Source organism: Solanum lycopersicum, chromosome 10, assembly GCF_036512215.1.
Source record: "Solanum lycopersicum chromosome 10, SLM_r2.1".
Classification (NCBI taxonomy): domain Eukaryota; kingdom Viridiplantae; phylum Streptophyta; class Magnoliopsida; order Solanales; family Solanaceae; genus Solanum; species Solanum lycopersicum.
In genome coordinates, this window is record NC_090809.1 from 57,380,933 (window position 1) to 57,453,021 (window position 72,089).

The 72,089-nt window shown below is 35.9% G+C and overlaps 3 protein-coding genes and 2 long non-coding RNA genes across 8 annotated transcripts; 2 read left to right on the forward strand and 3 right to left on the reverse strand.

Moving 5' to 3' along the window:
- The first annotated feature begins 250 nt into the window (after positions 1 to 250).
- Positions 251 to 1,422, forward strand: LOC101256817 (calcium-binding protein CAST). The gene has a single exon (XM_004248970.3). It carries the CDS (start codon positions 648 to 650, stop codon positions 1,245 to 1,247), a length of 600 nt encoding a protein of 199 aa, XP_004249018.1. The 5' UTR covers positions 251 to 647; the 3' UTR covers positions 1,248 to 1,422.
- A 17,617-nt stretch (positions 1,423 to 19,039) lies between these two features.
- LOC138338953 (uncharacterized) lies at positions 19,040 to 24,536 on the reverse strand. The gene is made up of 3 exons (XM_069290050.1): positions 24,020 to 24,536; positions 19,934 to 23,549; positions 19,040 to 19,688 (listed from the first exon to the last, which is right to left on the reverse strand). Exons 1-3 carry the CDS (start codon positions 24,534 to 24,536, stop codon positions 19,040 to 19,042), a joined length of 4,782 nt encoding a protein of 1,593 aa, XP_069146151.1.
- Positions 24,537 to 32,432: 7,896 nt separating this feature from the next.
- On the forward strand, positions 32,433 to 35,662 carry LOC101257120 (uncharacterized). 2 transcript variants are annotated; one of them, XM_069290215.1, is made up of 3 exons: positions 32,714 to 32,979; positions 33,128 to 33,527; positions 34,892 to 35,662. In XM_069290215.1, exons 2-3 carry the CDS (start codon positions 33,238 to 33,240, stop codon positions 35,451 to 35,453), a joined length of 852 nt encoding a protein of 283 aa, XP_069146316.1. In that variant the 5' UTR covers positions 32,714 to 32,979; positions 33,128 to 33,237; the 3' UTR covers positions 35,454 to 35,662. The 2 variants fall into 2 exon arrangements, with proteins under 2 accessions (XP_004249019.3, XP_069146316.1); XM_004248971.5 differs by having other exon boundaries at positions 32,433 to 33,527.
- On the reverse strand, positions 34,843 to 38,243 carry LOC138339001 (uncharacterized). Its single transcript, XR_011211949.1, has 3 exons — positions 37,957 to 38,243; positions 37,674 to 37,876; positions 34,843 to 35,099 (listed from the first exon to the last, which is right to left on the reverse strand). It is a non-coding gene; the product is annotated as an uncharacterized lncRNA (long non-coding RNA).
- Positions 38,244 to 38,940: 697 nt separating this feature from the next.
- On the reverse strand, positions 38,941 to 56,939 carry LOC101257616 (uncharacterized). 3 transcript variants are annotated; one of them, XR_011211948.1, is made up of 5 exons: positions 56,737 to 56,939; positions 56,590 to 56,672; positions 55,566 to 55,604; positions 52,876 to 53,106; positions 38,941 to 39,176 (listed from the first exon to the last, which is right to left on the reverse strand). It is a non-coding gene; the product is annotated as an uncharacterized lncRNA (long non-coding RNA). The 3 variants fall into 3 exon arrangements; XR_011211947.1 differs by lacking the exon at positions 38,941 to 39,176 and adding an exon at positions 52,172 to 52,418; XR_011211946.1 differs by lacking the exon at positions 38,941 to 39,176 and having other exon boundaries at positions 52,764 to 53,106.
- Between the last annotated feature and the right edge of the window lie 15,150 nt (positions 56,940 to 72,089).

Sequence of the window (72,089 nt, forward strand, 5' to 3'; positions counted from 1 at the left end):
CTATTCTATCGACAAACTAGTATTACTTTCTCTCTTCTCAATTTTAGATTTGATTGTGACAAAGAAAAATAACTAATATTATTTTCACAACTTTAGTTTTTCCAAAGAACTCGATCATTTCTATTTTAAACAAAAATGATACAAATATAAAAATTCGTATTGCACTTCTACTCTTGTTACTAGTTTTATTTTATAACCATCGTGTGTATATGATATTATATAAACATTTTCTCATTAATTAAATTAAAAACAAATTATTAAAAACCAAAACAATAATAAATATCTTGTTAATATTATTATCACTTTAGCATGTTAGACAAACAAAATTGATTAACATAACATGAGGCACTACTTGTGCCATGTTCTCTATTAATACGCGTAACACCACCACATGAGACAAGTCAAATGCGCGGGCATCTTTAATTAATCATGCGTTGCCTACTCCCATTTTTAATTTTAATGCATCATTTCATATGTCAAAATCCAACTTCCATACTGTTTACTGCTTCTGCAGACTAACTGCTATATTTACACACATTTTTCTTCGTTTCCATTACCTTATCTAAGTTTTAACTATTTTACTCATATTTATTCTCAGTATTTGAAGAGATACGATACTAATTTCAAAATCGTCGAAAACAAGTGTGATGGGATCAGTTCAAGATGAGAGTAAGGATGAATTTAAACAAAGTCTTACCCGGGGAAAACTCAAGCCTTCTTCCTCATCGTCGTTCCGTCTCCGTAGCCCGAGCTTGAATTCTATTCGTCTTCGTCGGATCTTCGATGTGTTCGATAGAAATCACGATTGTTTGATCAGCGTTGAAGAACTCAGCCAAGCACTTAACCTGCTTGGATTAGACGCCGATCTATCAGAAATTGAATCGATGGTGAAATCATACATCAAACCAGAAAACACTGGTCTTAGATTTGAAGATTTCGAAGCCTTACATCGATCTCTGAACGACGTTTTCTTCGGGTCAAAATGTGAAGATAAGCTCGGGTTGAATTCGGATCCGGCACAGGATGAATTGGATCTGAAAGAAGCGTTTGATGTTTTTGACGAGAACGGGGATGGATTTATATCGGCGAAGGAATTGCAGGTGGTGTTAGAGAAATTGGGATTACCGGAAGGAAGTGAAATTGATAGAGTGGAGATGATGATTTCGTCAGTTGATCAGGATCATGATGGTCGCGTTGATTTCTTCGAGTTCAAAGATATGATGCGTACTGTTATTGTTCCTTCATGATTTTTACTTTCGAGATTCTCGGCGCCGGAATGTGACATCACTTTACGGCGGGTTATTTTTACTTGCTTCTTTTTCTGTATTTGGTTCAGCTGTTTTGTGCTATCTTTGTATCAAACATACTTATCGTATAATGTGAAAAATTATGCATCATCAATATTAACCTAAAGTTAAATCAGCTCCAAATTCACGATTATACTTATTAAATCAAGATAAAATGATCAAATATCTATTTAATTTATTGATCGATTCTTTAACTATACATTTATATTTTATTGATTTTACTATTTTTGAATTTTTATTTTTGATATTTTGTGATCCTTACAAGCTGACCTGTTAAAAGAAGGTGTATTCACTTTATGGTAGGCGCGTAAGAGTTCAACAAAAAGACATGTAATGACTAAAATTGAATTAAATAATCCATGTGGCAGTCTCTAATTGGAGATTATATAATTAATTCATTTTTTAAAATTTTTTTCCCTTTTCTCATTTCACAAAATTGTTATACCCATTTCATGATTTTTGTAAATTTTTCTCAAAGTCCTTCAATGGTGGTCTTCTAAATTTCGTCTCTATGAGCTATAAATCAGTTTGTAGCTATTGATTTATGCTTAATTGATTATACATCAATCATTTTTAGCTATAACAGTCACCTAACTCATAAGAAACTTTCATATATGAAGCTAAAGAACAGAGAATTTCTCATAATTTCAGTAAAAATATAATTAATATAAAAAAAGTCAAACCACGATAAACCAACAATAGTGAATTTAAAATTTCACTTTCTAATTTCTTTCTTACCATATTTGTTTTTCACTCCCATATTTGTGAATTTTTGTTTTTGAATTCGATTTCAAATTGAAAATTTATGTACACTAGTTATGGAATCGTTCTTCTTCTTTAATTTGGTATAGAGATCTTTTACTCATTTTGCTCTTATTATACTCTAAAGAATAAAGGAAACTTTACATAATTTTAGGGGATCATTAAACTAGTATTTTGATGAAGTTTATAATTTACGGGGAAAAAAAAGAATTATAAAAATAAATGTACAGTAATTTATCGTGTGTGTTGCACAACTTTAATATAAGATTGATTGTGACCTTTTAGGAAGGTGATTATTTCATATTTAAATAGTTCAGGGGACAATAAAAATCTCGTAATAGAATAGGTGTGTAGTTGAAAATAACTAATAATTTAAGGAGACTTTTAGCTATTTTCTTTTAAATTAAATTCAATCTAGATTTTCAAATTCTAAAATATAACAAGTACCACTCATTAAAATACGCTCTTGAGGAAATTCATAGAAGGTATAATGAAGATGAGTCAAGTTGGCGTTTTATACTTCATTTTGAATTATTTAGCTTTCAATTAGTTAGAAACACAACAAAAATTAGTTTTATTAGGTAGTTATACAGGTTAGAAACACAACAAAAAATAATTTTATTAGGCAGTTACAGATTAATTAAGAATTTAGATATAATAATAATAATAATAATAATAATAATAATAATAATAGTAATAATAATGATAATAATAATAATAATAATAATAATAATAATAATAATAATAATAATAATAATAAACGACCCCTTAGTTGATCTTAAAATGAGTTAAACTTTGGTTGAAATAAGTACATAATAAGTTGCTTGTTATGTTGCTTATCTTGAGCTCCATCATGACAAAAAGAAAACGTCGGAGTTCCATTGAAGAAGTTATTTGGTACGAAATAAAAATATTTTTCATGAAAAAAGCTTTTTAAAAAACTAAGGTGATTATTAACTTAATTTTTCATTGTTTGAATGATAAGTGAATTTTATTTGTAGTGTTTGATTGGTGAATAAAAAATATTTTTTTAGAAAATATCATATTTTGCTAGAGAATGGAAATAGTCTCTTATCCAAAAATCAACTCCGATAATTGACACGAGACTCAACTTGAACATCCAAACTAGATCATGACCCTGATTCGTGATCAAGGATCCGACCTCGACTACCTACCAAAAATGTGACCCCAATTCTTGACCTAAAATATGATATTTGAATTACGACATGACCCGCAACACTCAAATAATTGGGATCCAACCCCGATGACCAAATTTGAAATCCGACCCCGAGATGTGATTCAAAATGTCACGACTGGAATCTAGACCCCGAGGAGACCGGCGTCGTTAACCTCTCAGAGGTCGCAAACAAGCCTACTTACGTCATTCTTGCTTTACATAGGTTAATTTTAGCGAAAAATTTGAAATTTTTAATTTCCTTAATCATACTTGTTAAACATTCTTTATATTTCGTAATGGTTCATCATCAACCATCTAACAATTTAGAGATAAGCAACTGAAAGAAATAATTCATTAAGTATTAATTGTATATCGGTCAAAATAACCCCAATACAAAGTCTGAACCAAAACAGGAAAGAAATGCTAGTGGAACATGCTCCACTAGCTCAACTCTAAAACTACGCTAGAATGTAAAACAGTAGCATCCTCGAAAACAATGAGGACCTACCAAACTCCGGATGAATGTTGACGTCCAGATAGTTGCAACAACGAACCTGTAACTCTACCGTTTACCTGCACCTAAAAGTAGATGTTTGTATGGAATTAGTACACACTTGTACTAAGTATGGGTATATGCAAGCACACACCAGGGACATGCATGAGGAAGAAGAGCTCTTTCCTAACAACATGATGTTTGGAAGTCAAGTCAATGGACTTGCTAAATTGAGATTGGGAAAGTTATGCCATAAGAGTGACATGCATCATTATAATTATCGTATGGCACACAACACATAACATCTTCATATAGCACATAACATATAACACATAGTTTCTTTCATATTAGGAAGAAGAGCTCTTTCCTAACAACATGATGTTTGGAAGTCAAGTCAATGGACTTGCTAAAATGAGATTGGGAAAGTTATGCCATGAGAGTGACATGCATCATTATAATTATCGTATGGCACACAACACATAACATCTTCATATAGCACATAACATATAACACATAGTTTCTTTCATATTATTCATTCATATACAATGACACCTTATTATCACAGACTTAACCTTAAGACTTTCCAAAATGAGGGCTCAACATATGGGACCTCAACTAGGGAGCCTTCTTTAGCAAACACAGAGTGTGCTTCATTCATTCATACGTACCTTGTTTTAGTTCATTCATAGGCCAGTGTGAACACCAACTATACCTAGGGTGTAGTTTAAGACTTTCATCGGGTTTACTGTGCAATGATCAGGAATAACCTAATGTCATTACCTGAATCTAGCTCACCTCTTGATTATCCTATCCTAACACCTTCGGTATCATTCATTTCTGTATATGATTCATTTGAGGCTGACCTCATTCATTCATTGGGAACTTTAACTTTAACCGACATAGATCATGTGAGCATCATAAAATCCAGTGTCTCCCCCACACCGAAAAGAGGTGGAATCACCGGCCAAAGCGATTCAATAATATGCTAGCGTTTATGGGAATTTGACCCCGCCAGATCCCTATAGTGGCAATATAGGTTCAAAGACTAGGAGATGTATGGAGACCCATACCCGGCAAGCCGGACAGTCTCATCTCATGAGAGTTACGTGAACCTCTGCCCTTCCCGAAAGAAGGCATCACCGCTCATAGCTAGTCTATCGGTGCTCGGTATAAAGTTCCATTACATTCAACTCATACATCATAAAAGTTGGCTTCTAGTATGAGGACATCATAGCTCAATAGATGATTTCTCATCTCATCATTAGTATTAAGTGTTTTAAATTCAATATTTTCATTAAAGTGTTCATAAAGACTGGTCTCTTCATTATCTTACACTCTCATTGGTAAGTACGTATTGGTAACATTTACTTAGGCTCATTTGAGATTGCTCTCATCATATACATTAGACTCACATCATGATTGTCACCACATTCTTCATTTCATTACGTATATCTTAGGTTCACTTATTCTTGAACGTATGTTAAACTTATGTGTCTATACATACAAGCCATGAGACTTCATTTATAATTCGTTAAGTGATTCTTATTTTCCTAAGATTATGTATTACAAGACTTATGTATCTTGTATATATATACCAAGATCTTTATTTTTTATCTAAGTAGATGACATTATTCTTGAATATTTTACTCACGTATGACTTATGTATCAATACGGAGGTTTGGGCACGTGAACCCAAATCTTGAATTATTTGGATATCACTTATATTTTTCATTGATTTTATTTCTAATATTCATAATTTTAGAACTCTAAATTAAATTTCAACATTTTCATGACATAATAAATTTTCTATTTTAATTAGAATTCTAAATTAAATTTCAATCATTTATATGAAAGAATAAATTTTCTATTTTAATTCTAATTCTAATTTAAATCTCAATATTTACATAAAAGAATTAATTTTCTATTTTAATTAGAATTATAAGTTAAATCTCAATATTTACATAAAAGAATTAATTTTCCACTTTAATTAGAATTTTAATTTATTTTTTTATATTAAATTCGCTTGAATAGGAAGGTTGTGGGTTCGAACCCCCACAACCCCATTATTTTTCAGCTAAATTCACTGAGGAGGAGGATGTGAGGTGGTGGGTTCGAACCCCCACAGCCCCTCCTTCTTTAATTTATTTAAATGGCCTCTACAGTGAGGTTGTGGGATCGAATCCCCACAGCCTCATTTTTTTTAAAAAAAAAATTTCGCCTACTGAGGTCGTGGGATCGATTCCCACACCTCGTTTTATTTTCTATTTTTTTCGTGCGTAGATGGGGGGTCGCGAGTTCGAACCCCTCCAGCCCCATTTCCTTTTCTTTTTTTTTTCTGCGCAAGACAGGGGCGGGGGTTCGATCCCCGCCAACCCCATTTTTTTTAATTAAGGCATGCTGCAGGGAGGTCCTGGGTTCGTCGATCCCTGCAGGCCTCAAAACTTTTTATTTTATTTTTTTGACGTTCAAAAATTTCCAGATTCTTTTAAAGCCTATTTCTAAGTTCTGGAAATTTATTCCATGATATTTTTCTTCACTTTTTCATCAAATTTCACATTAGTTTTTAGAGAGATTTCATGGTTCATTCAATTCACTATATTTTATCATAATGAACATCACATTGTACACCCATTACATACATAAAATACATGATAAATACACAACTTATACACCCCAAAACAGTGCCTAAAACACTGCCCTATACACACCCATACATCAACTTTTTCGGTCATATTTTGATGATCATTTTCGTGATTTTCCGCACATAAACACATTCATATTTAATTTAACCACATCATTCATGTAAAAATCTAGCATCACAACATACCCATCCTATAAATTCGTTAGGGAGCTAAGGACAAGGACATACGAAGGGGAACAACCTTAGTTTCAAGAGTTTAAGAAACATTCGAAAGAAAGTACTCTTGGAGAAAGAATTTCATGAGAGAAACTCATACCTTTATTGATGCTCAAACGAAGAATTCTCTACCCAAAACTCTCTCCAAAAATCAGTCCAAGTTACTTCAACGTCCACACCACTCAAGGAACAACTTCTCTTCGCCTTAATGTTTTTGGTTGCTTTGTTTTTTTAAAAAAATTTCATGTGAGTTCTTCAAGCGTGAAGAACTGTAGATATTTGGCAAAATAACGCGAGAAAGATGGCGAATGTGAGAGAGAGAGTTAAGGAGCGTGGGAGAGAGAACTATTAGGATTAGGAGACTAATTCAAGAATTAGTCAAATAGAATTTAAAATAAATTAATACAAATTTGATTTATTTTAATTAGCACGTGAAAGGACCATTATGCCCTTAAATACCTAATTATTCTTATTTAATTAAATTTTTGGATCGTTACACAAAAGGTGGTATTAACTTCTACATTGGGACACGACATTTGAACTGGCCGAACCCCAACATTTGAATTTGGAACGGACAATAGTCGAAATGACCCTGACCTCGACACTAACACCCTACCCTGATGACTTATCCAAAATCTAAATTGCGACCCAACTTTTGAACTAGGATTTGACCCAACTTTCGAATCAGTACTCAACATCGACACCCGAATTGAGATCTAACACTAACTCCCTACCCCGATGACTTACCCAAAATCTAAATTGGGACCCAACTTTTGAATAGATACTAGACATCGACGAACCCCCGCCCCCAATGACTAATCTAAAATCTAAATTGTGACCAACTTTCGAACTATGACTTGAACCTAGACCCAACTTTCGAATAGATACTCGACATCGACATTCGAATTTAGATCCGACACTAACTCCCTACCTCGGCGACTTATCTAAAATCTAAAGTAGGACTCAACTTTCGAATTAGGACCTAACCCTCGACCCAACTTACGTAAGTTATAATCAGCTTCAAAATCACGATTATAGTTACATGAGTTCCAAATTGACATATTTGTTAAATTGCGATTATACTTTGATAAATAAAATTGAATCTAGACTTTCAACTTTTTGATTATGACATTCATTCAAGTATGCACTTGCGGAAATTGAGAGAAGGTATAATGAAGATGATCAAAATCGCGTTTTATACATCATTTTGAATTATTTTACTTTCAACTAGTTAGAAACACAATAAAAATTTGTTTTATCAGGTTGTTCTACAGATTAACTAAGAATTTAGATACATAATAATAATAATAATAATAATAATAATAACAACAACAACAAATTAAACGTTAAATTATGATTGAAATACATAATACGGAAAAGGGCCTAAAATTCCCTTGAAGTATTGAAAATGGTACAAAATTATCCTTCATCTACCTATTGGCTCCAAAATGCCCTTTTCATCCACCTATTGACTCCAAAATACCCTTGTCATCCACCTTTGAGTTCAAAATTGATCACTTATTTAATGATTTTAAATTTAAACTATTTAAATATTTAATAAAATACTTGATGCTCAACTATTGATTATAATATAATTTATTTGTATCATTTATAAATCAACCCACTACCCACCCATTACTAACTAAACACCACCCAATTAATAATTCAACTATAATATCAAAATCGTCATAAAAAATACTAAAACACGATAAAATTATAGATTCCTGAAAATGACATCCTAAATTATTCGAGTCCGATTCGAAGCCCCAATTAAATTTATGTGGAGCCGCTTATTTAGGAGAACACTTTCAATAGGATTCTCTTTCAAGATTGAATAAGAAATTTATGGTTAAAGGTAAAGAAGTAATACATCCCGAATTAATTCATGCACTTTTTTAAAATATAATTTTATAAATATTTATGATTTGTTTTAAAACCTTTAATATATTATTTTGAAAAAAAAGTTGTCTCAAATTTTTAAAAACACTCAATTGACAGTAGTTTTTCTGTTGTTGCATTAATAATGTGACGAGTTTATTAATTTGGAGGGTTTAATTAGTAATGAGTGGATAGTGGGTTTGATTTATAAATTATATTAATAAGTTAAATTATAACAAATATTTGAGTGCCATGTATTTTAAAAAATATTTAAATAGTTTAAATATAAAACCGTTAAATAAGTGGTCAATTTTGAACCAAAAGATAGATGGCAAGGGTATTTTGGACCCAATAGGTGGGTGAAAAGAGTATTTTGGAGCCAATAGATGGATGAAAAATAATTTATACCATTTTTAATACTTTAAGGATATTTTAGGCCATTTTTCGTACATAATAAGTTGCTTATTTAAGATCCATCATGACAAAAAGAAAACGTTGGAGTTCCACCGGAGATTTTGCTGGAATTCTCATAGATGTCCGTTCAACTACTATTCAGTCTCTTCACTTTATCCCTTTCTAGTTTTGACTTTCCTTTTCTGTTTCTTTGATTTGTTTAGTCTAGCTTATTTTATTAGATTTGTTTTTTAAATGGACTCACCATTTTCGGCTACCCCAATAATGTATGTCAATTTTTTATTTGATATAATTTGATTTGTTTATTTTTTAAAAAAGTTATTTGATAGGAAGAAAATATTTTTCATGAAAAATCTGATCCAAAAATCAACTCCAATAATTATTCGAGACTTGACCTGAACACCCAAATTAGAAAACACGACCCGAATTAGTGATCTAGAATCCGACCTCGATATCCGACCTGAAACGTGACCCCCGATCTCGACTTGAAATTTGATTTATGAATTGGGATATGACCAACGACATTCGAATAATTAGGACCCAACATCGATGACCAAATTTGAAATCTGACCCCGAGATGTGATCCAAAACCTATGGCATCAACTTCCACATTTGGACTCGACATTTGAACAAGCGCCGAACCTTGACATTTTAATTTGGGCCGGACAATAGTCAAATTGACCTTGACCCTAACACCGACACCCTATCCCGATGACTTATCCAAAATCTAAGTTGGGACCTAATGTTTTATCGAAAAAAGGGGTGATTTTCGAAAAGAGTTTGTTTTTAGACTTTAGGGAGTCGCCACTTAATTTTTAAGAAAAATCAAGAAAACTTCGTTTCTAAACAACTTAAACAGAAAAATTGTTTTGAAACATTTTAAGGGTTCGGGATTCCTATTAGTATCTTAGGAAGGTGTTAGGCACCTAAAACACTCCGTTAACTTACGGTTTTCCAACGATTAACTTATTTGACTATTTTATATTTTAACTTTTGCAATTTTGAAGTTGAACCATTTAAAGTTTTATTTAAACAAGTTGAAATATTTAAGACAAATTTATAAAATTCCAAAATATTTATCTTGCAACTTTGCGAGTCTATTTTTTGAGTCAAGCTCTCTTTAAAGTTTTATCTAAACCGAACCTCACGAATTTGAAATACCATTTTTAAGACTTATTAAATTTAGTAAAGTAGAAAAAGCTTTTCGGCGGGGTTTGGAGGTTCCTAAGCTTAGACTAACAACATTTAGACAACGCACATAGGCAAGTAATAAAGAGAGAGAGAGAAAGAGATTTAGGTCCAAGTTTCGGATTCTGTTCGCCTTGGCCGAAACTCAGATCCACCTGTTTTTGGGTTTTTTAACCCATTTCTTGTACCTGTCCTAATTTAAAAATAAAAATACAAGAAAGTAAAACAACAAGGGCTTATGCCCATTACAAAATGCAAAACAAAAATAAAATAAGGAAAGAGTCTTCTAGTCCATCTTCTTCAATCTCCACGACACTTGATTTTCTACATTTTGCCCGTTTTGACGAATTGACTCGGATGAAAGACTTTCGAGCCTTTATGACTCTCCAAAGTGCAAGACCAAAATAGAGTCCCAAATGGACTCGGGAGAGAATTTCCCATGCCACAGAATAATAAAATAAAATAAAACAAATTAGTAGACGGAATACGGATTAATAACACGCATCTTGAATAAGACAAGGATAAAATAAAGTATTAGGAAGTCGAACTAAGAGAGACAACAGAACAAAAACTCAACATGATTCTTCGAAGAACCTAGACATAAACAAAGAGTTCATGACAAATAAAGCAGTAATGGTGACTTGCAGTGATGCACACCTTTACTACTTAACAAAGATGCAAAATGAGCGACAGATCTTATTGCACAAACATGCTCCAACGATAAACTACCACTATTTAATCAAAACTCACAAAAGAGAAACTAATGTAATTCGAAGATACAATCTCCTCTCGAAATGCAATACACTTAACAACTTGACGCAAAAGTCATAACATAACTCAACAATACCATTAATGAAATATCGACGCCACTGAATTTCTTAAAGAAAACGAATCTAGATAGAGCTACAGAATGACCAACGGGCATGGATGACGTGAGAATATAGCGAGCATTTAATTTAATAGGACGAAACAACACCTATGATGACCCTCACCAACAAACAATACTCGTCAACAGAATCGATTTTTGCAAACAAATAGACATGGCTTTGACCTTCTTAGCAGAGGCTATCTAGGCCGAAATAAAGCACCGAGACAAGCAAACTGGGAATAGAATGAAGATAAGGAGAGAAAAGGCCAACATGGTCATACGAACATACAGGCCAACAATTAGAACCAGCTAGTTTTATGCATTCACAAATACAAAATAACAAAATGTACAGCCGGTAGAATTCGAAATTATCAATAGAAAGAGATTTCATGCTTCATGGCTGAACAGCGATTTTACATATGTTTTAACAATGGATATTGAACCCGGATCCAAGAAAACATCAAATCATCAACGAGAACGGAAACACACAAACTCACAGACTAACGAACAAATTTCATCATTGACTTGCAGCTAACCGTAAGTCAAGAACATAAACACAAGCATCTCACACAAACGAGATCAAACAACAACATATTCGGAATAAGATATGCTTGAAACGGAAAGAGTATTACCTTTTCTAGCGCAGCGGAACAGGGACGATACGAGCAAGAACAAGAAGGAGCAGCGAGCTTCACCGCCTCAGACGAAACACGAGCTGCGCGAACAGAGTCGAGACCCGCGATCCTTCGGAAGTCTCTTCCTCGAAATTTCGCACGTATTTGTATAAGGTTCCTCAAAATCGCTAACAGTAGACGGAAGAGGGAGCAAAAATTTTCCCCCAAGAATTTGCTAACCCAAAATCTTTCGCTCAATCGTCCAACCAAAGTAAAGGGAAGCCAAATCTTTCTGAAAATTTTCCAACCCCCGGACCGCCCCCCATTCAGTCTAGGGTGGGGGTTTATATAGAAAACGTTAGGGCTTTTATCTGAGGTCGGTTTCGGCCTATTTTGAGTTCAAAATTTGAAATCCCTTTGGGTCAAACCCCACAAGGTAAACGTCGCGTGCTGGCGAGGATGAAATTGACACCTCGCAGACCTACTCGACAGCGTATGGGTCTCTGCGCTTCCGTCTCGTTCACGCGAAGGGGAAGGGAGAAGAGTGTGGGGAGAGACGCGGGGTTGTTGCGGTGTTCTGTTTTTCTGCGTTTTTGCAGGCTGCGATGGGATGGGGAGAGAAAGGGAAAGGGAAAGGGAAAGGGAGAGAGGTCGCGTGGGGGAGAGACGCGTGAGGGAGACGAGAGCGTGGGGAGATGAGGGAGAGAGCGAGAGAGCGTGGGGGAGACGCGGGGTTTTTCGGGTTTCGTGCGGCTGGCTTGGGAATTTGTTGGCGTCTGTTTTCTGGGGGGAATTTGGTTTCGTTGCTTGTGGGGAAGAAGAGAAGGGGTGAAACGGGTCGGGTCGGAGCGGGTATGGGCTGGGTTGAAGGGTTTTTTTTGATTTAAATGTTTTGGAACTTCTGAATGGGAAGAAGTGGGCTGGGATATTTAAGTTAGTGGGTTGGGGTTAAAAGGGAGTTTATTGGGTTGAGGGGTAATTGGGCCTGGGGAGAGTGAACGAAGTGGGCCTTGGGATGTTTGAAAGGGTGGGCTGCTGAAGAAAGGGAGATTGGGCCTGGGCGTTGAGCTGGAAAAGGGGAAGAGAAATGGGGTGGGCTGAAAATAAACAAAAGGGAAATGGGCTGGAGGAAGGGAAGCCTTAAGATACACACATATACATATACATATATGTATATACATATATGTATATATATACATCTATCTTATTTTCGCAAGATTTATAAAACCAATTAACTCATACCGACGCGGGTCAAAAATTGGGTGTCAACAACTGTCCCTCATTTTACTTGGGTTGATGCAAGCAACTCGAGGAAAATGAAGTTGACCGAACCAATTTTGACCAACTCCATTCGCTTTTAAGAAGAAGGATTTGACAAAGAGTTTAGGAATCATGGCCGAACCCTTGCAAATGGGCCTTCTACATATCTCAGGCTATATGAGAATTCAGGCCACTTGTAGTTCGATAAGCTTGATTTACCGCACGATTTCAAAGAATCAAAAGCCACCTCGACACCGAATTATGAAGGTATCAAAATGCTCGAGAATAGAATTCGAGAGCGAATGTTGGAATACAACCGAGTTTTCAACATTGAATCCGCCTACATACCCTTAAACCTTCGGAATCAGGCTGTGTGTAGTTCGACTCGATCGTTGGAAAAGGAAAACTATTATGCTAGCTAACCTTCGGTTTTGGACGAGTGACACATTAAACGAGTATGAAAAAGAGGCTTGTAACCTCTTAGCCATGAATGTGGCGTGCTTCACACCCATAATTAAGAACTTACACGGACATAATTTCCAAATCTTTTGGCGTATTGTCACTCAGATTGGAAACTTGCTTCCGATAAAACAAAACTTTCGGAAGCGAGACAGAAACTGACATAACTAGAGAAAACCCGTATGCCTCGAGAGGGGTGGTTCGATCGTGGGGGAAGTCGCTCCTCTGCTCGCGTCCTAAGAGTTTGACACTCCTCTTTGGACTGTGTCCCAGTTCGCTGCTAAGAAAAAGTTCCACGTTGTGCTGCATCCTTTTTGATGTCGTCCGCACCTGTGGTTTTTGGAGAATTCATCCTTTTGGATGCTCTCGACAAAGACTGAGATAAAACTCGTCAGCTTAAAAAATGCAATTAGGATGGGAGACAGTGTCTTTTACCATGTCGACACTTCATTGTTCTCCTCCATGTTCGACGTCGACTCGATCGGTCCGACGTCCAGCAAATAAAGCTTATGCCTTGTGTTTTGCAATATCATCTTCAATGTATTCCATACTTGATGTCGAAATAAATAAATAAATGCTGATGCGATATTGATGTTTCTTTTGTTGTCATCTTCGATGCTCTCCATGATGTTTATTTTTATAAGAAATAACATAATGCAGTCGAGGCCAATGGATAAGTATTGCTCTTTCTTTATCCAAGTACGTCTTCTTGCGGGTCATGAATATCTTCCCGCGATACGTAAATTCCTGCGAGATATGAATCTTCTCGCGATGCATAACTTTCAGCGAAGAATAAAATCTTCTTGCGATGTGCAAATTTTGACGAGGCATGAATTCTTCTCGTCGTGCATAATTATTGACTCGCGATGCATGATTTCCGCGATGCATGATTCCGCGATGCATGAATTCCAGCGAGGCATAAATTCTTCTCGCGATGTATGAATTTTGACGAGGCATGAAATCTTCTCGTCGTGCATGATTATTGACTCGCGATGCATGATTTCCGCGATGCATGATTCCGCGATGCATGAATTCCAGCGAGGCATAAATTCTTCTCGCGATGTATAAATTTTGACGAGGCATGAAATCTTCTCGTCATGCATGATTATTGACTCGCGATGCATGATTTCCGCGATGCATGAATTCCAGCGAGGCATAAATTCTTCTCGCGATGTATAAATTTTGACGAATCTTCTCGTCGTGCATGATTATTGACTCGCGATGCATGATTTCCGCGATGCATGATTCCGCGATGCATAAATTCCAGCGAGGCATAAATTCTTCTCGCGATGTATAAATTTTGACGAGGCATGAAATCTTCTCGTCATGCATGATTATTGACTCGCGATGCATGATTTCCGCGATGTATGAATTCCAGCGAGGCGTAAATTCTTCTCGCGATGTATAAATTTTGACGAATCTTCTCGTCGTGCATGATTATTGACTCGCGATGCATGATTTCCGCGATGCATGATTCCGCGATGCATGAATTCCAGCGAGGCATAAATTCTTCTCGCGATGTATAAATTTTGACGAGGCATGAAATCTTCTCGTCATGCATAATTATTGACTCGCGATGCATGATTTCCGCGATGCATGAATTTCAGCGAGGCATAAATTCTTCTCGCGATGTATAAATTTTGACGAGGCATGAAATCTTCTCGTCATGCATAATTATTGACTCCGATGCATGATTTCCGCGATGCATGATTCCGCGATGCATGAATTCCGCTATGCATAAATATTTATATTGCCCCCGTGAATAGTAACGGCAAGACGACCTCCAAATAATATATTGACTTGATCGATAATGATAAAAATAATAATTGCATAGCTGTCTCTTCTGAGGTAATGCATGGTCTTGATCGACAATAATCATCTTGCTTTGATAACGCAATGCAAATAGCGCTATCTAGAAATCGCGAAATCTTCGCTGAGATTCCCGTTTGATTCGCCTTTGAATCTGTCTTGATATTTTGTAAATTTCCCATAGTTGAGAATGGTTTGAAATAAACAAAACACATTCATAAGCATCTTGACGCAAACGATATTCCCGCTTTCAATAAAATCACTGGTTTTGGAGATAGTTTTCTCCTTCTCCGTATTTATCAGTCGGAAGAATTCGACCGATTTTGAAGCGAAGCTATAGACCTACATCCACAGAAAAATTGTCAGTTTTAAACATATTGATCTGTGTCGATCCCTTCGGTTGTTTGCTCCTTGTCTTGATGTCTCCGGTTGATTTCCCAATTTTCCGACTCTTGATAGATAAGAAAATATCTTATGCCAAAACAAATGAAATATAAAAGGGAAATTTTTAAGAGAAGCAAGAAATTTTTTAAGAAATAGTATCTCAAAAAAGTCAATGCCAAGTCATGTCATGTCAGGCTTAACGAGCTTCTTTGAGTCTGACGCTTGTCGAATGAATTTCAGAGGCATTCCGGACTTGTGGGGAAGTCCCATGACGAAATTTTGAGGCCATCCTCAAAATTTCTGTCCCAGTTTAGTATCTTGCTCATCTTTCCATTGTAACCGAACAGATCTCGGAATATTTGAGATCTTCTCAAAAATTTTGTCCCAGTCGCAAACTCGAAATGTCTTTAGTTTGATCCGCTGAGGAGAAGGTTCCTTCTGGAGAATTTTTGAGTCCCTCTCAAAAATTCTGTCCCAATTTCTATTGTAGAAGGGGGAAATAGAAATCTTACGAGAGATATGACCGAGCCCTTGTGGCGCCTACGTATCCCGTTGAGGCAGGAATCAGGTCAAACGTAGTTCCCCTTAAAGGTTAACAAGAATAAAATTTACAAAGAAACCGACCGAAGCCGACAAAGGCCGCCTACGTATCTCATTCTTGAGAATTCAGGTCAGACGTAGTTCGTTACAAGAGGGATAAGAATTCAAATTCGAACAAATACAAGCAAACAGAAGATTACAAGTAAATGATGGGAAATGCAAAACGAACTTCACGCGTAATATCTCTTGACAGCATCTGAGTTGATAGGTTTGGGCCACACAGCGCCATCCATCTCTGACAAGACTAAAGCACCTCCAGATAGTACTTTGCGGACCATGTAAGGACCTTGCCAGTTTGGTGCGAACTTTCCTTTGTACTCGTCTTGATGAGGAAAAATACGCTTAAGAACAAACTGACCAACTTCAAAATTTCTGGCTCTTACTCTTTTGTGAAAAGCGCGAGTCATTCTTTGTCTATACAACTGGCCATGGCAAACAGCAACCGTCCTCTTTTCATCAATCAAGGCTAGTTGATCAATCCGTTTGCTAACCCACTCAGCATTACTTAGCTCAGCTTCTTGGATGATCCTCAGTGACGGTATCTCGACTTCAACAGGTACGACTGCTTCTGTTCCGTATACTAGCAAGTATGGAGTAGCCCCAGTTGATGTTCTGACCGTCGTTCGATAACCCAGTAGAGCATATGGCAACATTTCATGCCAACCCCGCTGCTTGTCAATCATTTTCCTCAGAATCTTCTTGATGTTCTTGTTGGCGGCCTCTACAGCTTCGTTCATTTGAGGGCGATAAGCAGTTGACCTTCGGTGAATAATCTTAAATTGTTCACATATCTCTTTCATCAGATGACTGTTGAGGTTTGAACCGTTATCAGTGATGATGGATTCTGGAACTCCAAATCGGCAGATCAGATTGTTGCGGACAAAGTCGGCCACCACTTTCTTGGTTACCGATTTGTAAGAGGCTGCTTCCACCCATTTGGTGAAATAATCGATGGCAACCAAAATGAATCTGTGTCCATTAGAAGCGGCTGGCTCTATAGGACCGATGACATCCATTCTCCAAGCTACAAATGGCCAAGGCGAACTCATAGCATTGAGTTCGTGAGGTGGCACCCTTATCAAATCTCCATGCACTTGACATTTATGGCATTTTTGCACGAATTTGCAACAGTCGTTCTCCATAGTCATCCAGAAGTAACCGGCTCAAAGGACTTTTCTTGCCAAGGTAAGACCGTTCATATGTGTGCCACAGACTCCAGCATGTATCTGTTCAATAAGCCTCACGGCTTCAACAGCATCCACGCATCTCAAAAGACCCAAATCTGGAGTCCTCTTGTAAAAGACTTCTCCATTCAAAAAGAAATTGAGAGCCATACGACGTATCGACTTCTTTTGATTAGATGTGGCATCTTCTGGATATGTCCCAGACTCCAAATACCTCTTTATATCGAAATACCAAGGCAAACCATCTGGTTTTGATTCCACGTGTGAACAATGGACTGGGTGCTCCTTCAAATCTATATCCAGCGGGTCGATGTAATCAATATCTGGATGTTTGATCATTGAAGCGATGGTGGCAAGAGCATCAGCTAATTCATTCTGTATTCTGGGAGTATGTCTGAACTCGATCTTGCGAAACCTTTTACACAGATTTTGCACATATTGTACGTAAGGTACAATCTTCGGGTTCTTCACAGCCCATTCTCCTTGAACTTGATGAATTAAGAGGTCTGAATCTCCAATAACCAGTAACTCGTAGACATTCATGTCAACGGCCATTTTCAAACCGAGAATGCAAGCTTCATACTCAGCCATGTTGTTTGTGCAGTTGAATCGTAGCTTAGCCGCCATAGGATAGTGCTGACCAGATTCTGATACCAAGACTGCTCCAACACCTTTACCCTGGTGATTCACCGCTCCATCGAAGAATAATCTCCAACCTGGATAAGCTTCAGAGATATCTTCACCCACAAATGACACTTCTTCATCGTGAAAATATGTCTTTAGGGGTTCATACTCTTCATCAACGGGATTTTCCGCAAGATGATCAGCCAAAGCTTGTGCTTTTATTGCCTTCTGAGTCACGTACACGATGTCAAACTCACTCAACAGCATTTGCCATTTAGCTAGCTTCCCGGTCGGCATCGCTTTCTGGAAAATATACTTCAACGGATCCATCCTGGAGATAAGATATGTAGTATACGACGACAGGTAGTGCCTCAGCTTCTGGGCAAGCCACGTCAGAGCACAGCATGTTCTTTCCAGCAAAGTGTAACGAGACTCGTACGGAGTAAATTTCTTGCTGATGTAGTAGATAGCCTTTTCCTTCTTCCCTGTCTCGTCGTGTTGACCAAGTACACATCCAAAGGCGTTATCCGAGACAGACAAATATAGCAACAAAGGACTCCCTTCTCACGGAGGAACCAATACTGGTGGGTTAGACAAGTAGCTCTTGATAGCGTCGAAAGCGGTCTGGCACTCCTCAGTCCACTTAGTTGGGGCATCTTTCTTCAGTAGCTTAAAGATAGGCTCACATACCACCGTCGATTGTGCTATAAAGCGGCTGATATAGTTTAACCTCCCTAAGAAACTCATCACCTCTCTTCTCGTCTTCGGCGGAGGTAACTCCTGAATTGCTTTGATCTTGGAAGGGTCGAGCTCAATACCTCTTCTGCTGACTATAAACCCTAACAACTTCCCAGCTGGGACTCCAAAAGCACACTTGGCTGGATTTAGCTTCAAGTTGTACCTACGCAAACGTTCAAAGAATTTTCGCTGGTGTGTCAAATGATCCGAACTCTCGCGGGATTTAATTATGACGTCGTCCACGTACACTTCAATTTCCTTGTGAATCATGTCGTGGAAGATAGTCGTCATGGCCCTCATGTAAGTGGCACCGGCGTTTTTGAGCCCAAACGGCATCACCCTGTAGTGATATACCCCCCAAGGTGTGATGAAGGCCGTTTTCTCCGCGTCTTCTTCATCCATCAGAATCTGGTGATAACCCGCTTAACAATCCACAAATGACTGCATCTCATGTTTGGCACAGTTGTCAATCAGAATATGGATATTTGGCAACGGGAAATTATCTTTTGGACTAGCCTTGTTGAGATCTCTGTAATCAACACAAATCCTGATTTTTCCATCTTTCTTGGCGACCGGAACGACATTCGCCAACCAGGTGGGATATTGCGTTACTTCTACCAACCGGGACTCTATTTGCTTGGTGATTTCCTCCTTAATCTTCAAACTCAATTCAGGCTTGAATTTCCGAGTCTTTTGCTTCACTGGCTCGAACCCTGGGTTGATAGGCAGCTTATGAGATACGACATCAGTACTCAACCCCTGCATGTCACCGACCTCCCAAACAAACACATCGTTGTATTCGGCAAGCAAATGAATCAGGCTCTCCTTCTGAGTTTCATTCAGGTGAGTGCTTATCTTAACCTCTTTGACACATTCTGAATCTCCCAAATTTACCGTCTCTGTTTCCTCCAAATTCGGTTTATGTTGATTCTCGAACTGTCGAAACTCTTCTACTACATAGTCTGGTTCCCCACTTTCTTCGTCGTAATCGTCAGCCTCGTCATCATTTGCCTCATTTTGTTCGTTTAGCTCATGACATGACATGATGTTGGCAGGTTTGTAACTTACGTTACTGAAATCATAAACAGACAAAATTAGAAGAGTAAAATATAACAAGCAATCGAATGAACAAAGTCAAAATAAGGAGGCTTTCATTTAAATTGAATCAAAATGCAAAGTTGGGTCATGGCACAAGGCCATGTCGCCCTTTAAACAATCATAACAAAATTCAAAATCAAGAAAATGCAGAAATGGTGGGTCTCGGGCCTCTTCCGAACGACCACCGATTTTGGCATGCACAAAATAATTCCTTTCTACCCAAAAGTCCGGGACATCAGGATTGGTGTGGACGTCCAATTCTTCAGCATCTCCCCCGGTTCAGCATCACGAAAGCCAGCTGGCTCAGCCTCCTCTTCTATGACGGCATTGATCTCCCTGAACAGGTCACAGATTCCTTCCCCGTCGTCTTCAGGCTCGGCATGCTCCCGAACTGGAAAGGAGTGATAGAGATGCGGGATCGGCTTAGTCAACTCTTGATCCCTTCTCCTCTTCATCTTCATATCATCATCTGTGGGGATGTACCCCAAACCATACTTTGATCCCTGAGCAAGGACCGGAACAGGCTCAATAATTCCTTGGGAATCTCTTCCCAATCCGAAACCTGGCTCGAACCCATTTTGCAGCATCACCGTGGCTATCATTTTGTACACGGTTGGCATGGAGTTGAGGGCCAAATCTTCGTTGGTGGCATTCACCAGCTCCACCGTGTAAAAGTCTGCGCCTTGCGGCATCTCATCAATGACCGACACCTGCTTGCCCGAGCGACTTCCCTCGCCGTGAATCACTAACTCTTCATTTTTCCATACAAGCTTCATCATCTGATGGAGAGTAGAGGGGACGGCTCCAGCCATGTGGATAAACGGCCTTCCCAAAAGAAGGTTGTAGCTAGTGTCTATGTCCAATACTTGGAATTGCGCACTGAACTCTGCGGGGCCCATTTGAAGGGTCAAAGTCACAGCCCCTAAGGTGTCTCTTTGCACACCATCAAATGCCCTTACATTGACCTGATTCTGCTCCAGTTTCCCAAGGTCAAAATTTAGTTGCCTCAACGTCGACAATGGGCAAATATTCAAACCGGACCCATCATCTACCAAAACACAGTTGACAACCTTTCTACGACATATCACGGTAATGTGTAGCGCTTTGTTGTAGGATCTTCCTTCGACCGGCAACTCATCGTCACAAAAGCTGATTCGGTGCCCCCGAATGACTTGATGAATCATAGCGGCCACGTTATCACTACTTGTACCTGAGGGTACGTATGTATCATCAAGAGCTTTCATTAAGGCTTGCCTGTGGGACTGAGAGCTCATCAGCAGGGCCCACACGGAGATCTGAGCCGGAGTCTTCTCTAAATGTTTGACGATGGAATAGTCCTTCGGTTGCATCCTTCTCCAGAATTCTTCTGCTTCCCCCTCGCTTATCGGCCTCTTAGCATGGTCCTTCTTCTGTCCTCCGAGAGCAAGCTCATCAGGAGTGTAGCACCTTCCGGACCTGGTCATGCCTTGGTCCACGGTGGTTTCAATGACAAATTTGGGCTTAACGAGGGTTTTCGAAGGCACCAAGGCAACAGCCTTTGCGGGTGTCAGAATAACAAACTTCCTCCTTTCTTTGACGCTTAAAGAAGCGACAGCCCTTTCCAAGTCCTCATGCATAATAGGGGTAATCATCTTTGTTCCACACCCGTCTTCATCCGTTTCAATCATATTAAGGTTGTCACCTCCATGATTCGGCAACGGATTTGTGTTGACGTTTGGCATCGCCGGTTGAAGAGAAACTACCTCCTGATCGATCAGGTCTTGGATTTTATGCTTAAGGTTGATGCAATCTTCCGTGTCATGTCCAACACTATTGGAATGATAAGCACACCTTTGATCTGGCCTGTAGAACTTTGAGTTGACATCCCCGGGTTTGGGCCCCACAGGGTGGATGTATCCATCTGCGGCTAGCCTCTCAAATAGTTTGGTCCGGCTTTCAGCAAGTGTGGTAAAGTTCCTTGAAGGCCTTTTTTCAGATCTCGGACGGGAAGTATCATAACTGCTTTGCCGAGGGGGAGGCACCCGCTGATAATTTTGGGTATTTGTACGAGGAGCTTGGCCCCGGGGATAAGGGTTTGCCTGGAAATTTGGCATTGTAGCTTGGTAATTCGGGAGGGGGTCCTGGTATAATGGAGCTTGGACTTGATAAGTGGGCGGAGGTGGTCGGTAGCTCGACTGTACGTTGGCACAGTTGGGAGCAATATTCTGATAAGGGGATGGGATCTGGTATGGTTGAGGGTAATTTGGGTATATGGGAGAAAAATTTTGGAGATTAGAGGGTGGACTTTGGTACGACAAAATTTGAGCATTCTGATAGGTGGGGATAGTATTGTGGTTATTGGGATGATTGGATTGTGGGTAGTAGGATCGGTGAGACTTTGGGGAAGGCCTGGAACGATCTTGGGAATGTAACGGGTTTCTAGGGGTTTTTCTTCCCCCATACGAGACAGCGGCGACTTCCTCTCTTCTCTTTCTTATCAATCCTGAAGACCCAGGCGACGCAGATACACGGGCTATCTTCCCTGATTTTAGACCATCTTCGATAGTCTCACCAACTTTGACTATCTCAGCGAATTTAGCTCCGACCAGCAACATGATTCGATCATAGTACTCAGGCTCCTGTACCCGCACGAACACTTCCACAATCTCTTTCTCGGTCATGGGTGGCCTTACCCTCGCCGCTTCTTTCCTCCACCTATAGGCAAATTCCCTATAGCTTTCAGTTGGTTTCTGCTTCATCTTCTCTAGAGAATACCGATCGGGCACTATTTCAACATTGTAGGCGAATCGGTCAATGAAGTCCTTAGCCAATGCATTCCAACTGGGCCACTGCCTGGTTTCATGTGAAGTAAACCACTCGAGGGCCTCCCCACACAGACTTCGGCTGAAAAGCCGCATCAACAAGGCCTCATCCCTGCCAACTCCCACGAGTTGGTCACAATACGCTCTCAAATGCGCCATAGGATTGCCCACTCCTCCGAAGGTGTCAAACTTCGGAATTTTAAAACCTTCGGGAAGGTTCAAATTTGGATGGATGCACAATTCTGCGTAGCTAAGTCCGACGGCGTCTGGGATGCACTGCAGCTCTTTCATAGCCCTTTTGATTTCTTCCTTTATATCGATCTTCACTTCTTCTTTCGCCTTCCATTCTCTTTCCTGTTCTTCATAGTGATCCAACTCAGAACCGTGTACCTCGTGCTCGGCAGGAACGGGAACTTGGAAGGTGGCTCTTTTGGGAAGGGGTGGAGCTATAGAGGGACTTGGAACGTTTTGGGCGGGCTGGTAGTTTTGTGGGTAGGCCTGAGGATTGGTGTTCTGGCTCAAATGCGGATGAAATGCTTGGGTATTGAAGGCAGTTTGAGTTTGGTTTTGATTTTGTGGCGGTGGGGCAGTTTGAGTATTCTGAGGATGGGGTGGTATTTGAGGGTGGTTATTTGGAAGAGGTGAAGGAGTTTGGTAAGATGCAGAAGCGTATTGAGGGTTTTGGGTTGTGAGGTCAATCACAGACGGATTATGCACAGGTGTAGAAGGCTGGTTCTGAGTTGGATCTATGTTTGATGAAGGGAAGTAGACCGGAGGTCTTGCATCAGCAATATTAGTACCAAATCCAGGTGGAGGCGCATCCTGTCTCCGTTGCATTTCAACTTTCATTTCAGCAATCTGTTGCATCAGTTGCATGATCAATTCGTTCTGTTCCACTACAGCGGGCTGAGCCACCACAACGTCAGTAAGACGCCCTTCGTCATTGTTGTCTCCCATAACTGTTTTTCCTTTATCTGAATTTGATCGAGGGAAGGAATCTGTAGGACCTTTCGATCTGGTGAAGTAAGGATGATCTGCCAGCTTTATTGACACAGATCAGTAAAAAGGTACCTGAGAGGTAAAACAACTCAAAGGCAAATTTGTTAGGGCATATCCAGAGTACAAAATGCATAATATCGCACATAAAACAGATAAACACACAAGTCGTTTTGTTTGAGGATATCTTAACCCACGAATAAGGACGGATATTTTGAACAAACAGGAATTTGTTTGTTTGGCGCTATCTTGGGAAATCTGAATCACGTTGAGCTATGGTCTTCTTGCAGCTGCTTTGCGACGTCCGTTGATCTTATCTTCGTATCTCCGAAACATGGAGGAGAATGAAAATTTTCTGTGATAGGGGCCGGGCCGAGAAGGCTGCCTACGTATCTCACGGGGAGAATTCAGGCCCAACGTAGTTCGGATTTTAGGATGAAAATTTTCCATTCATTCTTCCATTGTGATTACAAGGAAATTGAAAACAACATTGAAATTTCTAGGAGACCACATTTGGCGATTTCTTGTCTTGTGGCTGCGTCATTCCTTTCCTTTGAGACAGTCGGAAATGGAGGCTTGTAGACGATTTCTTCTTCATCATCCTCCTCAATCACTTCATGGCCGGGGCCACTGTTGCCTGTTCCCTGATCACAGGCGAGGTATTTTCCGCCCTTTGAGTTGCTATGGGTCGCCAATTCCTCGTCGAGCGCCGCGCTTCTGGCCAACAACACAGCAGTCTCGATATCTACCTTCGCCTCTCTCGCCTTTCCCTCGTGTATCTCCAAACGAAGCAAGTTCAACCTTTTCCTTAGGCTTTCAGTTTCCATCTCGACCTCCTTCTTTCTTTTTATCTGCGACGCCAGATCTTCATCCAAGGTCGTGACCGCAGCTTTGTAGATCGCCGTGGTCATGTCTACTTTGAGCCCTTCCTCCTTAACCTTCTGAATCTCTTGAGTAACTCGCTCGATTTTTCTTCGCAATTCCTCCTCAGTGAGCTCCGTCTGGACGTTCTTGCCTTTGTCCATAGCGGTGATTCGACTTTCCTGAGATGATAGAGCGGTATTTAGGATTTATGGTATGGATTTTGTGTGAGAAACTTGAGACTCGGGAATTTTGGTCAGACATTTGTAATGTTGGCTTCTGTATACTCTTTTGAATTTTGGCTAGGAGTGGGTCTACGATATCCTCATTCAAAGCAACATAACACATAAACATTTAAACAAATATATCGTGTCCCAAATATGCATGTGACCCTTTTGTGCCAAGGGTAGGCCTAGCGATCTGAAGGATGTATTGCGCCATTTAAATAAGTAATTGTACCCCCGAAACGAATTTCACTAGATGTCATAGCGTTCATTACACAATCAAAATCAAACGGTATACATCTTGGGAATGGGATGCAACGCAAATACATATATAAAATCAGTCCAACGCAGGAGAGTTAGAGGGTTGATGATCCAGCTCCTCTTCTGGCCTTCTCCACTTCTTCTCAGATAATGCATTTGCTGGTGAACACGTATGGCTCAGTGAACGCAGCTTTGGAAGATGTTGGTACGGCTTGTAAGGTGTTCATCTGCTCATCCAAAATAGTGTCCAAACGCATTAGACAAGTCCTTGTGTCAGCTAATTCTTGTGACATTACGGCCAAAACTCTCTGATTTTCTAATTCCAGGAGTTGGTATGCTTGCTCTCTTTGTTGAAATTCCTGTTCTTTTTTATAGAATTCCTGCTCCCTTCGGTCCCACTCTTGCTGAAAATGGTACGCGTGAATCTGAAGCCTTGTCTCCACGTCTTCGATTTTCCGACTCGTGCGTGGTGTCGGATCCACTACACCATGCAAATTATTATGCAATCATGTCTTATATTCGTCAACATATCCAGCTTCATACCTATCTGCGGTAACCTCCCCCTTTATGTTGACACGTCCGGCCCATTCCTGGAGGATAATTTTAGCGAAAGGTATTTTGTCCTTCTCGTTGTAATCGACAATGAAAGAGCTGGCATCTCCTTGGGCGGGTATGATTTGGACTTTCCCAAATTGCCGCATTACTCGCGTCGGGTTGTAAGGACGCAATCCTCTGATGCCGGGAAGGACTAAAAATGGCAATTTGGCCCCTTGGGCTGCTATCATCTGAGACCTGAAGCTCGGTAATACCCATTGTATGTCTCCTTCTTTCAAATTGTAAAACACCTTTGCCCACGCATCCCTGGTGGTGTGAATTGGAAATTTACGGATACTCAAGTAGAACTCGTAATTATCGAGAGGACTTGTTTGACTTGGTTCGGCCAAACCCTGTAGCTGAGGGTTGTCTCTTTTGCATAGATGTTCCATCAACCACCATTGAAGTAAGATGTTGCAACCTTGGAAAAACGGGAAACCATTCTTGCACAGGCTCAAAGATCGGTAAATGTCGGACAGGATGACTGTGGCCAAACAGCAATATTTCTTTTCTTCAGATTTTCTACCGACTCCTCTGAACATGGCATTCACTACCATTATTACCCGGGTGTCGATCTCTTTACCTTCGTCTTTAGGGAACACCATAGTTCCCAAGAGGCATGCGGAGAAAGCGATAGCTTGGGTTTGTCTCCAAGTACTGTAGTCATGGAATTCATTTGGGAATAGTCTGAAATAATTGTCGTGCCCCCACCTCTCGAAAAACCTCATCAGTGGAATGTTGTGGGTCTCTAACCAATTCGCATTCACTAGGGATAATATGTCTCTTAGCTCAGTCTCGGTTGGCCTATCTGGCAGGAGAATGTGATGATCGGGACGCTTTTTCCTTTTGCCACACGTCCCAATCGAGTCAAGGCAATCTTTGATCTCTTCTAATGTGGGTGTTATTTCGACATCTCCAAATCGAAAGACCATCTTCTTAACGTCCCAAAATCGGGTGATGACTTCGATAAACGTGGGCCATACCTTGAAGTCCATTATCGAAGGTAGGTGACCCAAGTAAATCGAGATCTCTCTCTTCTGACACTCCTTAAGATTGCCCCACCATACTCGAAGAATGTCGGGTGCCTGGGTGACCATTTTGAAGTGAAGAAACTGACTTGACATCTACAAAAACATACAACTAGTTAATTTTCAATCCCCCCGATACAACAACTAGTTAAACACGCAATACATCCTTCAAATTTAAACAACAAACATGAGCGTCCTATCGAGTCGCAGGCTCTTTGGACTCAAGGTGGACTTTTCTAATGGGCCCGACACTCCTTGGGTGTCGGGTCATCCTAGGCCAATGCACTATTTTCGGGATTTGGTTTTGCTCTATCCTAGTTTAACTAAGAGTGGGTTATATTTAAAGTGGAATGGGTAACCCAAGCGGACTACTTGGGCTGGGACAATTAACGATCGTTGACTATCAAGTAATCAACTACACTCGTCAGGGTGCCCCGAGAAGATTTTTGGTTAACGAACGACTGCGAACCCGCATAATCGTCCTTTAGTGGAAATGTAAAAAAGTGTCGTTTGACGGAAGTATGTATGCTATGTATGCAACAGTTTAAAAAATCTAAATAATTTAAACACTTAAACAGTTAATCACAAATAATCAAATACGTTAATCTTAAGGTTAGAATCCTCCAAGTCCCCAGCGGAGTCGCCATTTCTGTTTTATCGAAAAAAGGGGTGATTTTCGAAAAGAGTTTGTTTTTAGACTTTAGGGAGTCGCCACTTAATTTTTAAGAAAAATCAAGAAAACTTCGTTTCTAAACAACTTAAACAGAAAAATTGTTTTGAAACATTTTAAGGGTTCGGGATTCCTATTAGTATCTTAGGAAGGTGTTAGGCACCTAAAACACTCCGTTAACTTACGGTTTTCCAACGATTAACTTATTTGACTATTTTATATTTTAACTTTTGCAATTTTGAAGTTGAACCATTTAAAGTTTTATTTAAACAAGTTTAAATATTTAAGACAAATTTATAAAATTCCAAAATATTTATCTTGCAACTTTGCGAGTCTATTTTTTGAGTCAAGCTCTCTTTAAAGTTTTATCTAAACCGAACCTCACGAATTTGAAATACCATTTTTAAGACTTATTAAATTTAGTAAAGTAGAAAAAGCTTTTCGGCGGGGTTTGGAGGTTCCTAAGCTTAGACTAACAACATTTAGACAACGCACATAGGCAAGTAATAAAGAGAGAGAGAGAAAGAGATTTGGGTCCAAGTTTCGGATTCTGTTCGCCTTGGCCGAAACTCAGATCCACCTGTTTTTGGGTTTTTTAACCCATTTCTTGTACCTGTCCTAATTTAAAAATAAAAATACAAGAAAGTAAAACAACAAGGGCTTATGCCAATTACAAAATGCAAAACAAAAATAAAATAAGGAAAGAGTCTTCTAGTCCATCTTCTTCAATCTCCACGACACTTGATTTTCTACATTTTGCCCGTTTTGACGAATTGACTCGGATGAAAGACTTTCGAGCCTTTATGACTCTCCAAAGTGCAAGACCAAAATAGAGTCCCAAATGGACTCGGGAGAGAATTTCCCATGCCACAGAATAATAAAATAAAATAAAACAAATTAGTAGACGGAATACGGATTAATAACACGCATCTTGAATAAGACAAGGATAAAATAAAGTATTAGGAAGTCGAACTAAGAGAGACAACAGAACAAAAACTCAACATGATTCTTCGAAGAACCTAGACATAAACAAAGAGTTCATGACAAATAAAGCAGTAATGGTGACTTGCAGTGATGCACACCTTTACTACTTAACAAAGATGCAAAATGAGCGACAGATCTTATTGCACAAACATGCTCCAACGATAAACTACCACTATTTAATCAAAACTCACAAAAGAGAAACTAATGTAATTCGAAGATACAATCTCCTCTCGAAATGCAATACACTTAACAACTTGACGCAAAAGCCATAACATAACTCAACAATACCATTAATGAAATATCGACGCCACTGAATTTCTTAAAGAAAATGAATCTAGATAGAGCTACAGAATGACCAACGGGCATGGATGACGTGAGAATATAGCGAGCATTTAATTTAAAAGGACGAAACAACACCTATGATGACCCTCACCAACAAACAATACTCGTCAACAGAATCGATTTTTGCAAACAAATAGACATGGCTTTGACCTTCTTAGCAGAGGCTATCTAGGTCGAAATAAAGCACCGAGACAAGCAAACTGGGAATAGAATGAAGATAAGGAGAGAAAAGGCCAACATGGTCATACGAACATACAGGCCAACAATTAGAACCAGCTAGTTTTATGCATTCACAAATACAAAATAACAAAATGTACAGCCGGTAGAATTCGAAATTATCAATAGAAAGAGATTTCATGCTTCATGGCTGAACAGCGATTTTACATATGTTTTAACAATGGATATTGAACCCGGATCCAAGAAAACATCAAATCATCAACGAGAACGGAAACACACAAACTCACAGACTAACGAACAAATTTCATCATTGACTTGCAGCTAACCGTAAGTCAAGAACATAAACACAAGCATCTCACACAAACGAGATCAAACAACAACATATTCGGAATAAGATATGCTTGAAACGGAAAGAGTATTACCTTTTCTAGCGCAGCGGAACAGGGACGATACGAGCAAGAACAAGAAGGAGCAGCGAGCTTCACCGCCTCAGACGAAACATGAGCTGCGCGAACAGAGTCGAGACCCGCGATCCTTCGGAAGTCTCTTCCTCGAAATTTCGCACGTATTTGTATAAGGTTCCTCAAAATCGCTAACAGTAGACGGAAGAGGGAGCAAAAATTTTCCCCCAAGAATTTGCTAACCCAAAATCTTTCGCTCAATCGTCCAACCAAAGTAAAGGGAAGCCAAATCTTTCTGAAAATTTTCCAACCCCCGGACCGCCCCCCATTCAGTCTAGGGTGGGGGTTTATATAGAAAACGTTAGGGCTTTTATCTGAGGTCGGTTTCGGCCTATTTTGAGTTCGAAATTTGAAATCCCTTTGGGTCAAACCCCACAAGGTAAACGTCGCGTGCTGGCGAGGATGAAATTGACACCTCGCAGACCTACTCGACAGCGTATGGGTCTCTGCGCTTCCGTCTCGTTCACGCGAAGGGGAAGGGAGAAGAGTGTGGGGAGAGACGCGGGGTTGTTGGGGGGTTCTGTTTTTCTGCGTTTTTGCAGGCTGCGATGGGATGGGGAGAGAAAGGGAAAGGGAAAGGGAAAGGGAGGGAGGTCGCGTGGGGGAGAGACGCGTGAGGGAGACGAGAGCGTGGGGAGATGAGGGAGAGAGCGAGAGAGCGTGGAGGAGACGCGGGGTTTTCCGGGTTTCGTGCGGCTGGCTTGGGAATTTGTTGGCGTCTGTTTTCTGGGGGGAATTTGGTTTCGCTGCTTGTGGGGAAGAAGAGAAGGGGTGAAACGGGTCGGGTCGGAGCGGGTATGGGCTGAGTTGAAGGGTTTTTTTTTTATTTAAATGTTTTGGGCCGTCTGAATGGGAAGAAGTGGGCTGGGATATTTAAGTTAGTGGGTTGGGGTTAAAAGGGAGTTTATTGGGTTGAGGGGTAATTGGGCCTGGGGAGAGTGAACGAAGTGGGCCTGGGGATGTTTGAAAGGGTGAGCTGCTGAAGAAAGGGAGATTGGGCATGGGCGTTGGGCTGGAAAAGGGGAAGAGAAATGGGGTGGGCTGAAAATAAACAAAAGGGAAATGGGCTGGAGGAAGGGAAGCCTTAAGATACACACATATACATATACATATATGTATATACATATATGTATATATATACATCTATCTTATTTTCGCAAGATTTATAAAACCAATTAACTCATACCGACGCGGGTCAAAAATTGGGTGTCAACACCTAACTTTCGAACTAAGGCCTAAGCCTGGACACAATTTTCAAATGGATACTCGACATTGACACCGAAACTGAGATTCAACACTAACTCCCTACCCCAATGACATATTCAAAATCTTAATTGAGATCTAACTTTGGAATTAGGACCTGATCTTGGACCCAAATTTCAAATCGATACTCGACACCAACACTTGAATTGAGATCAGACACTAACTCCCTACCCCTATGACTTATCCAAAATCTAAATTGAGATCCAACTTCCAGACTAGGACCTAAATCGTGGACCCAACTTTCAAATCGATACTAAACACTGACACTTGAACCGAGATGTGATATTGACTCTCTACCTCTATGACTTATCATAAATCTAAATGAGACCCAACTTTCGAATCGATACTCGACACCGACACTCGAACTGAGACTCGATACTAACTTTGACTCGGGACCTGACTTTAAAATCGGTACTAGTATACGTTTCGAACTCGACTTTTGAAACGAGATATGTACCCAACACTTGACCTCAACCCTAAAGACCGATTGAGGCCCCAAATACCTGACCTGACCTCAAATCTCGATCCGAAATCAGACTCTAGCACTTGATTCGAAACTCCATCCTACCACATGACTCGAGACTTGATTGGGATCTGATCTCAAATGTTAACTCGGGACTCAACTCACAACAAGATCCAACCTTGACCCAACCTGGAATTCAAGAGTTGGACCTCAAATCGCAGTCGAAAATTGGATTTCGAATTGAAAATCAAGAGTAAAATCTCGAATTAATACCATAAATCGGTACTCGAGACTTGAATAAGGGTGAAAAATTGAGGTGTGAGATTTAAAAGAGTTATGAATATATTTCCTTACTTTCTGGAGGTAAGTTATTTTCTTAAATTTAAAGAAAATAAATTGATTTGAAAACATTTTTAAAAAAATATTTAAGCCGACCATACATTAAAAAATTAATAAACATAATATTCTTTCATGCCTCTTGACCTCCTACAAATTCAAGTGTACCTATTTTACTATAAACATATAAATGACATACGATTTCAACATAATCAAGGCACCTTCCTCCTTCCAATGTGTGAGTCATTCAACATAATAGACACGTACACATAAAATGTAGTAATAAAAAAATATAATAAGTTAAAGGTTCTATGTCCATTATATATGGTAGGTAGTAGCTAGAAGGCCATTGTCAAGAGGAAAAAAATGCAATGAATCTGGAGTTGTTGCTTCATTTTATAGCATTCTCCCATTGATATAGCAAGGAAAAAAGGGAAATTTAAATTTGATTATTATAACAAATGAAGGATGGTAATTAGTCTAATTATACAATTTTAATTTTGCTTCCTGTTGTCCACAAAATTCCACTGCTTTTCCGCCAATAAATCCACAAAGTTTAACAAATAATTTAAACTAATTACGTCACAAAAATGTTATTGTAGTATTTCCCGTCGGTCCACAATTACTTGTTCACTTTTTCTTTTATAATTGATCTTAATTATTTATCTATTTTGATAAATTAAGAAAGGATAATTATTTTTACATATTATACCCTTAATTAAATAATTAATTATTTTAAAAAATATAGAACTATCCACTTTATAATTAATAAAAATAAAATGATGAACTTATTATATTATTTTTTAATAAATATATTAATTTAAAATTGAACAAGTAAATAGAAACGAAAAAATTTGTTCTAGATGGTCAAATGTCTGCTCTCGTCTTAATGAGTCCGCATTAAAAGACCCTTTTTTCAACTTTGAAAAATTAAACACATACGACAAAATACACCGTTTTTGCTAAGTGAATTCTAAATATAAAGTATTTATAAATATATTAAAAAGGTCAAAAGAAAGATTAACATCTACTATATATTTATAAAAAAATATTTTAAATATAAATAAATAATATGAAACTTGTTTGATAGCTAATTTAAAGGTGAGTTTGATAGATATTTAATTCTGCATAAATAAAGTCATGTTTGGTAGTTCATTTGGACTTTATTTATTTATGTATAAATTTAAAATAATATTTACTTCATAATTTAGAAACCTACACAACCAATATATATATAAATTACGCGAAAAATTATGTATTGTTTTATGCAAGATATATAAGGTGAAATATCTAAACTTTGTGTTAAACATAAATTCCTTCATAAACAATCTTTACATTATCAATACTTACATAATTCTAACCAGTTATCAAAATAACCCCTATAATTTTCTTTCGAACATAATTCATCCTACGTAGCTCCACCCCTCATCATAATATAAACTACTCCATAGTAACTATATATTGATATTTTCTAACAATAATACAAATATAAACATAAAATACCTTACTAATCCAAATATATCCCATGTGAGAAAGAGAATCACAAAGAAAATACTATATATTTGTTACTATAACAAACTAGCCTACTTTATATTCCATTATACACCTAAATAAATCGATCCGTCGGTGATCATTTTACATGTACCCACATGCTAGCAACTCACTAATATAATTTCATCAAACTATACTATAGTATTATCTTTTTTGGTACCATCCAAATATTCCAATTCGTCCTCATCTCCAACTATATCTCTCCAACCAAAACCATTTATTCCCCTATGTTTCAATTTTTGATTTCGAGTTGGTAAGCTCCTTTCACTTCAGCATGTTAGATCAAAGAAGAAGTTTCTCATTCAGTTCATTTGATTGCAATTCTTCGAATAATAGTGCTAGTCTCTTTTCATCATCTACTGATGATTTTTTCGCGAGTAATTTCATTATGTATGATACAGAGGATGATGATGGTGATAATGATGATGGAGCGTACATAGAAATAAACCTTGATACACCGCGAAAACTGGCGCTAGAGGATAAGGAATTTAAGAATTCTAATTCTTCAGAGATGGAGTTGAGGATATCTTTTTCATCAACCGGAATTCCCCCAACAACAACCTGTGGTACCACACAACATGCACAAGGAACAACAACAACAACAACAACGGCTAAGCCAAGGAGGGGACGCCTTTTCGTATCGTTGGCTCGCATTGTAAATGAGTTTATAGCTGCATCTTCCGTCAAGACATCAAGTTCAGTTAGAGCAATAGAAGCTAATAATAATGTTGCCCATGAAAATGGACCTGCTCATGTCCTGCCACTCTCTAAATCTGACGGCGCAGAGATTACACGGACCAGGTAAATCTTTTTAGAGTTTATAGTAATATCATCAGAGCGGCTCAATAAAATTGATGGCCTAAAATCAATAGTTTATATTACATATCTATTATATTATAAATAAAAATATGAAAAGTAAATAACTATCATCCCGTATAATTACAAATCTTAAATCCGAGTCTTAAAATAAAAACAATCTTGCATGTCTCTTTAATAGGTTTTGCCGATCTCAAAGTCAAAAAATTCAATATAAATACTGAATATCAAATAAAATTGGAGTTCGCAAAACCTTTGCTTTAGTGGCTTGACTTTCTAGTAGGGCTACGTTATTGTAAATAGTTTTTACAAGTTCAAAATTTTTTGTAAAAATATTTAATTTTTTTTTGAAATACTTTAATATAAAATATTTTTTATAATGCTTTATAAAAATTTTATGACCCTTTCAAAATTGTGTTTCTTTATTTAAACATTTTTTTTTAATGGTCAATAGTCTACCTTAATAAATAAGTTTTGACGAGTAGGGGCCGTTGGGAATAAGGGGGTAACGTGGGGGCGGCGGAGGAGAATAAAATGAAAAATAAACCAAAGACCAGAAATTAGGACCACGTAAATTAAATGAATTCATATTACAACTTACATATATAATTTTATAAATATATAATATAATTGTCAACTTTACTTTTTAGTCAACTTTAAAATGGTTTACTTTTATTTTTAAAGATTTTTTAAAATATAGAGCATAAATTTATGTTTAAAATTTTATCAAAATTATAGTAATTAATGGTAAATATGAATTTATAACTTAAAAAATATAGGAATAGATTCAAACCCAAAAACTTATATAATTGATTCGTATAACTTAAATTCTGAATCACTCTTACCTCTAATCGATTTTATGGTTAATTTCTATCGCTGATATATTTTTTTTAATAAACTTTATATCAAGTCAAATATAATAAAATAAGAAATCATAGTGTAAAGTTAACTTAATTGTTATCACACACGTGGAATACTCATACTTCATTAGTAATAGTTAAACAATGGATAAAACTTACCTGCATCGGTGTTTACCCTATTTCAATACACGCATGTCATGTGTTTATATTTGTTGTTTATTTTACTCAATTTTAATTAATTAACGTGTGTTTTATTTCATTAAATCACATAATAATGAAAATTGAATTAGTTTGGTGTAAACATCTGATGCAAATAAGTTTTCTCCGTTAAAGAACAACTTTGGCAATTTTCCCTACTTTTATTAAACTACATCACCAATGAAATATGATTATAGTAAAACTAGGAGCATATGCATAATTTCTTGCTAGACCCTCTCATATCAAGCAATCATATTTATCATATATTAATTAATGTTTACATTTTTGCAGAAATGATTGCACTATAGTTCCTTCAAAGAACAATGGCATTATGAACTTTATAGTAAAATTGAAGTACAAAAATATTCCATCAATGCTGATTTCAATGGTAACACCCAAACCTAAAAATGCACAAATACGCGCCAGACAACCCTTGCTACAACGAGGGCGCAGTAGCACTTGCAGAGGCAAGGATCCAATGAACAACAACAACAATTATCTGATGAAACAAAAAACTCGCAATCATTCAGATCTTAATCATCAAGATATCAACCACAACAAATCAACATCGGGGATAATAAACTTTCAGGCAATGAGAGGAGTATTAGACGCTCTTATTGTCAAAACTAGTCGTTATTGCACGAGTGCAACAACAACAGGGGGATTATTATCTGGAAATAAGCAGAATAGCAGTAAAAGTTGTCCGAGTTCTATTAAATCGTCACCATTGCATAGCAATGTCTGTGATGACGACGTTAAAAAATTTTACTCGAGGGATAATTCTGTTCAAGCAGCCATTGCTCATTGTAAGAAATCATTTGGAACACAAGCTGAATTTGATTTTCATATTTGACAGTGTTCTCTTAATTGAGATGATTTTTGTATATATATAATAAAAAGTTGAGTAAAGGTCCATAGTTGGCCAATGGATGTCGAACTATTATAATTTTGTTTCTGTGGTTAATGAGTTGGGTTCAGAACATTGTAAGTAAACATAATTTGAAACATATGTTCTATATATCATAAATTAAATAACAAGTCCAAATCATGTTATGATTACAATGTCCTAAGGGTATCTTACTTGTTGACCCCCACAACTGAGTAGACAATTGATGGCCAATACCAATGGACTAGACATTAGGCCGAGTTCTTGACATTGGCAAAATGTCTAGAATCAGCCCATTGGTATTTGCAACCAATTGCTTACTAACATCATAACATAATTGAGGTTTGTATTTTAATTTATCATATATAGCGTATATGTTCCAAATTTAGATTAATTACATTATATTTGGATCCGGTTCCTCTTCATTTCTCCTCTTTTCATTTTTCTCAAGTTCTAGCTTGCATTGGAGACACATGTCATAGTTTGAAATTAATGGTTGAGATTTAATTGATTAAACTAAAGTCCTAATCATAATTATTTATCTCCATATATTTGTTTTTTAAATATTTAAGAAGCAAATATATGGAAGTAAATAACTATGGTTGAAACTTTACTTTAATTAATTAAATCTCAACCATTGATTTTAAACTATGACACGTGTCTTCGATCCAAGGTAGAACTTGAAAAAAATGAAAAGAAGAGAAATGAAGAGAAGTTGAATCATATATATTTGGATGTTAAATTATATGTGCAATTATAATATATATGGGACTGTCTCCATCCATGTAGTATACAAGTATGGTACCAGAATGCAAGCTATCCCAGCTAAAGCCTTTCCCTTTCTTGAACAAATTCAGTTTGTTCATAATCTAAAACACATAAAAATCACATATTCAATCATTTTTAGGGTTTTTACCAATCGAATAAGTTGATGGCAAGTCTATTAAGACGTCACCAAAGCATAGCAATGTATGTGATGACGACGTTAGAAAATTTTATTGAAGGGATAATTCTATTTAGGCAGCCATTGCTCATTGTAAGAAATCATTTGGAACAGAAGCTGAATTTGATTTTCATATTTGACATGTTCTCTTAATTGAGATGATTTTTTGTATATAGAATATAAGGTTGAGTAAAGGTCCATATTGGCCAATGGATGTCAACTTTTTGCAGTTCTTTTTCTACATCCAGTCGGATATTAGAACATTGAGAGGACCTTTTCCTAGTACTACAAGATTGAAAAGGACAATCCTCTAGTGTAATAATTATTGTGTTCGATCACATGTATAGAATCAATGGGGTATTGGTTATGGAATAAATGAAATTTCAATTTATATACACAAATAACACACATGTTTTTCAACACTAACATGAGATTAATTACATATACTAAGCATGTGTTGATAACCTGAAAAATAAAGTGTTAGTGTGACATTCTAAATAAACTAAATTTGGAACATATGTGCAATATATCATAGTTTAAAGAACAAACGCAATTCATGTTATGATGACACTCCCAAGGGTATCCTACTTGTTGACCCCGCAGCTGGGTTGGAAATTGATCGCAAATATGATCATGCATATTCTAGTCATCAGGCCGAGCTGTTGACTTAAGTCAAAAATTTGACTTCATGCCTATAATCTACCGGTTGGTATTTGCAATCAATTGTCTACTCACTTGCAGGGGGTCAACATGTAGGATACTCTTGGGAATGTTGTCATCATAACATGATTGCGGTTTATTTTTTAATTTATGATATATATATGGTATTTGTTCCAAATTTAGTTCAATTAGAATAAATTTGGATGTTAAAATATACTTGTGCAATCATAATACATGGGACACTCCGATTTTTATATATACAATAAAAGATTGAGTAAAAGTCCCCATTGGCCAAAAGATGTCAGGCTATTCCAATTCTTTTTCTACATTTAGTGCAGGTATTAGAACATTGAAAATATATTTTCCTAGTACTAGAGGATAGAGAAGGACACTTGTCTAGAGTACCAATTATCGTGTTCGATAACATTTATAGGATCAACTAGGATATTAATTACGAATAAATGAAATTTCAATTTATATACACAAATAACACATAGATTTTTCAATACTAACACAAGATTAAATTAAAGTGGAGGCGGGATCATATAGAACAGTGACCATATAGTCACACTTGAGAATAATACCTGTAATAAATGTGTTTGACGCTTCATAGAAAAAGTTATCAATACTTTTTCAAGGAGGTGGACCAAAATGCACTCCAACCTACAGGAAGACAAAGGCTAGAGAGCAAAGAACGAAAATGAGAATTGTGAAGACTTACCAAGTGAAGAAGCATCTCTCCAACAGATAAGATCTGCCAGCAAATTAGGACCACGACCCATGAAACCTGAGAGCACGCACAAATTAAGAGGGAAAAATGGTTAGAAGCAAGACGATATGGAACAATACAGGGATGAAGGTACTTACTCTTGTTAGCTGGCACACAATCACGAAATCATAGAAGCTCCGGGTTGTTGATAATCCAAAGAAATAGAAATCAAAGGCTTGGATTAATCCAAGGCGACAACATATCTCATAACAAAAGAAACAGAGAAAGAGTTGAGAAAAGAAGATAATGAGGGGATCTGTTTTATGAAACCCTACTCTAAGTATCTATATATAGCTCCATCCGGGTAAGAGTTGGATTGGGGGTAGAATAGAATGTTATTCTTTTATGTGTTTTTGTTGTTTGGGCTACTTTCGAGGTGGTGTTTGTTTTTTGATGTTGAAATTATTAATAAAATAACAATATTTGCTTTTGAAAAAATTGGGGGATCTTTAGTCCCCTCCATCATTTAAAACATAGAACGGGGAAAGTGCTTTTTATTAAAAGTTCATTGATTAAATAAAACCATCATCCAAATTTATATCAAAATTCTTAGCTAATTAAGTATGAAAATATCTTATCTCATTCATCACAATCCTTAGTGAAGTCCATTTTGTGTTTTTTGTGCAATAATTTCATAGACCACGATATTTCTTCACCTGCATATTCTACTATATTAGAAGTGTGATTTTGTAAATGTATTAACATGTGTGTTTAATGGTAACTAAAGTGAAACTTCATTTACTGACACTTTTGACATTTACCTTTTGATTTTTTCCACCTCTAGATTTATGTTCATTACATGTTTCTCCACTTGTTTTTATCAAATGTTCTTTTTCTGTCTTTATACTTTATCAGTAAACAATTTGTATGTTTCAATTCTCTCCCACTTCTAGGTTTTCTTTGTTTCATTTTATCGCTTGGTTATTTTAATGTAACGATCCGCAAGTACCCCCTAGAAGATAGGGAGAACCCTTGAATCGTCACAAGACGTACTCGACCTTTTGGGGTCTTGTACAATCATTTAACTATCGTTCATTACATAAGACATGAAAAGTAGTGGAATTAAAACTTTTCACGAATAATTTAATAAAAGAAACATCTTTCATAAAATACTAAGAAAGTCTCATCGTCACAAGCCAAACTTAAAGACACGACATAATTATCTTAGGGACACGGCCCTTTACATAATACATAATAACTCTTAAATAAACTAAGAAAACATAGACTATGTCCTCGAATATATGAGGACATACCAAGTCTTGACAGAGTAAATTCCCAAGCTTCACCTTATAGACTTCTCCTTGCTTCCAAACATATACTTATTAAGTATAGAAAAGTATGGGGTTAGTACAAAACAATGTACTAAGTATGACATATGTAAAAATATGCAAAAACGGATTTTAGTATAAATACACTTTCATGCCAAATAAGTAAAACCTTTATGAATATAGGAGTAAAATAACATAAGAATCATCATTTAACACTTAGAGAAGAATTTCCATAATTTTAACAAAAAGAACCATTTTACAGTAAGCTCTCCAACATTACAGTGGGTTTATTTTATCAATACAGTTGAACTATTTTAATCTCAAAACAGTTAACTCCCAAAGTCAATCCAAGAGGAAGTGAACTCATTCCCGTAGGAGTTTCCCTAGCTAAGTTTATCCTAAGACTCACCAAGGTAAGACATGAAGGAAGCGCTCATACACCTCCTTCAATATACAGCTAGGTGATCCCCCAGACTACCCATTTTAGGCTTACTAGGATCGGGAGAAAAAGTCCCCACTCAATGACAAAACATTAGAAGAACACTCAAACAACATACCAAGACTTACCTTAAGAAATGCCTACTTAGTGCAACAAGTAGATGGCGTCCATTCCACCACCTACCCTAAGTCGTACACTCTTTTAGAAGACTTAGCTCATCCAATTCATATAAGACAAACCAAGATTTCCCTTTCGGAATGTCTACCTAGTGCAATAGATAGATAGTGTCCCATTCTACCACCTACCCTAAGTAGTACACTCTTGTAGAAGACTTAGTTCATTTAATTCATATAAGAAGGTCTACTTAGTGCAATGGATAGATAGCGTCTCATACCACCACCTACCCTAAATAGTACGTTATTTAGAAGACTTAGTTAATTCATTCTTTTGTCGGGGGATAGCTTAACTGACATAAACCATGAGATCTAGACATGGAATCCCGATATTAACCCTTATCGGATGAGGGATCCTTAATTGCCTAGAGTTAGGTCATTTTCTTAGCTTTTTTACATGTCTTTCCCAATAGTTACACCTATTTGGGCGCATAGTTAAGGGATAAGGAGATTGCTACTAAGTAACTCATTCTCTACTAACGATGAGTACTCATCTAAAGAGGTACATTGGAATACAACAGCTCAACTCACGAAGTGTAACCACCCTTTATTCATATTTTCTCGGTGCTAAGCATAACTCCCCACAGATTCTCAACATTATATGCTATAGGTTAAGGATAACTAGTGAACACCACATCTTAACTCACGAAGGGATTCATCCTCCGACCTATCTTAGAAATCTCTTAGGATGTAGTGATGTTGCTAGCAAACACTTCATCTCAACTCACGAAGAGTGTTCACCCCAAAACTCCACCTTTGACTAAACTTAGCTTCATTCAATCATTCAAGTGTGTGTGTGTACATGTGAACACACCTTACATATAAGCATTATTTCATTTACATTAACTTCAATACATGCTTAGACCTTCATTCATCATGTCTTACACACTAACATGCTCAACATATACGCTTACTTCATTTAGACATAATCTAAGCAAGACATACAATTCAATCTTCATAATACACATTACAAGAACTATTTTCATTATCACTTCATTTCACACATTAGGACTTCAAAGCCACCCATACAATACATACCAAGTATATCCAAATTCATCAAGTGAACACCGCCACAAAGAAGGTGGACCATACCACTCAAGAGCATTTCATAAAGAGAGTTAACAATGAAACCAACTTACCATTCTTCCAAAGCTTTCACACCTATTTAGAATTTACTCAAAAATTCATTATAAAATAGTCCTTAGGGCAGTAGGTAAACAAAAATATCAACACAAGGAAACCAAAGCTCAAAGACTATGAAACCATACTCATTTAACCCATTCCTTAAGTCAAAATTTGATAAAAAGTTTTAACATGTTTTTATTGAAGTTTTAGCATTAAAATCACAACCTAACATTAGATACATCATATTTGAATCATTTAAAATTTCATGCAAGACCCATGTTTAGAATCAAAGATAGAAGAAGAAAGAGTTTGAAAATCCTTTTTGAAATCTTTTAGAAATGACTCCTTGAATGGAATAGAGTTAAAGAACGACTACCATACCTCAAATAGAATAAATCCCACTGATTTTTAATGAAGAATCAACCACCAACAACCCTCCTAGCTCTTTCTTGACTTCTAGCTTCTATAGAGTTTTAGAGAGACTCTTTCTTGAGAGAGAGTTTTGGTTTTTAGGAGATGAAGTCTAGAATTATTTTTTAGGGTTTGAAACACCTTAATATACCTAAAATACCCTAAAAATATCTTCTAAGGTTCCTGAAAGATTTGGGGTGAACTTACCAAACATCTCAAGCCAAAAAAGAATTTTTACAGTTTTTGCAGGCAGCACCAACGGCTCCCCACAAACTTACCGTTTCCCAATCGATGCCTCGTTAGGGGGGGGGTCCGCCATTTAGGACTGAGACTCTTTCATGTGCAGGCTTTGCTAGACTTGCAAGTCTAGTCGACGCAAAAGGTCGACAAACCGTTTGTTAACCAACGGACCGTCCCTTGTGGTCGTCGATGGTCACTGCTTGGCAACATCCTGCCAAAGGGAAGGGGTCCTCTTCTAGGGCACCTCGTGGGTCGTAGGTGGGGTCGTATGATGTATCGTGGTTTCACGGTACTTTCAATGTTTTTTCCTTAATTTTAGTGTGTGTCTAAGGCTTTTTTGTATTAGTTTTAACGTATTTATCTCTTTATTTGCAGGAAATCTGTCCAGGATGAATACATGGAAGAACTATGCTGAAATTGCAGAAGTGATGAACTACAGATCCATCAACGGTCCATCGACCCCTCGACGGTCCGTAGGTGGCCATTGTCGTTTTAAGAAAATGCTGCTGAAGGAAGATCGGGGAATTCTGACTAAGCGTGGGGCTACGAAGGCTCTTGATGGACCATCACATCCACGATGGATCGTCCTGCACATTCGTCATTGTTAACAAAAAGTAGCTCCAGTACCCGACTTGAAAAGATTCTAAGTATGAAGAAACAAAAGCCATCGACAGACCGTCGTGCTCTCAATGAACCATCATCCTTGTCCATCGATGTTAATAGTGAGTTGGAGAAGAAAGCAGTTGAAAAAGAAGCTCAGTGTGGAACGACGGGGGGCTTCGACGGTCCATCGTGAACTCAACGGTCCGTCGATCCGGTCGTCCACTCAGACGCGATTTTTGGGCATATTTTCCTTAAATAGATTTCCCTCTTTTGTTAGAACTCTATTATTATAAATACTTGTAAAAATCTCATTTTTGAGGTTAGACTCTTGTGTATTTTTCAGATTTTATTGTTCTAGTTGTGAACTTGTGATTTTGGGAAATTATTCTATTTTCGAGAAATTATTTATTGCAAGCTTATTGATAAATTCAAGTAATTTTCTAGGTTTTCTTCAATCTCATTAAAGTAAGTACATGAATTCTTATCAAACTAATATGAATTGTGTGATTATTAACATGGGTAACTAAATCCACAGCTAGGGTTGTGGGAACCATGGACAATTAACAAGGTAAAAACTAACTAAAATAATAATCCTAGAATAGTGTCTTGCATGTATTGATAATTCTTTCGTTTTGAAGTCTTTTTAACAAGTGCACATGTTAGAACCTGCTCCACGCGCTCAAGATTATTATAGGGGATATGATAATATTACTGACTCTGACGTGCCACTTGTCTTGTCTCCCCTACCACATGACCATACTTTCGTGGTAACTAGTAGTCTGATGCAAATGCTCAGCGCTAAAGGTTTATTTTCAGGGCTACCTTCTGAGGATCCACATACTCGCATCACCAAGGTGAGGTCGGTGTGTAAGAATTGGGTAGGGAGGCCTGATTTGAATATGGACGTAATTAGGTTGAGAGTGTTTCCTCTCTCACTGATGGGAGAGGTCGCTATATGGTTTACCAAGCTCCTTTATAACTCAATCTGTATTTAAAATCGATTAAGGGATGTGTTCTTAGCACGTTACTACCCGATGTCTAAGAAGCTAAACCACAGAGATAGGGTGAACATCTTTGTGGCACTACCGGTAGAATAAGTCAGTAGTTCTTGGGACATGTTCGCTTCGTTTTTTAGAAGTGTCCCCAATCACTGCATCGATGATGAGTCACTGAAAGAATACTTCTATCGGGGACAAAAAGATAATAATAAAGTAGTATTTGATACGATAGCAGGTGGTTCTTATGGGGATTGTCCTTATGCTGAGATTGCTGAGAAGTTGTAGAAAATCTCCCGAAATAATAAAGCTTGGAGCACTAGGAAGTCAGATACTGGGAGAAACACTTTTGCAGTGCAATCCACACATAAACCAGCCACAGATGAGATTCGTTAAGAAATGGTTCAAATGGGAACTAAGCTTGGGTTGGTATTGAAACACGTCACTAGGGTGCAGAAAAGGTAAATTTTGTGAACTACTTGTCTAAACCACCCCCGCTGACTGATAAGTATTACTATGAAGAGGACTCTTATGTGGTAAATGAGCAGACTGGAGGTTTTTGACCAAACGCCCAAGGCTCTAATCAGTAGAATTGGTGCCAAGGTCAAGGAAATCAAGGTCGAAACTATGGTAATTACAATCGAGAGGGTCATTATTTCCAAGCTGAAAATCACAACCGCGAAAACAACTTCAACCATGGTAACTATGGTAAAAGAAATGACAAAAGTGGGCCATATGTTCCACCTCAAAATCGTGAAGTTGCTCCTAGGGATGGTGGAGGTAGTATGGTGCGAGTTAAGCATATGTTGCAGAAAATAATTAAAAGATTTGATGCTAGTGATGAGAACACTAAAGGGTTGATGATTGACTTAACAAGTATTGGGCAAAAAGTTGATGCACATGCAATCTCGATCAAACATCTTGAGTTGCAAATGGACCAATTATCTTCGATTGTGAACCCACGCCAACCGGGCACTCTTCCTAGCAATACTGTCCAAATCTAAAAAATGATGGACATTGTATGACATTCACAACTTGAGGTGGTAAGCAAACCATTGACTCATCTATGCCCTCTGGTGTAGAAAATGTGATAAGAGGCGATGATGAGGTAGTGGAGGTTAGTGGTGAGTTAGAAAACAAAACGGGGAAAGAAGCTGAGGTACGCCAAAAGGTGACCCCATGCCTATACCACCACCTCCATTCCCACAGAGGTTAGTGAAAAAGACCAAGGATGGTAAATACCAGCGTTTTATCACTATGCTCAAACAGTTTTCCATCAATGTCTCTTTGATAGAAAATCTTGAACAAATGCCCGGTTATGACAAGTTCATGAAAGATATGGTCACTAAGAAAAGATCCATCAGTTTTAAGGATGATTATAGAATGCAGAATTGTAGTGCTATTACTACAAGATCTCTAGTGCAAAAGAAAGAAGATTTGTGTGCCTTCACTGTTCCATGTACAATCGAGTTATTACATTTTGCGAAAGCATTATGTGATATTAGGGAAGGCATAAATCTCATCTCTCTCTCTATTTACAAGAAATTGGGTTTGGGTGACCCAAAGCCCACTACTATGCGGCTACTAATGGCCGATCAAACGGTGGAAAAGCCTATTGGATACTCTATGATGTGTTAGTAAATGTAGAGTCATTCATATTTCTGGCCGATTTTGTGATTATGGATTGTGAGGTTGATTTTGAAGTGTCTATTATTCTTTGGAGGCCATTCCTTGCTACGGGTAGAGCCTTGGTTGATATGGAGAAAGGAAAAATAAAATTTCGGTTGAACAATGAAGAAGTGACTTTCAACATTTGTAGGTTCATGAGGCAGAGTATTGAGATCCAATCGGAATCTGTCATATCTTTACAGGATTGAAAAGTTATCTGAGGTACAAATAAAAGAGCGTCTGGGTGTAGAAGCACTAGTGGCAGTACTCATGAATTTTGATAGTGATTGCATTGAAGAGTATGGGTCATTGGTCGCGGCACTTGATCGAGGTGATGTTCAATTTAAACCAAAGAAGTTGGAGTTAGATATGAAGCATCGCGAATCTCCACCCGAAAAACCATCTATAGAGGAGGCTTCAAAAGTAGAACTTACAGCTTTACCACCTCATCTAAGGTATGTATTCTTGGGAAAAGGTGACACTTTGCCGGTAATTATTGCATCAGATGAATGTGCACCAATTTGAGAGTTTGGTGGAGGTGTTAAAAAAGTCCAAAAGAGCAATTGGGTGGACTATTCCGGACATTATTGGGATCCCTCTCGGGATTTGTTCACATAAAATCCAACTCATGCCCGATCATAAGCCAAGTATTGAGCACCAGAGACGTTTGAATCCACCTATGCAAGAGATGGTAAACAAGGAAATCATTAAGTGGTTAGATGGTGGAGTGATATATCCAATCGCCGATAGTAGTTGGGTATGCCCGGTTCAGTGTGTACCTAAGAAAGGAGAAATGACTATGGTCCCCAATGAGAAAAATGAGCTTGTTCTGATGAGGCTGGTGACTGGATGGAGGTATGTTGGATTACCGAAATTAAATGCATGGACCGAGAAGGACCATTTTCTTATGCCCTTCATGGATCAGATGTTGGATAGACTTGCAGGAAAGGAGTGGTACTGTTTTCTTGATGGCTATTCGGGTTATAATCAAATTTCTATTGCACCGAAAGATCAAGAGAAAACCACCTTTAACTTGTCCTTATGGGACATTCGCGTTCAAGAGAATGTTGTTTGAGTTATATAATGCACCATCCACATTTCAGAGATGTATGTTGTCAATATTCTCTGATATGGTGGAGGACACTATTGAGGTGTTGATGGATGATTTTCAGTGGTTGGTGACTCCTTTAAGCGGTGTTCAAGTCATTTGTCTGAGGTTTTTAAGAGGTGTGAAGATTTCAACCTTGTGCTAAATTGGGAATAATGTCACTTCATGGTGAAAGAATGTATTATATTGGGTCATCGCATTTTAGAGAAGGGTATAGAGGTTGATCGAGCCAAAGTTGAGGTGATGAGCGACATCCTCCACCTATCTTTGTATAAGGTGTGAGAAGTTTTCTTGGGCATGCAGGCTTTTACCGGAGGTTCATCAAAAACTTTTCAAAGATTGCACATTCTTTGTGTAAGTTGCTTGAGAAAGAGTGTAAGTTTTATTTTGATGAATCGTGTCTTAAGACATTTGGTGAGTTGAAGAAAAAGTTGGTGTCTGCGCCTATCATCATTCTTCAGATTGGAGCAAGCCATTTGAGGTGATGTGTGATGCGAGTGGGGTTGCTCTTGGTGTGGTATTAGGACAAAGAAGGGACAAAATCCTTCATCCCATTTACTTTGCTAGTAAGGCCCTTAATGAAGCCCAAAAGAACTACACCGTGACTGAACAAGAGCTCGTTGCAGTAGTCTTTGCTTTCGAGAAATTTCGCTCCTATTTCCTTGGCATGAGGGTTATAGTGCATATTGATCATTCTTCTTTAAGATATTTGATGGCAAAGAAGGATATGAAACCAAGGTTGATTCGTTGGGTATTACTATTGCAAGAATTTGACTTTGAGATGAAAGATTGAGAAGGAACCGTAAATCAAGTTGCTGATCACTTGTCCCGATTAGAGATGAAGCAATGAGGGAGTTAAGTGAAAAGGCTGAAATTGATGATACTTTCCCTGATGAGCATGTATTGGCTGCCTCCCAAGACTTGATTTCATGGTTCGCAGATTTTGTAAATAATCTGGCTAATGATATCGTCCCATTGGACTTGTCCTTCATCAAAGAAAAAATTTCATGCATGATGTGAAAAAATTCTTTTAGGATGAGCCATACTTATATAGGAGTTGTGCCGATGGGCTTATTCGGCATTGTGTGCCGGAAGTTGAGATGTTGAGTGTTTTAGAGGCATGTCATTCTTCGCCTGTAATTAGGCATCATAGTGGTATCTGGACTCTCACAAGATCTTGCAATGTGGCTACTATTGGCCAACCATCCACCAAGATGCTCATGAGTTCTCCAAGGCATGTGATAGATGCCAAAGGGATGGTGGCATTTCGAGAAAGCAAGAGCTCCCTTTAAATCTCATTCTTGTGATTAAATTGTTTGATGTGTGGGGCATTGACCTTATGGGCCCTTTTGTGAGTTCTCATGGGATGAAGTACATTCATGTGGCAGTCGATTATGTATTGAAATGGATAGAATTTATCGCACTTGCGAATAATGAAGGGAAAAGTGTCACCGCTTTCTTGAAAAAGAACATATTTTCTAGATTTGGCACCCCAAAGACTATTATCAGTGATGGGGGATCCCACTTTTGCAACAAGCTGTTTAAGAGATTATAGGAAAAATACGGGGTTCGCCATAATGTGGCCACTCCTTACCATCCTCAAACTAGTGGACAAGTTAAGGTGTCAAACAAGGAGATTAAGCAGATTTTGGCAAAAATTGTGAATGCTAGTAGATCGAATTGGGCAAAGGAGGTTTGATGATGCTCTTTGGGCCTACAAGACAGCATACAAGACAGTATGTCTCATACCAAATTGTATGTGGAAAGGCTTGTCACTTACCGGTTGAATTAAAACATAAGGCCATGTGGGAAATGAAGAAGTTAAAAATGGATTGGAATAAGGATGCGGAACAGAGGTTAAACGGGTTGAATGAGCTTGATAAATTTTTTTTGAAGGCATATGAAAGTGTAGCCCTCTACAAAGAAAAAATGAAGAAGTACCATGACCAAAAGATTGAGAAGCGCAATTTTTTGGTTGGGGTTTGGTGCTTTTGTTTAGTTCTAGGTTGCGTTTGTTTTCGGGCAAACTCAAGTCCAAATGGACTGATCCTTATTCGATCACCCAACTATTCCCTCATGGTGCGGTTGAGTTTGAGAACAAGGAAGGTGTGAGGTTCAAGGTGAACGGGTAGCGAATCAAAATCTATCTACGGCATGCTGAAATGCGAAGAAAGTGATCAAGGCATACCATCTTGATGAAGTCTGAGTAATCAAGAGTCCTCCGTCGTGCCGCGACGTTAAATCAAGCATTGATTGGGAGGAAACCATATATGTATCCTCTAGCGAACTATAGGTTTTTCATGATTTTCTAGGCATAGTTACATTATTTTTGTTGTTATTACTTATGTCACGCCTGAATGTTCCTTTATTTTTCTTCAAAATTGTTTGCTAGAGCGTAGAGTAGGGTCCGTGTCCAAAAAATGTCCAAAAAACACAAAAAGATTAGCTACCCATATATGCAGGGACAAAATCACTAGAAATCTGTAGAAAATTGATCTGGTGCACCCATCGATGGACCGTCGTCCCTTCGACGGATCGTCGGTAGGATCCATCATGCCCAAGTATGTTTTTTGAATTTTTCTAAGTTAGGGCACCGTCGACGGACCTTTATGACGGATCGTCATAATCCTAGAATAGTGTCTTGCATGTATTGTTAATTCTTTCGTTTAGAAGTAACAAATAAGACAAACATCGATTATGATGCTTAATATGAGGTAAAGGTAATATTTAGTAAAGCATACACACGTAGCCGGACTAAGAAATTAAGGATACATAACCTACCACTTTGCATGCAAGATAATAGGAAAGGATTGTTATAGCTAGAATTACCGCGTTATGAACCTGTGCGGAACACTTAAGCCCTAGTTACTCTCATTACTTTATAAAAATCAAATCTTTAAACTTGTCGCTTGTTTATTTAGAAATAGCAAATTACATTTATTGCTTAAGAAAACCCCGTTTGTCACTTGTTTTCGGAAATGACTTGACTAAATAGAAGTAATAATAGGTTGAAGTTAAGTCTAAATTATTTTCCTGTAGGGATCGACCCCAACCTCATAGTTGGGTTCTTTACTTAATACGACCGCTTATACTTCTTTTCGAGAAGTAAATTTGAGCGTATCCCCGGATGTTAAACCCCTATATTAAGTCATCTAGGTCTTAGGAACATCCCACATCAATTTCGATTAAAATGAACACATAAAATTCACTAAAACACATCAAGACGCACAAGCACTTTCTAAGACACACCTTCCGAACGTCATGGACGTTTTTGGACGTTTGACCTCCAAACGTCACCAAACTTCACACACTGCCTAAGAACATCAATGTAACTCATTTCAACACAAAATTAACTCTCAAAACATTCACGAAGCTCTAATTCACATTAGTTTGTTTCAGGATGTTACATTTAATTTCAACTCTGCTCCTCGCAAATATCCCAATTTTTCTTCTCTTTTGTCTGTTTTCTATGTTTCTATTCCATTATTATACCTCTATTTTTTTAGAGTCGTCAATATAGGCTAGGCCCTTTGAGTTGGCCTGACTTATCCCGAGATTAAATAGGGTTGGACTAAGATTTTTGAAGCCCAAATTAGAAAAGAGTTTTTTTGTCCGGCCTAAATAAGTCTGCTGATTACTGGGACTTGAGAAATATCAGTAGGGCCGGCACTTGGACCTATAAAAATTAATTTAAAAATATAATATAATATTAAATTTTAAAAATTAAAGAGATTTCAAACTCAAAACAATTAGTTTAATATTTTTATCTAGATATTTATATTTTTACTTGAAAAAAAACTTAATAAATATTTTATAAAGATAATTTTATTTGTGTATTTGATGAACAAATAGTTACATTAAGTAATATTGTTTTGTCAATATTTATGATAATATTTTTAAATTATAATTTATAATTTAATTTAATAATAATAATAAAATATTTTTAAAAAAAATAGTAGGCTGGCCCGGCAAACCAGTAGTCCACGTTCTTATGTGTTGGGCCGACCCACTATAAGAAAAAAGTGAATAACATGGGGATTTTTCCAGGGATTATAACTTTGTATGTGAATCTTCATGAAAATAAATATGAATCTGTATAGACAAAATAAAGGAAATGAAAAAATAAGAACTTAAGAATGATATATTTATTAACTTCATGTATTATTATTTTTGTTACATGTTAATTTTCCTTCATAAATCAAATACGAATTTATATAGACAAAAATAGAGAAGATAAAAAATAAAAATTTCAATGAAGTATTTCTTACCTTTATATGATGAAAAAAGAAAGAATAATTGTGATGTGAATCTTCATGAAACCAAAATAAAGGAATTCCATAAGACATAAAAACTTATAAATTTAAATTGGAGGTTATGAATATAAAAATTATGAGAGTCATGAATATTATTAAAAGTAAAAATTAAAGAGGGGCAAGTCATGGGTAGTAACTCCTAGTGAATAAATTCAAAAATAAAAATAAAAATACTTAAAATGTAAAAAAAAAAAAAAATTATGATTTCATGATTAGAAGTGAGATAAACAAATAGAAAAGAAATATAGAGAGTTTTTTTATATTATAAATGTTCATACATTAATAAAGTATTTATTTGTATATTTGTATAAATGAAGTAATATATTTTTATAATAAAATAATTAATTTAAATTAGAAAAGTTAAAAATAAATAAATTATGTTTCTCTTTTAATTATAAGTGAAATAAATAAATAAAAAATAGGAAGAGTTTTTGTTATAAATGACCCACCATTAATAAAATATTTATTTGTAATAAATTTAAATAACTTTTTATGATATATAATAATTATTTTTTAAAAAAAAAGATGGAAAAAGCTAAATGCAAATGGAGGCCATATAGAGGTGCCACATCACCTCCTCAATGGTCCTCATTTATATATATATATTGATTTGCAGGAAAATAAGTTACTTGCAGATTTTCATACTAATCCCTAGGAAAATCTCCATGTAATTCATACTTTTCTTGTAGTGACCGTTTTCTTGCCAAAAATAGTCTTGCCCAGCCTAACTCGTAAAATTTTAAAGTTTATATTGGTTAACCCAGATAAGAGTTGGCTAGCTTATATTAACAGCATTAATTTTATCACTTTGATTGGGAGGTTCCTCGTGGAGTTAATTTGAATCATTTGGCACAGAAGTATTAACGGTCAAAAGAAAGAATGATCTTAATTTAATTACTACTCCTTTCATTCTCTCTTAATAATTTTATTTTATAAGGCAATAGTGCCTATTGTATAATAGAATAACTTTTTTTATGCATAATATATCTGTATTTTTCATAATTGTATATGGTAAATAATGATCCATATATATGTAAAATAATATAAGATTTAATGATAATAGATTTTTCTTTTTAGAGCTAATTGAGGACTTTATATACAATTGTATGTAATGTATACGAGCTATTAATATAGATAAATAAGTAATTGTATAGGGGTGGGCATAAACATCGGAAAACTGAAATACCGAATCAAATCGAAGTTTTTCAAAATTTCGATTTTGGTATTTCGGTATTCAATTTATTTTTTTTTATATTTTTTGGTATTTCGGTTCATTTTTCGGTACGTATTATTTTATTTTTTAGTATTTCGGTTTAAATCAAAATATTATACTATAATTTATATTATATTAATTAATAATTATTAATGTTAAATAATCTTTTAAAAAAAGAAAAAAGTATGTAAAGTAATGTCCTTATTCCTCTTTCTCTTGGAGGCAACACCTCTTCCTCTTCCTATTTCAGGAAGCAGCCTGCCAGACGCCAGCAGCAGCAACAGCCGCCACCATCAGCCGCCGCCTGCATCCACTTCGTCTTCAACCGGCGACCGGCGTCCGGTAGCCAGCCTAGTCAGGTTTGTTTTTCTAATTTTCTTCTTTGTTCTTGACTTCTTTCATTTTGTTCTTGACTTCTTTCATTTTTTATTTTTGTTTTTGTTACAAGTTAGTGTGAATTTATTGTGAATTAAAAACCAAAATAAAAAAACCAAACCGAATTAATAAAAACCTAATCGAAATAACAAAAACCGAACCGAACTGAAATATTTCAGTTTGGTATTCGGCACACAATTTACAAGAACCAAAAATTGAAAAACCGAAAAAAAAACTGAAATCGAACCGAATACCAAATGTTCACCCCTATAATTGTATATAAATGCTGAAATTATATATTTGGTTTGTATAAGGTATTTTGGGGAATAATTAGAAATAAAAAGTACAACCAAAAATAAATAAATAAACACATAGAACTACGTACCAGAAAATAGAAATGGATGTCTGTGTATATAAAAATAAATATAGATATGTATAATATGACAACAAAACTATCAAAACGTATACAAATACTGAAATATAAACAAATTGATATTTATAAATACTTGAGATTCTTCATATACAAATGAAAAATAAAATTAAGAAGTTTGTTGAAACACGTCTAGGCGGTTAATTAGAATTGAGATGTCACGATTAGGAGGGAGAAAAAGAGCATTCAAAATTCAAATCTGGAGAAAAATGAGGAAAGATAAATGTGATTTGTATAAAAAGGTATGCAAATCATAAAGAAAGTCTTTTTTATTTTTAATACAAATAAATCTAATGAATCTCGAATTTAATAGCAAATTTCATTAAACTATAGTCACGATTCATAATCATATAAGAGGTAAAAATTGTTCTGTTTTGCTTCACATCAACTTTGATTTGGTGTACCAATTTTTCAATGGCCTTTTGGAGTTCATTTTTTAAGAAATATTTAGGTCCCTGTCAAAGCAACTCTATAACTATCACAACCATCGGTTATTGATTTATGGGAAAATGATTAAATATGTCCCTAAATAATTCGAAAGGTCTAGGTATATCCCGTTTAAATTATCATAATGATGAAATGAGTTGTTATATTAGATGCTAGTTAAACATAAGTTTATTTCTAAATGAAAAAAGAAGGAAAAATAGAAGACTCACGATAAATAATGAATCGATGAATAATTAGGAATACTTCTTGCACATGTCTGCTTCGGTATCCCAAGTAGCCTCTTCAACCGATTGGTTCAGTGAGGGTATTAGAACATTGAGGGGACTTTTTTCTAGTATTAAAGAATTGTAAAGGACACTCCCCCAGTGTACCAATTATCGTGTTCGATCACATGTATAGAATCAACTTGGCACTGGTTATACAATAAATGAAAATTCAATCTGTATACAAATATAACATAGAGGTTTTTCAGCACTAACACAAGATTAATTTCATGCACTATCGTCTATACTAAGCATGTGTTGATAACCTAAAAATAAAGTGTTAGTGTGACATTCTAAATAAACTAAAGTTTGGAACATATGTGCAATATATCATAAATTAAAGAGCAAACGAAAATCACGTTATGATGACACTCCCAAGGATACCCTACTTGTTGACCCCCCTGCAACTGTGTAGGAAATTGATCGCAAATATGAACATGCAGATTCTAGTCATTAGGCCGAGTTTTTGACCTAAGTCAAGAAATTGAACTAATGCCTACATCAACCGGTTGATATGTGCGATCAATTGCCTACTCACCTGCGGGGATGAACTTAAGGATTCCCTCGGAAATGTTGTTATTATAAAATGATTGAGGTTTATTTTTTAATTTATGACATATAGCGTATATGTTTCAAATTTAGTCTAATTAAAATATATTTGGATGTTAAATTATATATGTGCTATCATAATATAAACAGGACAATCTGATTTTTGTATATACAATAAAAGGTAGAGTAAAGGTCTATATTGGCCAATGGATGTCAAGTTATTGCATTTGTTTTTCTACATCCAGTGCCGAGTATTAGAATATTGAGAGGACCTTTTCATATTACTATAAGATCAAGAAGGACACTCCTATAATGTATCAATTATCATTTTCGATCATATGTATAGGTTCAACTAGGTATTGGTTATGAAATGAATGAAATTTTAATTTATATACACAAATAACACAGATTTTTCAGCACTAACACGAGATTAATTACATGTAGTTTCTTCTATACTAAGCATGTATTGATAACCTAAAAAATATAGTGTTAGTGTGACATTCTAAATAAAATAAATTTGGAACATATGTGCAGTATATCATAATTTAAAAACAAACGCAAATCATATAATGAGGACGCTCCCAAGGGTATCCTACGTGTTGACCCCCCGCAACTGTGTAAGAAATTGATCGCAAATATGAACATGCAGATTCTAATGATTAGGCCGAGTATTTGGCTTAAGTCAAGAACTTGAACTAATGCCTACAATGTACCAGTTGGTATTTCCGATCAATTGCCTACTCATATGCTGGTGGATCTACATGTAGGATACCCTTGGGTGTTGTCACCATAAAATGATTGAGGTTTATTTATTAATGTATGATATAACTGTATATGTTTTAAATTTAGTTTAATTAGAATAAATTTAGATGTTAAATTATATATGTGTTATCATAATAGATACGGGACAATCTGATTTTTGTATATAGAATAAGAGGTTGAGTAATCCATATTGGGCAATGGATGTCAAGCTATTGCAATTTTTTTTTATTTTACATCCAGTGCGGGTATTAGATCATTGAGAGGACCTTTTCCTAGTAGTAGAGGATCGAGAAGGACACTCTTCTAGTGTACCAATTATTGTGTTCGATCACATGTATAGGATCAACTGGTATTGATTATCGAATAAATGAAATTTCAGTTTATATACACTAATAATACAGAGATTTTTCAGCACTAACACGAGACTAGTTACTTGTAGTATCGTCTATACTAAGCATGTGTTGATAGCCTAAAAAATATAGTGTTAGTGTGACATTCTCAATAAACTAAATTTCGAACATATGTGCAGTATATCATAAATTAAAGGACAAACACAAATCATTTTATAAGAACGCTCCCAAGGGTATCTTACTTGTTGACCCCCCGCAACTGAGTAATAAATTGATCGCAAATATGAACATGCAGATCCTAGTCATTAGGCCGAGTTGTTGACTTAAGGTCAAGAACTTGAACTAATGCCTATAATCTATGGGTTGGTATTTGCAATCAATTTCCTACTCACGTGTGGATCAACATGTAAGATACCCTTAAGTGTATTCATCATAACATGATTTGAGTTTTATTTTTTAATTTATGATATATAGCCTATATGTTTCAAATTTAGTTTAATTTGAATTGATTTGGATGTTGAATTATATATGTGCTATCATAATATATACGGGCTTCATCTATGTACCGTTCAAGTATGGTACCGACCCTCCAACATGTTCACATAAACAAGATTATAGTAATTTTTCACTCAATTCTAGCTATCCACGACATAGCTACAATCACTGTTTTTACACGACAATACAAAATTTCATGATAAGAAGATACCCAACTCATCTCTATGATGATATCAAATTCACCATATTAAGGATTACTGAATTTTCCCTAGCTAAATAACCTATAAACATCACAGGACAATAATGGTACACTTTATCTACAAAGATAGAGTTACCTACTATGGTAGACACATAAACATGGGTATCAAGGAAATCATAGACCCGTGTCTATTTTAACCGCAAATTTAACAGACACATAAGAAAAAGCAGAGGCGGGATCTAATAAAATAGTGGTCATCTAGTCACACTTGAGAAAAGTACCTGTAATAAATGTGTGTAATGCTTCTGCCTCTGGCCTTCCTGGAAAAGAATAAAATTATGTCATGTCGCTTGTTTGAGCACCACCCCTACCGTAATGAGTACCTCCTCTACCAACTTAACACCTTCAGGACCTTCTGATTATATTCCATTTCTACCAGAATGATTGTCATTGCAACCGCCTTATAGACAACCTCTACCGTTCCATCATTTTACCTACTAGTGTGTGTTGAATCCCCAAAAACGTATAGAATGACAAACAAGAAATATTTGTTATATATGGATCAAATTTTCCTTATACAAAATTAAGGGTTACATATTTTTTGTATATATAAGTTAAACTATTTCCCTAACTTAAGATTCTATATTGATGAGTGTGGTAGTGGACACCCATCTTCATTTTTGGATGTTAATTCGGATTAACTTAGTCATCACCAAAATTGGAACTTCCATGATAAAAATACTTGATTTGGTATCAAATTCTTCATCACAAATAAAATCCAACTCATTTCTTGAATTTCTATAGATCAGGACGATATGTCAAACAAAGAATTGTGGAGTGCCACCTTAGTGAGTCTTTAAGTAAATACTTAAAAACATAATTAGACTGCTTTAATATATGTTTAGTTTATCTTCGTTCTCTAATAAAATACTCACTAGAGATTTTCTTTAGTTTTTTATTTGTTTTCTTATACTCATATTGGAACACAATTGGAAAAGTTTATTTCTATATGCTCCTCCACGACAATTATTCAACCATATGAGGGAAGAAAAGCATGCCAATGAATCTGATTGATAGGTTTTAAAATCAATTTAATAATTGAAATCTATCTGACCTAAATTATTTAACCCACCAAAAAGGATGAGACAAAATGGGAGGATCTTGGGTCAAGATAAGACATTTAAACCTAGAAAAAGTTAACACTCTTTCAAGGAGGCATGTCAAAGCTATCCATTCACTCCAATTGAGGACCAACCTACAGGAAGACAAAAGCTAGAGAGCAAAGAAGGAAAAATGAGAACTTGCCAAAGTGAAGAAGAATCTCTTCAATAGATAAGATTTGTCAGCAAATTAGGAGCACAATCCATATAACCTGAGAGCAGACACAACTGAAGAGGGGAAAATGGTTATTAGCAAGACGATATGGAATAATACAGGGACGAAGGTACTTACTCTTGTTAGCTGGCACACCAACACGAAAGAATAGAAGTTCTGGACTGTTGATAATCCATAGCAATAGAAATCAAAGGCTTGGATTAGTCCAAGGCGACAACATATCTCATAAGAAAAGAGGCAGAGAAAGAGGCGAGAAGCCAAAGAAGATAGTGAGGGGAGTTTTGTTTTTTATAAAACCCTACTTTAGATGTCTATATATCGCCCCATCTGGTTATGAGTTGGACTGTGATTTAGGATAGGTAGAATCGAATGTTATTTTTTTTTAGTAAAAATTTAAGGAATCCCATAGTGTAATACAAAAATTATATTATGTTCCGACAAATTTAGTATTTACTAATAATCTTTAAAATTGTTGTGGCGTGATACATTAGTATGTTGTGATACATGGTAAATGATACACAGTAACTTAAAACTGTTAAAATTAAAAGGGGAAAAAATGGAACATTTAAATTTGTTATCTAAATCAGCTTAAATTACGGTAACAGTTCATTAATAAGCATTAATTCAGCACGTTATTGGATAACAATTTCAAATTTTGAAAATTCAAGATTATATCATCTAGTTTGAAGACATTTTTATGAACATCCAGTTATTAAACTTATTGAATAATACATATAACAATTTTTAAAAACTCGTGATACATGGAAAATCATATGATACACATCAAATTCATGTATCAATGCATCGTCTAAACACTATAACACACTGAGTCGATATGTATTCAGCAAGCACACTTGATGGCTCGGTTATTAAACTTATTGACTAATACATGATAACAATTTTCAAAAACTCTTGATACATAGGAAATCATATGATACACATCTAATTCATGTATCAATGCATCGACTAACACACTATAACACACTGAGTACTTATGTATTAAACTTATTGTCTGTTACATGATAACAATTTTCAAAAATTCATGATACGTATGGGATTCCTTTACTAAAATTTTTACTAATTTCAACAACAATGGTTGCTGCTTCTTTTCTCTTTTTTGGTGTATTTTGTCAACCTTTAATTTATCTAGTCAAATTATACCAATCAAAATACACCAAAACGTATAAATGGTGGATTAAGTAGCCACTAATTTCTCCTTCCAAAATTAATTACTCCGTACTTACCCCCAAGTTAAGTACAGTAATTACTAATGATATACCACGCAAGTATATATACGACAGTAGGGAACCGCCGGAGCCCCGCAGAGGGTGGAAATCACGTCGTTGGCTTACATCAGCTCTTCTATGAACATTCATAAGAAGAAGAACCATATAACAATAGTCCAATTTTCAGAAATTTCAAAAATTTTGAATTTTGAAATTCAAAATTTCATATTAAATGTTGTGAAATGTTTTTAATTAATATTAATAATTCAAAATTCAAAAAGTGATTCAGAAGATTGAGTGTTTTAGTAGAGAAAAAATAGGCATGATATTGGGGAAGTGTGTGTTATAGGAGACAGAAGATTATGTATCTCTAAAATCCTACTACAATTAAAAAAAAATATTGTTATAAACAATTTGTATTATAGTAAATGTCTAATTATATGGAGTCCTTGTAAGATATGGTTAGAAATCCTACTTGTGAACCAAGTAAGGTTTTTCCTATAAATAAAGGTTTTCCTTCATTGTAAAGAAGATTTGTGAAGGATCAATGAATCCTGAATATACTTCAAGAGAAATAAGAAGTCTTTTCTCTTCTCCCTACTTTCTTCTTCTTCTAAATTTATATAGTTTCATAACACGTTATCAGCACGATTGTTATATTCTTTAAGAATGATGAAGAAGCGGAAAAAGTACAAAAGACATCTTGCATAAGTTATGCAATAAGGTTCTTATATTTTTAAGGTATGGTTTATTTTTATGTTTTAATATTTATGTAATAGATTTGGAGGTACCATCTAAAGTAGGTATTTAAAGAGACTTGTCAACTTTCTATACATTTAATTTTAATCGACTGGGAAGAAAATTCTTTAATTTATTTTAATAATTAAATAAGGACAATTTAGTGAAAGATATATTTTCAATCTTTATATGAGGTACGTGATCTATTAAACTATATCTATTAACTGCTAGTGTTGATTATAAGAAATCAATATTCTCAATTTTGTGTGTAATTATAATATGTGATCATATTAATGATCATCAAAAGTGATAAATTTGTAATTATTTTAAAGGCTTGAGGTTGAGACTCATTGTGGTAAGACGATAAATTTAAGTTTTATCGCACCAAAAAAGATAAGACGATGGATTCAAGTCCAATTGCACCAAGATGGCAAGACGATAGATTCATGTCTAATCGCACCAAGAGGGTAAGACATCAGAATTCTTGATGCTTTGTGATGAAAGATGTTGGATTCAAGTCCCTCATTGATTTATGGCATATGACGTTGAGTTTGAGTCTCAATGCACCATATTGATGATATTATGATGACTAAGGGAAATAATGAGTTTTTGATAAAATTAGTCATGAAATATATCTCGTTAAGCAGATCCATTCCCTAAAGTGAATGTAGCAGTGCATAAATGTCTAAAAGAAGACAATTGATTGAATGATGCACATGAATATTGAATGAGGTACTAAGTTATCAGAATTTGATGTACTTAGATGATTGTGTTCCATTCATGAAGAATGAGAGTCTTTGATAAATGGTAAAAATACAAATCCATTCTTTAGAGTGAATGAGGTGATAAGCCACCATGCTAGACGTGAATTTTCTTGTACTCCTTGTTAACAAGGCAAGTTAATTGTGAGACCATTATAAATGAAAGTTGAAATTGAATTCTCTGCGTTCTAGGAACGTATACCGATATTTGTGGACCTAGTCATCCACCTAGTGGATTGTTTAAATATTTAATGGTCCTAATAAATGTTTCTTCTATATGGTCTCATGTGTGCCTATTGTTATCTCGCAACTTGATGTTTGCAAAAATGTTGGCACAAATAATATGTTACATGCACAATTTTCTTCAGTTAGTTCATTCAATGATGGAATCACGACTCACCTAAAGGGTAAAGTAATTGAGAAGAAATAAATTTAAAAATTACTCTTGGAGTAATAAAATTGAAATTTACTCATAAAATAGTAAATCATAAATTTACTAAAGCAAAAGGCACATGACATAGTAAACTTGGAGTTTACGAGTACTAATAATTTTATTAGTTGGCATGAATAATTTGGTCATGCAAAGATGTGTATACTGAGTAATGGACATACATTGAAAAACTAGAAGATTCTTCAAGAATTCTTTACGTTGTTTGCTATCATGATAAAGTTGATTGGATCAACTAAAGTTGGGACTAAATCCCTAAATTCTGAAAAGTATAAAAGGTGAATATGGGCCCGTTTACCTATCATGTGATATGATAAAAAGATGCATCAATAACACAATCACATTTGCTGTCAACTTGCAGTTTGACATTCGCAAAATTGTTTGTGCAAGATAATTGAGCTAAAAGCACAACTTTCAGAATATGAAATCAAGATAATTCATCTTGATAATATTGATAAATATATAAGATGATGTGACATTAAATATCTCACATAGTGAATCATTGCTTTTGAAAATAAAGTTTCATATGTTGATCTGAAATATGATATTACATACAAACATAATTGTATGAATCAAACCAATAAGTTATGATCAATTTTTCTGTTAATTGGTTTATGGTCTGGACCAAATAGTTTTCATCTGATAATTTTGATGTGCAATATATGATTAATGAATATACTATGATGCACAAAGATAGATTTTCCAAAAGATTGAGATATATGTTAGTTTGTCTAACACAAGGGGGGAGATTAGAAGCAACACAAGAGTTGTAAATACATCTATTGAATGTCCCTCAAGGGATAAAGTCTATGACATGAATGAAGCATGATAGACTAATAAATTCTAAATAAAATAATCCTTGAAAAAGGGGGAGGATCAAAGAATCAAAATGATCATAATAAGGAGATAATGTGCTCTTGGAGAGCCTATGACATAACACTTTATGAAACCTCATGAGAGGGGTAGCTACCTAAAAATAATGAAGTGATGAGATCTCAATAAGTTTTGTCGTATTGTGAATCAATACAAAATGGTATATCGTTGACGATATCTTTGATACAATAGCGCGCAATATTGTAAAAGATTATGAGGATATGAATTCTACATCTATTAAAGCATGCTTGTGTAGAAATAATTATCAAGTGAAAAGTGGAATAATGCATTTTGGTAAGCGTAAAGCTTATTTGACTTGCAATCTAGGCACTAAAAGATGTCATACATCTAACATTGAATGTTGATACTTGACAAAATTGATATGAAAATATCCAATGGGTTCAAAATCTAACGCATATACAAGTTTTTGGAAAACTTGTTTATCATCCTCATAAGGATTAAATAGATTCAAAATGCATATTGCAAGTTGATGACTAGAATTGAAACTCTTGGCAATAGATTACTTGCTTAAAGATGTTAAAGTAAGGAACTTGCAGAAATATTTGATCTTGAAGGGAAGATTCATAAAAGAAGATAGAAGAAATCATATTTCGTTGAAGGTTTTTCTACGCTAATGAGCTCCCAAGAATGGTGATATCAACATGGAAGAGGTGTGTTCAAGTTACACTATAGTTGATTTGTTCACCAAGTCTCTATCAACTACAACTTTCAAGAAGATGGTGTACAGGCTTGGAATGCGAAGATTCAAGTCTCTGGATTGATGTTCTCATTAGGGGGAGTTAATACGCGCTGTACTCTTTTTCCCTTACGAGGTTTTGTCCCACTGGGTTTTCCTTGTAAGGTTTTTAATGAGGCAACCTAGATGCGTATTAATAGATATGTGTACTCTTTTCCTTTACTAGAGTTTTTCTTTTCTTAAAGTTTTTTTAGTAAGGTTTTAACGAGGCACATAATTTACCGACATTCAAGGGGGAGTGTTATGAACAATTTGTATTATAGTAAATGTCTAATTATGTGGAAGCCTTGTAGGATATGGTTAGAAATCTACTTGTGAACCAAGTAAGGTTTTTCCTTCATTACAAAGAAGATTTGTGAAGGATCAATGAATCCTGAATATACTTCAAGAGAAATAAGAAGTCTTTTCTCTTCTCCCTACTTTCTTCTTCTTCTAAATTTATATAGTTTCATAAAAATTATGTAATATTTAAAAAAAGAAGAAGAAAAAATTAGAGAATACTAAACTTATAGTTGTGTATTTAAGTTATTTTTCCTTTTTTTTTATGTGTTTGTTATTTGGGCTCGGTTTTGATTGGGCTACTCTTGAGGTGGTATTATTTTTTAGATTAATAATAAAATAAAATAAAAATTGCTTTAAAAAACAGTTCCGTCATTTTAAACATAGACAGATGGAAGTTCTTTTTATTAAAAGTACATTTGATTAAAAAAACATTTTATTAAAAACAATTATCATCCAAATATATATATATATATATATATATATATATATATATATATATATATATATATATATATATATATATATATATATATCAAATTCTTAGATAATTAAGTATGAAAAGAACGTATCTCATTCATCACAATCCGTAGAGACTATCCATTTTGTGTTTCTTGTGCAATAATTTCATAGACCACAATATATCTTCATTTGCATACATAAAAGAAAACCTATACACATCTTCATTTATCATAATTTCTATTATTACCTATCATTCTAAAATATTACTAAAACTCCTTATTTACTCCATTAATCTATCCCTAAAGAGTCTTATCAATTAATTCCTCCTAACAATTTGAAATTCAAAATCGCTCTATCTCCATTCAAATTAATTTCAACTTCTTGATGATAATTTTCATCTTTCTTGATTTCTGCCTTTCTTCCTTGTTTTTTTTTATTGATGTTAATTCAAGTCTCAGTGGACCGAAGTTGGTATAAGTACGAAAAAATTGTGTGAAGAATATGCTTACCATACTTGACATGTTGACACAATATTTTAATATTGTAGTCAATTAGTGAGTTTCATGTGCAATACTTACATACTTGATACATAAGTAATGCTTAAGTATCATTTACAATATATCAAGTTTTATAATGTATCATTAATACTTTTTAATTTTAAAAAGATATAGAACACTTTACAAGTAATCTTTACTTCTCTATTGTATTTGATTCTTCGTTGATCCTTGTTTTATACAATTTATCATATTCATATTTAAGGTGTTGATACATAATCCTAATGTTGTTGAATCTTCGATTAGTTTTGTCATATTCAATATAAATGTCCTTGATAAATAAACACTACCTAATGTATCATTTACATTTATCAAGTTTTTCAATGAATCTTCAATCTCATTCAAATTTAAAAGGTTACATTGACAGTAACATATTACTTGTGTGTTATGTATCTGCGCTCCTTAATATTTGTTTAGTCTTATCCAACTTAGAATGCGATGCATATGTACATATAACCCAATAATGATTTTGATACATAAAACTCAGGCGACATGAAATAATCTGCAAACATTAAAAAATTTAATGATACATTATATGAAATATATTTTTTTCAATTTTCAATGCAACATATATCTAACAACAAATCAAGACATGTTGGCACAATTTTGTAATCATCTTATCACATGTATTGGGTAAATTAGAATTTTATATATATATATATATATATATATATATATATATATTTGTCTTGATCAAGACAAGTAAATTACATATGTTAAATTGTTACACTATTTATATGTATAATATACACAATAATAACCTGATACGAACGTATCTGATCCGTTCCAATTGTTAATTCATTTATTACATGAATCATATATAATATATTGTAATGATATATTTTTATACAAATCATATACGGATACAAAATAATGACCACATCATACTTTATAGATACAAAATTACAATACATGCAGGTCATTTACCACTAATGTATCATGATGTACATATTTACATCAAAACGACCAAACAATACTAACAATGATATATTAAAAAAAAAAACTATATACCTATGGTGGAGAGGGCAGAGGGAATGGTGAGGAGGTGATTGAACGACCAGAAATGAATAAGAAGTTAATACAAAAGATAATTTCTTCGTCAGATAAGAAGTCAATGAAATAATGACACAAACACCATATGGAAATTCATTGTTTCATATAATATATTCATGTCCCTCCACTCTCCGTGATGGACCCCATGAGTTCTTTATTATTATCCAATAGTTATCGTCGCTTTCGGAACGATATCCTACTATAGTACTCCACGACTCAAGTCATTTGGACTACTAGAGAAACATCCATCATAGATTCTCTGCATATTTTCATAATAGAAAAAGATAAAGTGCACGTTATTTTTGAATTCTTGAGAGAAGTGAAAGGGCAAAAAACCGTGTAAAAAAGGAGTAACAGATAAGTGTACCCCCTCTATACAATTGAAAATCACCAATCGTTCCATCGATGCTAATATTTACAGGTTGTTGAGCAACAATACAAAGAAGGGCAATTCCTCCTATGGAACTTTAACGATTTCAAATTGATGGAGAAGATGAAAATCTGAATTTTGAATTTGTGAAGTTGTTACAGATTGGAATGGATCTATATCAATCAGATTTGCGTGATTTATGAAAATGAAAATCAATTCTATGTTAATATTTCATATTAAGCGCAACAAACAAGTTTTATAATGTTTCACAATTAATGTATCCGGATGAACTTTTGAATCTGAATAACTGATATTTTAAGAGATTTTGATAAAAAAAAAAAAAATAGAAATAAGATATAAAGTAAGTTTTACACTATAAAATTTATATAAGTTATACCCTATGAAATTAGACAAAAGAATTATACAGAAAGGCTTCTACTGTATTCTGAAATTTTGACACAAGAAACCTTATTTTATTCTGAAATTTTGACACAAGAAACCTTGTTGGAGCATGTGCTCCCTCAATGCATGTTGATAGCTACATCAATTTCACAAAGGAATTAAAAAAGAACTATATACATTAATTTCATCCTAATTGCTCGATAAATTAATTGTAATAAATATTATTTTTCTCCATAATCGATACATGATAGATTTCTATTGTTTTAGTTACAAAAAATATACCATGTGTACTTATTTTTGTAGGAATATAATATCACTATCTATGTAAATACTATATATCTCCCTACCATATTTGTCAACTAGCAACTACATATCTCCTATAATCCTCTCTATGTCACATAATTTCTAAGCAAAAGACATGTATTTTCTAGGTAAAGACTATGACGTATTATAATTGAACATCGAATACATGATAAAATATTTTTATTAGACGCTTTTAATTTATATTATGAAAATGTTTTTAGTAGAAAATGTTTAATAGTAACATACTAATATTTATCACGTGTTCAGATACTTAATTAAAATGTTGTCATAGTTTGTATATCCAATAATACTTACGACAAGTTTAAGGGACTGGATATGTATTTGACCAAACTTTTATTTATAGAAAAGCTAATACTAGTACGGTACATTCAATTTTGTAGTTAGTAAAATGAATAAGAACTCCAGCGACAAAAATTGTGATTTGTGAGAATATTAAATTTGATTGTTTATTTACATGTATAAATAATCAATAATTAAATTGGATTATTTGTAACTTTATAAAATGGAGATTTCAAAGAGTAAATATTTCAAAACATCGGTCAATTTAGAAATTTATCTAGTAAAGTAAAAAAAAAAATTGTATCAGTGAAATAACTCAACTTATGTTTTCGCATCAATAATATAAGCCAATTAAGTTTATCATTAATTAAATATATAAAACTATTTTGTACTACCAAAAAAATTCATTATTTTCCATAAAATGTGAAGCCGAATAGAATATGAGTTTTAATTTAGTTGATAATGTTTTTATTGATACAAAAGCATAAGTTGAGTGATTTTACTTGCACATAATAAAATTTAATGACTTTAATAAATAAATTTTTAAATATAATGACTTTTTAAGATATTGACTCAGATTTCAAATCGAAATAAACAACTTTCCAAATAGTAGATCGTTACCAATGTTGCTCTAATTATTTTTAAGAAAAATGAAAAACATATCCCTACACAATCGTAAATGGTATAGAAAAACCCTCTATCATACTTTTGAACATTATTATCCCCGTCATCCAAATACTACACAAAACTGAACTACTAGTTTCTTCAACAATAGTTTCGGCATTTTTAGAAAAGATTTAAAATCCACATGTCATGGAGAAAGACAACTTGAAGTAAGAGAATGATTGAATAGAAAAAAACATTTAATTTGATTAAGGCTATACCCTCTGGCTCCTCTAGTTCCAAGGGAATGTAGAGAAGAGAAAAAGATAAATGGATACACAATACCTATGAAAATTAATGGTGGTGGAGCCAAAATTTTTACGAAGGGTGTCCAAATGCAAAAGTGAAGTTGTTCATTTTAAAAAATGTAAAAAAGATTGCTACTAGTGAGATTCAAATTCACGTCTTTAATCTTTCAAGGCGTCTAAAATCACAAGGCTACATCATATTTAGAACCGTTAATATGGGTTGGCCTGGTCTAACCCGAGATTTAATAGGGTTGGGCTAAGATTTTTGGAGCCCATTTAAGAAATGGGTTTTTTAGCCCGGCCTGAATAAGCCTGCTCATTTGGGGGCTTGAGAAATATCGGTAGGGCCAGCCCGTGGGCCAATAAAAATTAATTAAAAAATATAATATTATATTAAAATTTAAAAATAAAGAGAGTCCAAAACCAAAACAATCAGGTTAATATTTATATTTAGATATTTATACTTTTAGTTGAAAAATATATAAATAACTATCAAGGAAAATGCACAAGTACCCCTTAGACTATGACCAAAATCGCAGAGACACACTTTAAATAAACTTAGGTCCTATTACCCCCTGAACTTTTTTTTTTTGTAATTTTATACACCTTGTCTCTTATGTGGCACTCTATGTGACTTCACACAATTGGGGCGCGTCGGAGATATTTGGATGCCACGTAAGCCAAAGAGGTACATAAAATTAAAAAAAAAATAAGTTTAGAGGGGTAATACGACCTTAGTAAGGTGTGTCTTTGGAATTTCGGTCATAGTCTTGGGGGTACTTGTGCATTTTCCCTAAATATTATAAAAATAATTTTATTTGTGAATTTGATTAACAAGTAGTGACATTACGGTCTCTGTGACGACCCAAAAAAATGGGTGTGATGACACTCGTCTAATCCCACCAAGACAAGTCAGCCTAAAATCCAATATCTAACAAAGTGCGAAAGTAAATGACAATCCAACAACAATTCCTATTATAAAACCAAGTCATATTAATCCAATCCCCAAAATCAGGTTGTCAGGTGCACAAGCCTCTAATGTAAATTTTAGAATTGAAATAATATAAAGTCTAAAGTGAAGTTGTCTTTCATGTAAAAACAAAGTCATAAACTGGAGTAGGAAAGTTCGCTTAGATGACAAGCAGCTACCTCACAATCCTCCACAAGATGCCTCGGAAACGAGGAGAATGGAAGGTATCACAAAAATCTGAGCTCGTAACCTACAAAAATTTGTAGAAACAAGGGGTGAGTACCAAACCACGCGGTACCCAACAAGCAAACCTCTAAACACAAGTTAAGTGAACAAAATACGGGTACTCCTTACGCCCTATCTAAACCTCCACGCTACAGCCTAACAGTTTACCAAACACACCACTCAATAACCACACTCTATCAGTTTACACATTCTCAATAAAAACTCAATATTCAACAGTCACAAGCTTCACAGAGAAACAATCACAAGATCAGCAAAACACATGTTCAAGTTCATCATTAATAAAATGTGCAATGCCATGAGATGCAATGTCAAATATCGTGATGCATGTCTCTCAGTCCGGGACCCATGGGGGACATATCTGTCCATGCATCTATCGCGGCGCTCGACACGATCCTCGATAATAGTAACCATCGCAGCGCGCGATACGTCCCTCGAAATATAATATCCATCGCGGCGCGCGATACGACCCTCCAAATGATACATCCTTATACCACAATCATGTTTCAGATACAATGTAATTGACATGCTCAAATGAAAATGAGGAGATAACCATTTTGATACCCCAAATCGTTCTCAACACCACACAAGGAAATACACGAATTTCATACGCTTAACAAGAGTTTAGAAATCCACTTGCCTTACCCACTCGAATAATCACTCTGGGACTTGAGCCTTCCCTTTCCGTTGAGCTTCCAAATCGATGCAATCTATGCAAGTATATATATTCACAATAAGGTTTCAGAACTAACAACACTCACGCTTTTGTGTGTTTAATCTTGACCTAAAATTTCACCTCAAATTTATAATCAAGTTCGTAATTCTTGATGCCAACTAACATTTCAACTATTATATTTTCCAAGTTCCAAGTCTAAGGTTAAGTCCCTCCTTTTTTTCTTCAATACAAACTCTAATAATCCACCAACAATTAATTATCTATCTTAGTATAACAAACTTAAATTATAATATGCTAACAATAGTAAGGATATTTCTATAAATTTACTCTCCAATACTTCCATCTAGCCAAAGGCTTAATCAGTAGAGGTCAATATCCTGATACATTCTCAACTTCACAAAATACAAATTTTTATATATATTTTCCTTTCCAATCACTTCCAACAACCCAATTTAATAATATTTTATTTTTATAATGTGAACAATAAGAAAAGAAAAATAAATAAAAGAAAAGAAAATATTAAAGTTGATGATTTTACGAAATGGAAAAAAAAGAATTAAAAAAAATTGCAGATCTAATAATCTGCATCCAAATTTTGCCAAACACACAAATATTAGATCATATCTTAGCAATCATTGCCAATGTTTAGGTTATTGTTATTATTTTAGTTTTTTTTTTGTTTACAACCATAAAAAATATTATAAAATAATTAAAATTTTAAAGGTTGGCTAATTCTCTTTCTTCCTACCATTCAATCTTATATATAAACATATGTGTGCAACAATTAAAGAAATTAATGCAGGGGGGAGAAATACCTGGAGCAGTTTGTAGACGCAATGCCGAAAACCCTTCGCCCTTTTCTTCTTTTCCTTTTTATTTTTTTTCTAAATTAATTATGAACTAAAAGTGATAAATTTTACTCAATTATTTTAATATATGAGGGACAATTGGTATAGGATCTTAAATAAATTATCACATTAGCCCACTAACTATTGATTAATTCATTATCTATGACCACCCATCCATTAATTAATTCAAGTTAAGCAAATATTCAAAATTTCCAAAAATGACCTTCCAGGTCATTATATTATCCACCACTAAAAATCATGTTCGTCCTCGAACATAAAGTAAAATAAAGTACCTGATGCTTCAAAAAGTTGAGGATATCTGGCACGCATGTCAGACTCTGTCTCCCAAGTTGCTTCTCTTACTGAACGGTGCTTCCATTGCACCTTCATTGAAACAAGCTCCTTGGTCCTAAGCTTTCGGATTTGCCTATCCAATATAGCTATAGGCTCCTCTTCATATGTCAAGTCTGGACCCAGCTCCACAGAATCGAGTGAAATCACATGAGATTCATCCGGAATATACTTCCGAATCATATAGACATGGAAAACAGGATGAATTGCCGACAAACTAGGTGGCAAGACCAACTTATAGGCCACCTCTCCCACTCGGTTCAAAATCTCAAAAGGTCCAATGAACCTAGGGCTAAGCTTGCCCTTCTTTCCAAACCTCATCACACCCTTCATGGGTGATACTCGGAGCCAAACATAATCACCCTCCATAAACACTAAGGCTCTAACTCTCTGGTCTGCATAACTTTTCTGTCGACTCTAGGCTGTCAGCAGTCTATACTGAATCATACGAACTTGTTCCATAGCATCTCTAAGCAAGTCTGTATCCAAAGAGTCCATCTCTGCCGAATCAAACCAACCAATCGTAGATTTACACCGTCTACCATACAATGCCTCAAATGGGGCCATTTGAATACTAGAGTGATAACTGTTATTATAGGCAAACTCCGCTAAGGGTAAATGCCGATCCCATCTTGCACCAAAATCGATCACACACGCTCGAAGCATATCTTCCAATACCTGAATGGTCTGCTCAGATTGACCATCTGTCTGAGGGTGAAATGTCGTACTCATATCTAACTGAATACCCAGACCATGTTGTAATGCCTTCCAGAAGTAAGAAGTAAATAGTGAACCTCGATCTGATATGATAGAAACAGGAACTCCATGTAGTCGCACAATCTGACTGATATATAGCTCGGCTAACTTTTCTGTTGTATACTTCACCCGAACCGAGATGAAGTGGGCAGACTTGGTCAGCCTATTAACAACAATCCAAATAGAGTCATAACCACCCACTGTGGTAGGTAAACCCACAACAAAGTCCATAGTAATCCGCTCCCACTTCCAAGTAGGAATAGGCATCCTCTGAGATACACCCCCGGGCCGTTGGTGCTCACACTTGACCTGCTGGCAAGTCAAACACCTCGAAACAAAGTCTGAAATATCTCTCTTCATCCCGTACCACAAGTAATGCTGACTCAGATCATGATACATCTTTGCCGCTCCCGAATGGATGGAATACCGAGAACAATGGGCCTCCTCAAGAATCAATCTAATCAAATCGCCTGTCCTGGGCACACAAATTCTGCCTCCGATCCGCAAGACACCATCAGAATCAAGGACAGCCTCCTTAACTTCCCCTCTCAATACTTTGTCTCGAATGAGACATAATTTTTCATCATCAAACTGGTGTGCATGGATTTGCTCGACTAAAGAAAACCGAGCCTCAATAAAAGCAATCATCCCATCACTCTCTTCTGAAATCCGCAAGTGGTCAAGACTGTTAGCTAATATCTGCACGTCTCTAGCCAATGGTCTCTCCTCAATACTAAGCGCTGCAAGACTCCCCATGCTAGAAGTCTTCCTACTCAAAGCATCGGCCACAACATTGGCCTTTCCTGGATGATACAGAATGGTCACATCATAGTCCTTCAGCAACTCAAGCCATCTCCGTTGCCTCAAGTTCAAATCCCTCTGGCTAAAGATATACTGAAGACTCCGATGATCAGTGAAGATCTCACAATGCACTCCATACAAATAATGACGCCATAACTTAAGTACAAATACCACAGCCGCCAATTCCAGATCATGAGTAGGGTAGTTCTTCTCATGGGACTTCAATTGCCTAGAAGCATAAGCAATCACTTTCCCCTTCTGCATTATACCACCCAAATCAACTCCTGAAGCATCAGAATACACAGTAAAGTCTACACCTTCCTCAGGTAGAGTCAACACAGGAGCAAAAGTCAACAAAGTCTTGAGTTTTTGAAAGCTCTGCTCACAATCATCAGAGCATTGAAAACGCACATCCTGTCGAGTCAATCTAGTTAATGGAGCTGCAATAGTAGAGAAACTTTGAACAAATCGTCGATAGTAGCCTGCCAATACCACAAAACTCCGTATCTCAGTAGGTGAAGTAGGTCGCGTCCAGCCTCTAACTGCCTCAATTTTGGCCGAATCTACTCTAATACCCTCCTTGGACACCACGTGTCCCAAGAATGTCACAGAAGTAAGCCAGAACTCACACTTTGAGAACTTGGCATACAATTTCTCTTCTCTTAACCTATGAAGTACAATCCTCAAGTGTTGGACATGGTCCTCCTCAGTCTTGGAGTAAACCAAGATGTCATCGATAAAAACAATCACAAAAGAGTCAAGTTATGGACGAAACACCCCATTCATCAACTCCATGAATGCTGCTGGGGCATTAGTCAATCCGAATGACATCACTAGAAACTCATAATGCCCATACCGAGTTCGAAAAGCTGTCTTAGGGATATCTGGTTCCCTAATCTTCAACTGATGATACCTAGACCTCAAATCAATTTTAGAGAACAATGATGCTCCTTGTAACTGATCAAATAAGTCATCAATACGCGGAAGACGATACTTATTCTTCACTGTTACCTTGTTCAACTGTCTGTAATCAATACACATCCTCATAGTCCCATCCTTCTTCTTCACAAACAATACAGGGGCACCCCAGGTGATACATTAGGGTGAATAAAACCCTTACTCAATAAATCCTGCAACTAATCCTTCAACTCTTTCAACTCTGCTGGAGCCATACGGTATGGAGGGATAGAAATAGGCTTAGTGCCCGGCTCCAAATCAATAGCAAAATCGATATCCCTATCGGGAGAAACACCTAGAAGGCCAGAAGGAAATACATCGGAAAACTCCTGAACCACGGGAACAGAGTCCATGGGAGGTGGTTCAACACTAGTATCCCGAATAAACGCTAAGTAAGACAAACACCCCATCTCCACCAATCTCTGAGCACG

Bases quoted from the DNA above. Each gene is read 5' to 3' on its own strand.
- LOC101256817 (XM_004248970.3), top strand. From the start codon at position 648: ATGGGATCAGTTCAAGATGAGAGTAAGGATGAATTTAAACAAAGTCTT.
- LOC138338953 (XM_069290050.1), bottom strand. From the start codon at position 24,536: ATGGACAAAGGCAAGAACGTCCAGACGGAGCTCACTGAGGAGGAATTG. The intron at 23,550-24,019 runs GTCTCCTAGAAA...TAAAGCTGGCAG, and splicing joins ACAAGAAATCGCCAAATGTG to ATCATCCTTACTTCACCAGA. The intron at 19,689-19,933 runs GTAGAAAGGAAT...TTATGATTTCAG, and splicing joins CTGATGTCCCGGACTTTTGG to TAACGTAAGTTACAAACCTG.
- LOC101257120 (XM_004248971.5), top strand. From the start codon at position 33,001: ATGTTAGATCAAAGAAGAAGTTTCTCATTCAGTTCATTTGATTGCAAT. The intron at 33,528-34,891 runs GTAAATCTTTTT...ACATTTTTGCAG, and splicing joins GCAGAGATTACACGGACCAG to AAATGATTGCACTATAGTTC.